At 36.0% G+C, this 72089-nt stretch overlaps 1 pseudogene; it reads left to right on the top strand.

Annotated features, from left to right (window-relative positions):
* Positions 1-42498: 42498 nt before the first annotated feature.
* On the top strand, positions 42499-43294 carry LOC123798588 (CUGBP Elav-like family member 4 pseudogene; annotated as a pseudogene).
* The last annotated feature ends 28795 nt before the right edge of the window (positions 43295-72089 follow it).

The following is a 72089-nucleotide window of genomic DNA, read 5'->3' as shown; positions in this document are numbered from 1 at the left end:
ATGGAACAACTCCTCCTCCTCGTCTCTCTTTTTTTTTTTTTTTTTTTGGATTACACTTATTGGTAACCCAAGAAACAAAACATAATTTTGGGAACCCCTTTTAAGATGAATTTTTAGGACAGTCAAAACACTTGGTAGAACTGGCAGTAGAATATCAAAAATGAGAATGGGAGCAGTTGTATTGTACCTCCATCTAACAATGACTATCAGCATTAGCTGACGGAAAATATTTTAGTCTCTATTTCACTGATGGCTTATTAATGTACAGAGAAACAGATCGACTTATGGTATGCTCATATGAAGTAAGTCAGCAACACTTAGGAATGCAGATCTCTGTGTGGGTGTGCATATGGGCTGTGAGGAGGGAGAAGCAGGGCAGCTGAGAGGAGAAAAGAAGCTTAGTTACATACGTATTTAAAAGTCAAGAGGATGTGATGCTTAATTTTTTTCCTTGTATTCATTACTCTTCTAATCCTTGACTTTGTTACATTCAATTCTGCTGATTAAAAGGTATTATGTGTGTGGGTTAGTCAGTGCTGTGGTGTTACTGAACAACAGGTACGCGGTAACTATAGTTCTTTTATGCAGTAGGACAATTAAAAATGTAACCAGCTTTGAAAACTGGATTGCAAAAAAGAAATACCATGAATAGACATGGATCTAAATAACTGCCTGGCTACCAGACGGTCATTGCACATCTCTAGAATTAGAATAAATTATTTTTAAAAATTGGAGAAGAGTCAGATTAGAAAAGAGATAATTTTTCTGATTGATCATTGCATACAAAAAGGCTTGACTTATGCATTTTGCAACAGAACACAATGTAAAAACTGAAAAATATACCATAAAATACAATGCAAAAATTTCCATATCACAGCTGCCCAGAGTGCATAACAAGGAGAATATTAGTAATGTCCAGATGCACATAAGTCTACAGGGATGCCTCTTGCCAACAGCAAAATGAAAGGAATGACAATGTCAATCACATCCAATAGACTATGTTAATGTTTTTCAAACAGTTCTTTCACGCTCAGAAATAGTGCTCATTAATAATGGATAGTACTGTATGAAGGAAAAGGAATGTTGCCTACAAAACTGATGGAATTCATTGTTCATTGCTCATCTCCTCTCAACAATGAACTGCATTTCTGCAGGATGATTTTTCTTTTGTCTTTAAAACTATGACAAAATGGTTTTAAAACTTTTAAGCTAATTGATCCCTTTCCTTTCCGAACTAACATTTCATATATGGCATTAATGCAGTGCCCATCCTCTCATTTCCCTCTTCATCCCTACCTGTTTCTATTTAAATTTGCCTCCTTTTTAATCATATTTTTTTACTAGTACTGCTGAAATATACAAAAAGTTCTCACACTTTCAAAATTACCTTGAAACCTTGCTGGTAAAATCAAGATTATGGTTTTGGGTGGGTTTTTTGTTGTTGTTTTCGATTCTTTTTTCCTTTCTTCTGCCTGGCTGTTCAAGCAGCTGTCAGTCAGGCCTTTGGGTTTGCTGGTATATTTGGAGGTTTCCAGATTATATAATCAAACATAAGAACTTAAAAATCACTGAAATTCAGAAAGGTTACCAATTCCATGGAGATTAATTTCCTAATATACCACTTTCTTCAGGGAAGCACCTAATTATCTCTCTTTGACTAAGAAGCCATTTGGAGTCAATTTTGTATAATGACCTCCATTTTTAACATTTTTAAGCAAATGCTTTTTTGAAATAGCTTTGAATATTAGACCATTATTCTGTTCACATTAAAAGCTACCTGTTAGCAGTGTATTGGAAAATGCATGTACAGAAATACAGGATACCACTTAGAGCATAGAAAAAAATATATGTATATAAACTCTAATGATAATGCCTTTCATGTAAAAAATGAATGTTAATGAAAATGACAATTTATGTTAAGATATACAGCAATAAAAAGAGAAATTCTGTCTTTGGACGTGGACCAATTGCCAGTAAGTTGACAAATTCAGGTTTTTCCATCTCTGTAATTACAGGAGTGATTTCCTGTCTATTGGGATTCATTTGTCTCAATAAAATGATGTCTTATCAAGGGATGAAAGAAGTGCAGAAATGTTTAGTTTTCCCAGATCCAAATAAGCAAAGAACTCATATATGAGAGACAAAATAATTACCCAACCACTCACCTCTGCCAAAGTTGTTGAAGTCCAAATTCCCACCACCAGTGACTATATTATGTTATAGAACAAAGGTAAATTAAAGTTGTAGATGGAATAATCATTGTTAATCAGCTGCCCTTTATATAAGTAAATTATCCTGGATTATCTGAATGGGTCCAGTGTAATCACAGGATCCTTAAAAGCAGAGGAGGGAGGTAGAAGAGATAGAGCAAAGCTATGTTAGGACTCTGCTCCCCATTGCTGGCTTTGAAGATGAAGAAAAGGGTCCGTGGTGCCAAGAAATGCTGGAGCCTCTAGAAGCTAGAAAAGGCAAGGAAATAGATATTCACCTAGAGCCTCCAGAAAGCAACTGATTTCTGCTGTTACTTTGGTTCTATCCAGTGATAGATGTGTTGTATTTCTACAATCTACAGAACTGTGAAGTAATAAGTTGTGTTGTTTTAAGTCACTAAGTTTGCAGTAATTTTTACCGCAGCCATACAAAACTAATAACATCATATACCCAGATTTCAAGGTATAGTCATATTTGTCTTTGCCCTTTAAAATTAAACAAGTTAAAAACCAGTTAAACAACTTAAAAGAGACTCTTCCAGATTTCCATTCAAAATGTCTGACCTCAGCAATTTAAACTGAGGAAAGGGAGAAGAGGTAAAAAAAAAAAAAAAGGAAAATACTTACTTCACTGGTGATTATGTGACCTGGCCTCAGGATATCTGGATCTGGCAGGTATTTAAAACTGACTCGTGGATATTTCCACGTGTTCTTTGGTGTCTAATATGCTGAGTATTGTGATGGGTACTCCCTGTATCTAAGAGTGGTATTTAAAACTGACTCATGGGTATTTCCATGTGTTCTTTGGTGTCTAACATGCTGAGTATTGTGATGGGTACTCCCTGTATCTAAGAGTTCACCTAGAGAAAAAGACCCAGGAGGAGATACATAGATTATTACAAGAAATTGGCTTATCCAATAGCGGTGGCTTACTAAACAAGTCTGAAGTTCACAGAGCCAGCAATCAAGAAGGAAGGATCACAAGCAGAATGAAACACCATGAACAAGGACCTAAGTATGTTGCTCACTAATTGTTCACTCTTCTTCTGTCTCAGGGAAGGCTTATGTCCTTTTTTCATAGGGCCAATAACTGATTAAGTCAGGTCTACCCAAAATAATCTACTAAATTAAAGTCAGCTGATTAGAAACATTAATTACATTTGCAAAATCACTTCAGAGCAGCACCTAGATTTGAGTTTGATTGAGAAACTGGGAGAAAGTGTGTATGTGTGCATGCACACACACACACCTGCCTGTGCTAGGAAATGACTTGCTGTCCTTCTTCAGACTGTTGCAAGAGAATATATTTTAAGTTATCCTTCCTTACCTATCTGGACACATATCAGAAAAAGAATTTTAGCCTCAGGAAACTGAATCACCACAAAGTCATTACAAACCCTCAATTTGAGACGTGCTCTTCCTTTCTGCCACTTTGTGTCTTCCTTTAGCTTCTGTATTTATGAGAATGCAGCCTCTTACCACCAAGTATATTTTTCATCTTTCAGAGTACCAAAAACATCATGGATATCATGAATCTCAAGGATAACGTGTGGTTGGACATGGTGGGGAATATACTGTACATAGTTCTTAGTAATAAACAAAACAGAAAATGTTTAACATTTCACTTGCAGTGGGAGCCTATATCTTACCTCTCTAAATTTATTCCTTGCTGCTTTCCTTGCTCACTGACCTTGTTAATGCCAAACTGAAAGCACTTGTCTGTTTTCTACCTGGTGGGGAGGACTTTGCCCACTCTAATTGCCAGGCCTAGTATGCTACCTGCAGAGTTTCACAGGACTTTCTCCATTGCTTCAGTTAAATCTGATCTATTACCACATCCATGTTGGTTACTCTTTATGGCTTCACACTACATCATTTTTATTCCTAGAGCTAATTAGTACATTAAATTTCATTATATGTTTGCTTCATTGTTTTTTGCTCTCTCACTTGAATTAGAAACTTCTTGAAAGCAAGAGCTCTCTCTCTTTGGTTCAACCTATGTCTATCAACCAGAATTGTACCTACCACTATCAATGAAATATGATTCATTCTGAGGTTTCACTTGAATGAATGAGTGATTGAAAGTTCTCATACGTTATTAGGAGAAGTGCTAGACATTTAGATACCTTAGTATGAAATAGGTAACTTCAAATTTTTCAGTAAATAATATTCTACTAATGCTTGTAAGATAACAAAAGCCACTTTTTAATATTAAAAAGATAAGATTCATAGTTAAGTATATTTTGATTTTTTTAATTTTTTTTATTTTAATTTTTTTTATTATATTATGTTAGTCATCATACAGTACATCCCTGGTTTCTGATGTAAAGTTCGATGATTCATTAGTTGCGTATAACACCCAGTGCACCATGCAATACGTGTGCCCTCCTTACTACCCATCACCAGTCTATCCCATTCCCCCACCCCCCTCCCCTCTGAAGCCCTCGGTTTGTTTCTCAGAGAACTTTTTGACTATATAGTGATTACTTATTATTGGGAATTTTCAATATGCTAAATGTTGACCAAGAGATGGACAAGTTTATGAGCCCAAGTTGTATTATAGTTCTACCACTTCTCAGGCATGTGACTTTGAACAAAGTAAGCCTCAGATTTTCCATCCTCCTAGTGGAGATAATATTGGACATGTAGATTTTAATGAGGATTGCAGGAACTCTACACATAGTAAATCCTCAATAAATGCTATATACCTATGTGTTTCTTATTAGTTGTAATACACGTTTCACTCTTTTATTATCCCATAAACATTACATATAATATCATTAAGTGATCACTATTTAGCACTGGCTGTTGATAAAATATAAATAGCACTATCCTCTTATTGCATTAATTTTAAAAAATATGTCTAATTTTATTTTTTATTAAAATGTGTTTTGGATGTTATCAGAATCACAGGAATGGCTAAATGAAAAGTTATGTAGAAAGAAAGAAAGAAAGAAAGAAAGAAAGAAAGAAAGAAAGAAAGAAAGAAAGAAAGAGAAGAAAGAAAGAAAGAAAGAAAGGAAGGAAGGAAGGAAGGAAGGAAGGAAGGAAGGAAGGAAGGAAGGAAGGAAGGAAGGAAGGAAGAAACGTTGCTGCCAAATGCTAAGAATATGAAGCTAACTAGATATTCCCCTGGGGTCCATATGTCCCATATCATGATATTCCAAGGTTATACCTATTATTATGGTATAAGTAATAGCATCTCCTTTAATTCTCAAAAGTACCTTGGTTTGGCTAATAAGTTATATCATTTACCTAAATTGAAATAAACAACATGAAGGATGAAAAGAGACTTAACTACAGATGTTTCAGAGATCAAAAAAGTTTAAAAAAAAAGGTATTTCAGCAATTAAACACCAGTGTATTCAAACACTTAGATAAGCTAGATAAACTTATTTAGAAGGAACATATTAAAATTGACAACTATATGTACATAGCATATATGTACACACATATATAAAACTACACATATGTTACCTATAACTATATATACAACTATATATGTATGTATATAACCTAAGAAATCTTAAAATCATCAGAGGAGTTGAATGTGTTAAATACCTTCCCACAAAGAAAACATCTAACTGAGATGATAACATCCAAAGAATAAATAATCCAATTTTAACATAACCCTTGTGGAGAGAGGAAAAAAAAAAGCAAAAAGCTTCTCAATCTTTATGAGGCAAACATAATTTTAATAATAACATTAAATATTGATAATACTAAAGAGAGAGAGAGAAACTAAAAAAATAATCTTAGTCTAGAACATAGGTTTAGACTCCTAAACAAAATATTGGCAAAGAAAATATAAATATTCTCCTTCATATAAATCCATAATGGTGGTCTATTGGACACCTATAACACATAACATCCTCCAAAATAGAAGAAGGCACATTCTGTTCAAGACCAAAGTGTTTATCTCCAGTCTAAGTCTTCCCCTAAAAGTCCACACATTGACCTCTTTACTAGAGAGTTCCGATTAGATAAATCCATTGCCAAACCAAATTCAAAATTTCCAAAACTGCATTTATAGCTATTTAATAAATCTTTCTCACATCCTCCCTCTTTTTTTCCTACTTTAGCCAATTCACTGAGCAAGAACTCTTGGAGTCATCCTAAACTACTTCTGTCCGTTGCCCAGAGGCTTTCACTTGGTTACTGTGTCCTGCCAGTTCTGTCATCACATGACTTTAAGAGCCACCCTCCCTTTTCCATCTGCATTGGTAACACCTTAGTAAGGCCCTGGTTGTTACCATTTAGACTACTATAGCAGCCTTCGATATCATAATTTTCTTACCCATTCTTCCCATTCTTGCAACTTCTGCAGATTGATGTCTTTAATACATGTATCTGATCATCACTCTTCATTTAAAACCCTTTTGTGGTTTTGTATTCCCTTTAGAATAAAATCTAATCTCAACATAACATAGAATAGTTCCTGGCCTCTGCCTTCTTGACATATTGCCATATTTCTCTACACTATGCTCTATGTATACTAAATTACTTGCAGCACCTGAAAACCAATATATTAATTTATGCTTCCTAGCATTTGCAAATGCTCCTTCTTTTGCTCATAGTATTATTTTTTCCCTTGTTAAATGGTTGATTCTTAATTTCTTTAGAGACCAATCACAGGAATCAACTACTCTGGGATACTTTCCAATTAATTATTTCTACTATTCTCAGGACTACCCCTCACCCGCGTTTCTGTTCCTACTGTATTTATCACATTGTAGCTTAGGTTTTTTGTTTGTTTACCTTTTTCCCTATCTAGACTGCAAGCACATTGAAAGAAGGAACCAGTGAAGGAATCAGCACCCAGTGAAGATCTAAATAAGTGCATATGACTATAAAGAAGTAGAATATGAAAGCATATGTATTGGTATCCATATGTACACTTGAATTTTTGAAAGTGATTCTTTCTGTTTTGACTAAATATAAGGGTTTTTTTTTCCTTTTAGTAGCCTTCTTAGTTCATATTTTGAGGAATAATTGTACATATGCAATTTTTAAGGTGGACAAATAATTAATACGGAAATCCACTGTGGAATGAGTTAAAGTATGTTTGGACTTCTTGTGTTCCTTTTGGGGTTACTAAAAAAGCTTTATATTAATTTTGAAAACTTGAAAGAAAAAGACACAGAATAATCAGTAGAATCTACACCACTTTTTGGCATGTGGTATGCATTTGCTGAAGCAGAAGCCTGCCATATGCCATACGTGATATGCCACCCAACTTTGCCATCATGTCAGTGAATGCATTGTATCCTGCAGCCAAGCCACATGGGCATGACATGCCTTCCACTTCAGCATTTCTACGAACATTTTCCCACTTAATTCTGTCACACATGGTATCTATAATCTGTTAGGAGGAGTTCTGCCCATTTTGTCACCTTTAACATCTGAGAGCTCTTATGATGGCGCCAAATTGATTGTTCTTCTGATTTGAATCAGATGTGAATCATTCTGGGTAAAATTTCTAAAGAGGGTTTCCAGTAGTCACTTTTCCATAAAAATTGAAACAAGAATGGGTACTGGCGCATACAAGAAATCACTTGGAGTATAGTTAATTGCATATGCATTTTTTTTTTTACTCACACATTCATTCATTGACCAAATATTTATTGAGCTTTCATGATGTGCCAAGCACTGTGCTATAGGCTGAGGAAGGGGGAAAAAAAAGAGAGAGAGAAAGGATACTAAACCAGGATCTTTCTCTTCCTCCTCAAGAAAGCTGGGGGAAAATGAAAAAAAAAAAGTTTTCATTTCATTTACTTCATTTTATCTTGTTGTTTTAGAATAGTTCTATTTCAAATTTTTATCCACTCACACTTTCTTCTTCCATTTTGAAAAAAAGAAAAAAAATTCAGCCTATGGATAGAGCTATTCTTTTTCAAGGCAGAATGCAATATATAACAATTCAGAAATATAGAGAAGAATCAGAAAAATTCTATGTATAAACAAAGCAAACAAAAACTGTGTACATATTTTTACATGTATATTTTTAGTAAAAATCATTTTGGGGCTTTGGCAGAAAAGATGACATAAACATCTCCTTACAGGTCTTCCATTATTTAATTTGGAAGAAAAGAGAGATTTTTGAAAAAAAAAAACATATATTTTATGTTTTTTAAACATATACGTTTATATGTTTTTTTTCTTAAACATATATTTTAGTAGTCATATTAAGAAAAAGGCCATCCTCAGGGTGCCTGGGTGGCTCAGTCTGTTAAGCATCTGCCTTCAGCTCAGGTCATGATCCCAGGGTCTTGAGATCGAGCCCTGCATTGGGCTCCCTGCTCAGTGGGGAGCCTGTTTCTCCCTCTTCTGCTCCCCTTGCTGTGTGCTCTCTTTCTCTCTCTGCTCTCTCTCTGTCAAATAAATAAAAGCTTAAAGAAAAAAAAGCTTAAAGAAAAAAGGAAAAAGGCTGTCCTCAAAATAAATGTCAAAGTAATAGTTATGACATTTGCCCTTTTGAAATATTACACTTAGTGAAAAGATGAACAGATTGAAATAATGGAATAGATAAATTTCAAAGCTAATTTTTAAATCAAAGATGGGAATGTCTGTGGAATATCAAAACCAGTATTTATGAATGGAAAGGACTAATTTTCATCACAGAGTTTGACATTTGCAGAGCAATCAGAACTGAATTTTTATTTTTCTAAATTTTTAAATTTTTTACTTTTTAATTTTTTTAGAATTTGATATTTTTATTTAAATTCAATTAATTAACATATAGTGTATTATTAGTTTCAGAAGTAGAGTTCAGTGATTCATCAGTCTTATAGAATACCCAGTGTTCATTACATCACATGTCCTCCTTAATGTCCATCACCTATAAATATTGGGGTGCAGGTGCCCCTTTGGATCACTACATTTGTATCTTTGGGGTAAATACCCAGTATTGCAATTGCTGGGTGATAGGGTAGCTCTATTTTAAACTTTCTGAGGAACCTCCATACTGTTTTCCAGAATGGCTGCACCAGCTTGCATTCCTACCAACAGCGTGAGAGGATTCCCCATTCTCTGCATCCTCGCCAACATCTGTTGTTTCCTGATGTGTTAATTTTAGCCATTCTGACCAGTGTGAGGTGGTATTTCATTGTGGTTTTGATATGTATTTCCTAATGCTGAGTGATGTTGAACAGTTTTTCATGTGGCTATTGGCCATTTGGATGTCTTCTTTGGCGAAATGTCTGTTCATGTCTTCTGCCCATTTCTTGATTGGATTATTTGTTCTTTGGGTATTGAGTTTCATAAGTTCTTTAAAGATTTTGGATATGGCCCTTTATCTGATATATCATTTGCAAATATTCTCCCATTCTGTCAGTTGCCTTTTGGTTTTGTTGACAGATTTGGATTTTTAAATATAAGAACTCTGTTTACTGTTCCATATATATTTCTATAAATATTTATTCAGTTTAGACCATGTGGCATTTATTAAATTCTGTTAGCATGTTTCATCATAATTAGAATTGGACTGCATAAAATTGAAGGTAGACTTTTGGTTTGAATGTTTATTTTTCCCATCATAAATATTAATAAGCCTGATTACATAATTTTGTATTTATCTTCCAGAGGTATAATGTACATAAAAATATCTGACAGTCTATAAGGCTCCTGATTTTTAGCTAACATCACATTAAAACCATAGCATAGAGATAAAAAAAAAATTAGAAAAGGATGGACCTTCCTGGATTAATTTTAAAATAAGAAAGCTCTTGAATTCAACAAGAGATAAGAAAATAAATGTTGGGATTTCAAGAACATTGTTAATATTTTATGCAAAAAACAAATTGCCCTAATGCCATTTTGATAAAAACAAAAACAAAATAGTCTCTAGAATCTCAAAATTCTAAAAAAAATGACTGTTTGTATAAATACTTGTATTAAGAGACAACTCTATTACCAAAATGTATACTTTCTACCTGTTCTTAGTGGCCTGGGTCAATTTTATGCATGACACCAGTAGCACAATAATTGAATAAATAATAATATAGGAGCAACAGTAAGATTAAAGTAGCCATAGACACAGGAAATACTTGAATCTAATAAAAAGCATTAGAAGGTGTATCATTGGGTGAAAAAGTAATTTGTAATGGCCTTAGCTGTGGAACTGGCTAAATCAGATCTCTGCCACAGACCTTCATCAGTGGCCACAACTCAATGAGTTTCCATTGCTCTTATAAAGAACAGGATTAACATACATTAACTTATTCTTGTTGATGACTGTCTTCCTTCAGGAATGACATTTGTATTTTATGTATCTCTACAAATATTTTGGCAGTGCCTGAATGAACTGATGTAATGAAGAACATGGGCTTGAGAATTGTGAGACTTGATCCTTGATATTAAATTATCTAGGATCTTGAAAAAATTAGCTTCTCGGAATTTTCTGTTTGGCAACAGGAGGAAACGTAATAGATGACCTCTAAGTTACTTTGTATCTTTAACATTTGTCACTATATCAATGATCAGAAAGTACTTTGTGGTAGTATTATAGTTTTGTTAATATTTATAATAGTATTAGATTCATGCATGTAGACACACTGAAACCTAAGCATTTAGATCCTCATTGTCAATATCCAATGTGCTGATCTTCACGCTTTTTTCCCTTCCTTTTGTCAATATATCTCTCCCCGTCCTTCCTTCCCACCCTCCTTCCTTACTTCTAGTTTCTATAGAGTAGAAGAACATGTACAAATTTTATTTTTTGTTCTTTTGTCTCTCTGTGTGTGTTTATATGTATATGTGAAGGGTCAGTCCCTCCCTAGTGATGATGTTGGAAAATTTCAGCCCCATTTTAAATTCCTTCCATGAGTTTTCTGATTTATGAAAAATTCCTTCTATCCCACATTCTCAATTCTATGAGTTTCTTATTCTCATCCACAGCACACTTAGATACACATGAAATATTTTCTTCTATTATTGCCTTCATTTTAAATCAGATACTTTTGCTGATTGGGTATAAAATACCCCTCACATTATATATGTATATATAAAAAAAAGAAAGAAAACTTTTGGTGATACTAGGGAAATTAACCAGTTGACACTGTAATCATTTTTTTCTACCATACCAGAGGTAAAATCATTGAAGATTTGAAAAGATACCTATTTTTGGACAACTAATCAGTAATACTAGATTTCTGTGTGGGATATGAAAGAAGTGGCATGTGTTAGGCCTTAGCTAAATTGCTGAGGTAAGTATTTACACATCACATGTTTAATATTTTGGTTAATATATTGAATTCCTTTCTTGAACCTGGCGATCTATTTTCTGCAAGTATATTCCAATTTTGAGAACACAAAATAGCAAAGTATTATCCTAATATGTCTTCATATCTGCTTCCTTCCTTTCCCCTCCTGTAAACTCATTCCCATCTTTTTTGATGTAAATATTTAGACAGTATGAAGAATCCTCTTTCTATATGACCACACTTACCTGAAGTCATCATGAAAAGTATCAAGAAGCCAAGAATTTACTATTGAGAGGTATCAGATGGGTTTGAAGTTGGAGAGCAGTAAAAGACACCTAGAAATCTTTTGTTGATTCCATTCATATGGTTCAATTAAGTCATGTAAGGATACACCTATGCTGCCAAGCACCCTATTTACTCTCCATGAATTTCTTTTTCTTTGTATTTTTTTTTTTATGTGAATTTGACCATCAGCCAGGATACTTTCCTACAGGAAACAAATAGTCTGAAATGAGTGCTATCATGGTCTTTATTTTAAATCTTTTGTTAACTGACATCAAACAAACAAATGGGTTAACATTACACATTAACTCCTAAATTTGATCAGTCCTTTAAATTTCTTTAGACTCTAGTGTTTCTCATTGCTTGTTAAGGGATACTAGGTTAGCAGTGGTTTGTTTATTCTTCAAGTGAGGCTGCAAGATAAATATGAAACAGAAACAGACCTAAAAGGACAGGAAAGAAAGTTGTAAAATTTGTCAACTCCCATTCTCAAATTGTCATAGATATTGCCTTGCAGATTTATGTTCTCCACTACCAAAGAATAATATCTGCTTTATCTTTGACAAAAATCCTCATAGATTATTTGTCTTTTCAAAATCATTTGTTAGTGGATCCTGGTTTAGTTCTAAAAAAGAAGATGGAATTTCCACAAGTTTATATATTATATATGCAAAACATATAAATATATATACACATATATAAACATATATGTATATATAAACATACATAAGCATATATGTGTATTTTGTTATATGTAGGCATTGAGAGTTTATTTACTTTCTTGTGATGTAAAATAAACCTGACATATAAATTTAAATATACCCAAAAATCCTTCCTTCAATTTTTTTTAGTTTATTTTTTTTTAGTAATCTCTACACCCAATGTGGGGCTCAAACTCATGACCCCAAGACCAAGAGTCACATGCTCTTCTGATTAAGGCAGCCAGTCACTCCCCCTTTAATGTTATATAAAAAAAAAAATTACAGATTTTAATGTAGTTTACCACATAATGCTGCCAGATTGATCCATGTATGTTATTAACTACTCTAAGATTTCTTTTAATATATTAGATTTAGAATTGCCTTTTTGTTAAGGAATTGGTGTCTACATCTTCAAATATCATAATTAACTTCGTTCAGAAGGAAAAAATAAAATATATGGAAAGACTATTTTATTGGTGTGTAATTAGATTGAATTGTAACTTAAAACTCGTGAGATAAGCATTTTCTGATAGGTTAATAGTTTTTATCCCACACAAGGGAATTGATTAACCAATGATTTTAACCATTGTTAAGTGTTACAGCTGTTACTATAGCCCTTTAATTTATGGTTTAAAAAATCGATTTAAGGGGGGAAGTTAAGATGGCAGAGGAGTAGGGGACCCCTTTTTCAGCCGGTCCCCTGAGTCGAGCTGGATAGGTACCAGACCAGCCTAAACAACCACGGAACCAGCCTGAGACGCAGGAAGATACATCTGGATCTCTACAAATGAACATCTCCAGCGCTGAGTATTGAGGTACGAAGCGGGGAGCCGTGAAACCGCGCACAGATATCGGAAGATAAACGGAAGAGGGAGGGAGCCGCCGCGTTCAGACGCCGGGAAGCGGCAGCCACCTGCACGGGGAAGCAGGCGGACTCACGGACGGCACCCGCGAGAGAGCGGACTGAGACCTGTGAGCCGGGAGCGCGTGCCACCAGGCATCTCGCGGAACTCCGGAAACCCGGTGTGCTCACCGGATCCAGACTGAGACCGGGAGCTCCTGGAGCACACGGGGGCAGCTGGCGGCTGGCGGCTGGCAGCGTTAGAAACACAAAGGACAGAGACGACCTGGCCCTGGAAGTGAGGGCAGGGACGCCGGGTGTGGGGCGCACATCCCCGGACACTGCAGGGTTGAGCAGCACCAACAGTAACGGAGTTAAAGTGGCCAGAACATCAGTGGAGAACGGGCCGCAATCCCTCTGTTCTGTGACAATTCAGCCTCTGCTGTTCTGACTCTCAGAAGAGGCATAACAGACCACCAGGGAAAGCCGCCAGAGAACAAAAGCCTGGAAATACCGGCTCACAGCATGCCCATCCCCATCCCCCCTTGCAGGGGACACGGAGACTCTACCCAAACAGGGTTGCCTGAGTATCGGCGCAGCAGGCCCCTCCCCCAGAACACAGAAGGCAGGCTGAAAAATCAAGAAGCCCACAACCCGGGGCGCTTGGGTGGCGCAGTCATTGAGCGCCTGGCTTTGGCTTAGGGTGTGATCCCGGTGTTCCGAAAAGGAGTCCCTCATCAGGCTCCTCCGCTGGGAGCCTGCTTCTTCCTCTCCCACTCCCCTGCTTGCGTTCCCTCTCTCGCTCGTTGGCTCTCTGCCACATATACATAAATAAAATCTTTAAAGAAGAAGCCCACATCCCCAATATCCCTATAAAACAAGGGGCATGGCCTGGGACCCAGTCAATAATTTGGGCTCTGGACAACCCCGCAACCTTTCCTCATCAGAATGACAAGAAGGAGAAGCCCCCCCCCCCCCGCAAAGAAAAGACAGTGAGTCTGTGGCCTCTGCCACAGAAATAATGGATATCGATGTAACCAAATTATCAGAAATGGAATTCAGAGTAATGATGGTCAAAATGATGAGTAGAATTGAAAAAAGTATTAACGAAAAGGTTACTGAGAATATAGAATCCCTAAGGACAGAAATGAGAGCGAATCTGACAGAAATTAAAAATTCTATGAGCCAAATGCAGGCAAAACAAGAGGCTCTGATGGCCAGGGTCACAGAAGCAGAGGAACGGGTTAGTGAATTGGAGGATGGGTTAATAGAGGAAAAAACGAAGATAGAAGTTGGTCTTAAAAAAATCCACGCCCACAAATGTAGGTTATGGGAGATTACTGACTCAATGAAATGATCCAATGTTAGAATCATCGGCATCCCTGAGGGGGTGGAGAAATACAGAGGTCTAGAAGAGATATTTGAACAAATTGTAGTTGAAAACTTCCCTAATCTAGCGAGGGAAACAAACATTCGTGTCCAAGAGGCAGAGAGGACCCCTCCCAAGCTCAACCATGACAAATCTATGCCACGTCACGTCATAGTGCATTTCGCAAATATTAGATCCAAGGATACAGTATTGAAAGCGGCCAGGGCAAAGAAATTTCTCACGTACCAAGGCAAAGGCATCAGAATTATGTCAGACCTGTCTACACAGACCCGGAATGAGAGAAAGGGTTGGGGGGCCATTTTTAAAGCTCTTTCAGAGAAAAACATGCAGCCAAGGATCCTTTATCCAGGAAGGCTGTCATTCAGAATGGATGGAGAAATAAAGACATTTCAGAATCGCCAGTCATTAACCAATTTCGTAACCACGAAACCAGCCCTACAGGAGATATTAAGGGGGGTTCTATAAAGGTAAAAAGGCCCCAAGAGTGATACACAAAAGAAAGTCACAACCAATACAAACAAAGACTCTACTGGCAACATGGCATCATTAAAATCATATCTCTCAGTTCTTAGCGCTAATGTGAATAGTTTGAATGCTCCCATAATATGCCACAGGGTTGCAGATTGGATAAAAAGACATGACCCATCCATTTGCTGTCTACAAGAGACTCATTTCGAACCCAAAGATGCATTCAGACTGAGAGTAAGGGGATGGAGTACCATCTTTCACGCAAATGGATCTCAAAAGAAAGCTGGGGTAGCAATTCTCATATCAGACAGATTGGATTCTAAACTAGAGACTATAGTTAGAGACGCAGAAGGGCACTATATTATTCTTAAAGGAAGTATTCAACAAGTGGGTATGACAATTATAAATATATATGCCCCCAACAGGGGAGCAACAAGATACACAAGCCAACTCTTAACCAGAATAAAGAGACATATAGATAAAAATACATTAATACTAGGGGACCTCAACACTCCACTATCAGAAATAGACAGAACACCCTGGCAAAAACTAAGCAAAGAATCAAAGGCTTTGAATGCCATACTTGACGAGTTGGACCTCATAGATATATATAGAACACTAGACCCCAGAACCAAAGAATACTCATTCTATTCTAATGCCCATGGAACATTCTCAAGAATAGACCATGTTCTGAGACACAAAACAGGTCTCAACCGATACCAAAAGATTGAAATTATCCCCTGCATATTCTCAGACCACAACGCTCTGAAATTGGAACTCAACCACAAGGAAAAATTTGAAAGAAACTCAAACACTTGGAGACTAAGAACCATCCTGCTCAGGAATGACTCGATAAACCAGGAAATAAAAAATCAAATTAAACAATTTATGGAGACCAATGAGAATGAAAATACAACAGTCCAAAACCTATGGGATACTGCAAAGGCAGTCCTAAGGGGGAAATACATAGCCATCCAAGCCTCACTCAAAAGAATAGAAAAATCTAAAATGCAGTTTTTATATTCTCACCTCAAGAAGCTGGAACAGCAACAGAGGGACAGGCCTAATCCACTCACGAGGAAGCAGTTGACCAAAATTAGAGCAGAAATCAATCAATCAGAAACCAGAAGTACAGTAGAGCAGATCAACAGGACTAGAAGCTGGTTCTTTGAGAGAATCAATAAAATTGACAGACCACTGGCAAGTCTTATCCAAAAGAAAAGAGAAAGGACCCAGATTATTAAAATTATGAATGAAAAAGGAGAGGTCACGACGAACACCATTGAAATTGGAAGGATTATTAGAAATTTTTATCAACAGCTATATGCCAATAAACTAAGCAATCTGGAAGAGATGGAATCCTTCCTGGAAACCTATAAACTACCAAGATTGAAACCAGAAGAAATTGATTTCTTAAACAGGCCAATTAATTATGAAGAAATTGAGTCAGTGATAAACAACCTTCCAAATAACAAAACTCCAGGCCCGGACGGTTTTCCTGGGGAATTCTACCAAACACTCAAAGAAGAAATAATACCTATTCTCCTAAAGCTAATTCAAAAAATAGAAACAGAAGGAAAGCTACCAAACTCATTCTATGAGGCCAATATTACCTTGATCCCCAAACCAGGAAAAGACCCCCTCAAAAAGGAGAATTATAGACCGATTTCCCTAATGAATATGGACATCAAAATCCTCAACAAGATACTTGCTAATAGAATCCAACAGTACATTAAAAGGATTATCCATCATGATCAAGTGGGATTCATACCTGGGATGCAAGTGTGGTTCAATATTCGCAAATCGATCAGCGTGATACATCATATCAACAAGAAAAGACTCAGGAACCATATGATCCTCTCAATTGATGCCGAAAAAGCATTTGACAAAATCCAGCATCCTTTCCTGATTAAAACCCTTCAGAGTGTAGGAATAGAGGGTACATTTCTCAATCTCATACAAGCCATCTATGAAAAGCCTACTGCAAATATTCTCAATGGGGAAAAGCTGGAAGCCTTTCCCTTAAGATCAGGAACTCGACAAGGATGCCCATTCTCGCCACTATTATTCAACATAGTACTAGAAGTCCTTGCAACAGTAATCAGATGACAAAAAGGGATCAAAGGTATTCAAATCGGCAAAGAAGAAGTCAAAATGTCTCTCTTCGCAGATGACATGATACTCTATATGGAAAACCCAAAAGAAGCCACTCCCAAACTATTAGAAGTTATAGAGCAGTTCAGTAATGTGGCGGGATACAAAATCAATGCTCAGAAATCAGTTGCATTTCTGTACACGAATAACGAAACCGAAGAAAGAGAAATTAGGGAATCCATCCCATTTACAATAGCACCAAAAACCATACGTTACCTTGGAATTAACTTAACCAGAGATGTAAAGGACCTATATTCTAGAAACTATAAATCACTCTTGAAAGATATTGAGGAAGACATAAAAAGATGGAAAGATATTCCATGCTCATGGATCGGAAGAATTAACATAGTTAAAATGTCCATGCTACCCAGAGCAATCTACACTTTCAATGCTATCCCGATCAAAATACTGAGGACATTTTTCAAAGAACTGGAACAAATAATCCTTAAATTTGTATGGAAACAGAAAAGGCCCCGAATCTCCAAGGAACTGTTGAAAAGGAAAAACAAAGCTGGGGGCATCACAATGCCGGATTTCGAGCTGTACTACAAAGCTGTGATCACAAAGACAGCATGGTACTGGCACAAAAACAGACACATAGACCAATGGAACAGAATAGAGAGCCCAGAAATGGACCCTTGGCTCTTTGGGCAACTAATATTTGATAAAGCAGGAAAAAAATTCCGGTGGAAAAAAGACAGTCTCTTCAATAAATGGTGCTGGGAAAATTGGACAGCTACATGCAAAAGAATGAAACTTGACCACTCTCACACCATACACAAAAATAAACTCCAAATGGATGAAAGACCTCGATGTGAGACAGGAATCCATCAAAATTCTAGAGGAGAACATAGGCAGCAACCCCTACGACATTGGCCAAAGCAACCTTTTTCATGATACATCCCCAAAGGCAAGAGAAACAAAAGATAAAATGAATTTATGGGACTTCATCAAGATTAAAAGTTTCTGCACAGCCAAGGAAACAGAAAAACTAAGAGGCAGCCCACGGAATGGGAGAATATATTTGCAAATGACACTACAGATAAAGGACTGGTATCCAAGATCTACAAAGAACTTCTCAAACTCAATACACGAGAAACAAATAAATCAAAAAATGGGCAGAAGATATGAACAGACACTTTTCCAATGAAGACATACAAATGGCTAACAGACACATGAAAAAATGTTCAAAATCATTAGCCATCAGGAAAATTCAAATCAAAACCACACTGAGATACCGCCTTACGCCAGTTAGAATGGCAAAAATAGACAAGGCAAGAAACAACAATTGTTGGAGAGGATGTGCAGAAAGGGGATCCCTCCTACATTATTGGTGGGAATGCAAGTTAGTACAGCCGCTCTGGAAAACAGTGTGGAGGTCCCTTAAAAAGTTAAAAATTGAGCTACCCTATGATCCAGCCATCGCACTACTGGGTGTTTACCTCAAAGATACAGACGTAGTAAAGAGAAGGGCCATATGCACCCCAGTGTTCATAGCAGCAATGTCCACAATAGCTAAATCGTGGAAGGAGCCGAGATGCCCTTCAACAGATGACTGGATTAAGAAGTTGTGGTCCATATATACAATGGAATATTACTCAGCTATCAGAAAGAACGAGTTCTCAACATTTGCTGCAACATGGACGGCACTGGAGGAGATAATGCTAAGTGAAATAAGTCAAGCAGAGAAAGACAACTATCATATGATTTCTCTCATCTATGGAACATAAGAACTAGGATGATCAGTAGGGGAAGAAAGGGATAAAGAAAGGGGGGGTAATCAGAAGGGGGAATGAAACATGAGAGACTATGGACTATGAGAAACAAACTGAGGGCCTCAGAGGGGAGGGGGGTGGGGGAATGGGATAGACCGGTGATGGGTAGTAAGGAGGGCACGTATTGCATGGTGCACTGGGTGTTATACGCAAGGCTCGATGATTCATTAGTTGCGTATAACACCATAGTCTCCAATGTTTCATTCCCGGGGATGTGCTGTATGGTGACTAACATAATATAATAAAAAATCATTAAAAAAAATCAATTTAAGATTTCATTTTATATAAACAAAAATATAAATAATTCGGTGGGATCAATCCAATGCATTGTGTTGTTTCTTAAGAAATAACTTTGTCATAATGACATGAGTGAAAAATGGCAGAGTGAGTTCTCTTGGAAATTCTATTATAAAAGCAGCGAGAACACTGGCAAAAAATGGTCAGAATCGATCTTTTAGAACTCTTCAAATTAACCAGAACCAGACTTTCACCAATCAAGGGAGTATTTATTCCAGGGGAAGAAAAAAAAAAAAAAAGCTGAATCTCATTAAGAAAAACAAGCTTTATGGCTTTTTTTATTTTTTAGATTTTATTTATTTATTTATTTTAGAGAGAGAGAGAGAGAGACCGCAAGCAGAGGGAGGGAGAGGGATAAGCAGTCTTCATGCTGAGCACAGAGCCTGACGCGGGGCTCAATCTTAGGACCCTGAGACCCTGAGATCATGGCCTGAGCCGAAATCAAGAGTCCAATACTTAACCAACTGAGCCACCCAGATGCCCCACAAGCTTTATGGCATTTTAACACAATTTAATCCAGTCCGCCTCTTCTCAGCTTTTAGTATCCTTTGAAATCTACAACCACAATTACAGTGAAATCAACAATCTGGAAGAAATGGAAAGAGGCTGCATGGGATTGGAGTACCTTCAAAGCCGCATTCTCAGGGAATTGTGGTTATTTGACTTACCTGTGGTCCTCAGGGAGACCCCATTTAAAAGTCCATATTTATTGGACCTGACTCTAAGCTTGCTCAGTCCAAGCAGTCTTGTATTACATTTGTCAAAAACAATTAGAGGCAATTGTTAAATTTTTGAGCAACTGTTGAATTGCCCAAAGCAGTGGATAGTAGTTGGGCAAAATAATAAGCCAACCAAAAAACTTTAAAAAAAAAGCTGGGAAATGAGATATCCATATGAGGCTTTAAAAGTTCCAACATATTCCAAGGACTCTAGAAGGCCATATACATATTTAGGGTTGTGCACGTGCCAAGAGTGTTATACATGCTCAAGGAAAATATAACAGCCTCTAAAGCCTCAACTCTGGCTAACTTTGAGGCTCTGCCCAAGAAGATGTAAAGGCTAAGGTGTAGTTGTAAACTACCTGGCTGAGTGTTGGAGGCATGATTCAACATACACATGGAGCCTCTTGGTAGAGAGAATAGGAGACTTATTAATTCCAGGCTCTCCAAAGAAATCTCTGTCCAGTCATCAGCTGACTACTTAGTTAATCAAACAGAGACTTCTGTGGCCACGGACACACAAAATATTCATACAGACTCAGTTGAGAATAGTCAATAAATAAGCAAACAACAACAAACCGAGGAGGATGGAGGGAGAACCTGATTGCCAAAGTTGTCATATTGTGTTACTTAAAATATCCTCTTTTTCACCAAAAAAGTATAAATTGCAACAAAAAAAAAGTTTCCTTTACAGAAAAAAAGGTAGTTAATAGATGCTGTTTCTGAGGAAGCCCAGATAAAACTTCAAGTCAGTTATTTTAAATATGTTCAAAGAACCAAAGGAAGACATGAAAGGAAAGTATGAGAATAATGTCTCACTCATCACACAAAGAATATCAATATATATAGAAATTATATATATATATAAAACATCTCTTAATAAGCTTGTCATAAATATTCTATAATATACCCATTCATGATTTAGTACCTCTTTGCTCATTGGTCTTTTTTTTAATTAATGTGAAATTTTTAAAATTACATATACATTCTTTTTTTAAAAAAATTTTATTTGTCAACGAGAGAGAGAGAGAGAGAGAGAGCACACACACAAGCAGGGGGAGCAGGAGGCAGAGGGAGAAGCGGGTTCCTCACTGAGCAAGGAGCCTTATGTGGAATTCAGTCCCAGGACTCTGGGATCATGACCTGAGACGAAGGCAGATGCTTAACTGACTGAGCCACCCAGGTGCCCCAACATATATATTCTTGATACAAGTTCTTTTTTGACTGCGTGACACAAATATCTTTTACAGCATATCTTTCACTTTCTTTAAATGTCTTTTGATGAATTAATTTTAATTTTAATGCTATATTTACTATTATTTTCCTTTATGATTATTTTGTACTTATTAAAATCTCTTATCTTTCCCCAAATCAGAAAGATACACTGTATTTTTTTTCTAAAAGTTTAAAATTTTTCCTTTTCACATTTAAGTTCTTAATCCAGAGTTTATTTTTGTGTATGAGTTAGGGATGTTTTTTCCAACCCCATTTGTTGAATTATTCCTTATTTCTCCAGTGATTTTTTTCATTTCATTTGTATCATTTCTCAAGGTTTTAAGTTAATGTGAATCTAAGCTCTCTTTGAACTCCACAGATCAATTTAGTCATTCTTTCACCAGTACCAAGCCATTTTAATTATAATATTTTACAGCAATGTGTAAGGTACGTACTTTCTTATTCTTTTTTGCTGTTGTTAGTGGATCTTGGCACTCTGTTCCTCCATACAGTTTAGGCTATCCTTTCCTAATTCAAGGAAATTATTATCATTTCTTCAAGTGACTCCTCTCCATTTATTTTTGACAACTTATTTTATCTGAATGTTGTGTTTCTACTTTTATCTGCCATAGCTCTTAAATTTTGCATTTTCTTTTTCTTGTTTACTTTTGAGAGGGTTCCTTAATATGATTGCCTAAAAAACTTGATCCTCAGCTAAATTCTATCTACTATTCCAATTTATCATGTCTTTATTGTATTTTTAATATTAAATTTATTATAAATTTAATTTATATTATTATATCATGCCTCTATTATATTATATTATATTATATTATATTATATTATATTATATTATATTATATTATATTATATTATATATATTGTATATACCGTTATATATATTTATATCAACTGATAGAAATATCACTTGATAATTCCACCTGGCTCTTTTAAGGGTTTCTCATTCTTACTGAATTTGCTAGTATAACTTACTTACTTTTCTTAAATTTTTGGTCTGACTGTTCTAATATTCCTGCTTCTGAGGGTTATAATGCCTAGTCTCTCTTCCTTTGAAGGTAACAGTTTTCTTTAAATATTTGGTTTTCTTTATTGTATGAGTCTTTATTTTCCTGAGTCTATCACCCACTTTACTTTAAAGTATGTATTAAGGGATTGAAGGCTTGCACCTGGTTCAAGTGAGTTCAAGGAGGCTGTGGAGGATGAGCCCTTGGGTAGAGAACTCCAGGTGCCATCAAACCATTGTTAATTCCATGTATTTGCTATAATTTCCACAAGGACACTTTTAGGACTTCATGAAAAGGAGGAGCATTGGGAAAAGGCAATGTTCTTAGAAAAATCATTTAAAAAATCATAGAAAAATTAATCATGTCTCACCTATATCCTTCAGCACCTCATCCCAGGGCTTTTCTGGGGCTTTGGTACCACCCACTGACTTCAGCAGAAAGGAGCACCTGATGACTGTTCCAAGGTGGTGGTGGTGTTGGTAGGGAAGATGGAATATGGGTATGAATAACAAACTCCAACTAATTTTTGTCTTATCCATCTTTCTCTCACCACCATGGCTGGCCTAAGTCTGTCTCAGCTACAACCACCCACCATCCACACAACTTTTTCAAAATCATCTTCTGTCTCACTGGGTCTCCTAACTTTTGATGTCGTTGCTATATTGTGGATGCCACTCTCTCCTCTCTCCTTTCTCCAGGGTAGGTCTTGACAGAAGAGGCTAATTCCCCATCATGTCAGGAATCACAGTTGTTCTTTTTCCTCTTCGCTTAGATGTATATTTGTAAGTTTTCTTTATTTCAGAAAATAATGACATGGACTAGTGTTAAGTATTTTTAAGTACACTTTTTTGGTTTTCTCTTTCTATCTGCATCAGGAAAAAAAAAAAGAAAAACTTCTTTAGAACAGTTTGACTTTCTCATCACAAAAACTGTTTCTTCCCTAAAGAAATGTGACACTCTTTTTTTACTATGACAGTGGCAGGAAAGAAATTGACAGTGTACGCATATGTTTTCTGTGAAATTCCCCTGTATGCTGAAAAACACTTGGATTTTTCAATGGCTTTATTATCTTAATTACAAACCAGAATAATGGCTTTTTTTTTCTCCTGTGGTCCACTAAAGCTAAGTTAACCAATCCATACTTCTACACTTTTCCCTCTGTTCCAGTTATATTACTAATGGAATTGGGGGAAAAAATCCTTTTAATCTGTGATGGCAGGTCAATCCTACTTAGCCTATTCTAGGTTCAGAGAATCTCTTGAACTCCTTTTATCCTTGGTGATTTTTTTACCTAATTATATTTAATAATTGTCCAAGTCATTACTGATTCATTTATTACCCATTTTAAAAAAACAAATATGTTATAGATACCAGGTTTGATACTCCTCTATGACAAAAGTTATCATAATGCTGCCCTTCATCCATTTTTTATACAAAACAATACTATCTTCTCCATTCCTCTCTCCCCCTCCCACTCTTTCTCTCCCTCCTCCCTCTCCCTCTCACACACATATACTACAATCTACAAGTATAAAATGCAGTATTTTTTAAAATTCCAGTATAATCAATATACACTGTTGTATTAGTTTCAAATATACAATATAGTGATTCAACAGTTCTGTACATTACTCAGTTTTCTTCACTATAAGTGTACTTACTCTTAATCCACTTCACCTGCTTTACCCATTTCCCCACCCACCTTAAAATGCAGTTTTATGAGCATAGGGAAAAAAAGAGAGAGGCACACCAAGGAACAGATTCTAAACTATAGAGAACAAACATGGTTACCAGAGGGGAGGTCGGTGTGGGGGATGGATGAAATAGGTGATGGAAATTAAGGAGTCCACTTGTGATGAGCATCGGGTGTTGTATGGAAGTGTTGAATCACTATGGTGTACAACTGAAACTAATATACTCTATGTTAACTAGAACTTAAAAGCTTTTTAAAAAACTAATAGGCAAAAACAAAAAGTTGATAAAGTTATTCAATAAATATATTTTAAAAATGCAGTTTTAATTATTTTCTGAAGGACAGGTGAGATGAATTTGTAGCGATCCTCTGAAATAAGCTCTTCTGATAGTTTTCTGCTGATGGCACATGGGTGAGAGATGGCTGGCTAGCACTTGGCAGGTAGTCTGTTCTCATAACCTAAATAAACTAATAATTCTGGGTAGAAATTGAGTTAGGTTTTATTTATAACAATGTCTACAGAAATGATAGACAACTGATACACAACAGCCTAAATACCATAAGAATGAACATTTTTATCAATGATAAATGATTGCTGTGTGCATGCTATTAATAGAAACAGAAGAAAACACTAAGTGTTTAATTTTTTAATCAATGGTCAAATTTCATGGTCAAATTTATCTATGTATATATAAATATGTATGTACACACATACAATATATATAATATACATGAAAAATTAATCGGCATTTGAAATGGTGATAGTAATAGGATTTATGAGATAGGGTAACGCATACATATCTGAGGAACAACAATCACCGTTCAATTCAACTAAAAATCATAAATGTACTGATGTGCAATTGAAAAATAATAGTTTCAGAACACCTCATATTGACTCAACTAAATGTTAGTTTCATTTAAAATGTCTGCTTAACAAGACACCTAAATAATGCTTTCCTCAAATTTATTGTATGTATATTTCAGTACAAAAATTGTTTTTAGCTCTTAAGGACTTGGGTACAAAAGGAGTCGATTGATAGTTTACAATTTCTGTTTATTAGTTTCTCCTTCCCTTTCTCCCATCCCAGACATCCGAAATCAATGCATTAGTTTAAGTTTATTTTAAAGTGATTTAGCTGCATTTATGAGAAAGTATGCCTATCTTTAAATCCAATTCTCTTCTGAATTGACTTAGTTTCTTTGATATTCCTCATACACAGAGTTCAATTAGTATATCAGAAATTCACAATATACTATCTTAAACTTAATGTTTAGAGATTAAATTTTTAAGGAAATGTTTTAAATCAGTAAAATATTTTTTAATGAAATTTAACACTTAATAGAGCAGCAATTATACTGCAGCTTTCACCTATGTTTGGTAGAAAACTAGTGTTTTTCAACTGCCAATATCCACCTATTGAATGGTTATTGGCATCCACCCCTCCTTCTCACTGTGCCTCTTCTCCCTTGTTCTTTTAGGTGACAGCCATTAGTTTCTGGAAGTACCCATCATCCATCTCTATGCAGTTCAAGTAAGGTTGACCCCATCCACATCTTTGGGTATGGACATAGAGCTCAGCAAATTGAGCACTTTGTTTTCCTGGATATAGTGACTTATTCAGGGATGGACATGTGACACATGCAAGGCCAATAAGGATAGGAAAATGCAGTCTTGAGACTGACGTTTAAACAGCTGATCTAAAAAATATTTAGCCTCTGACGGTGGCAGGCTAGATTACTTTACACCATCCAACCACCCAAAAACAACTAAAATAGCTGGAAGGCTAATATAAAGCATCTATTTAAAAGGATTGGAGCTTTATCAGTGCAGCAAGAAAACTCCAGAAGGTGAGTCTGACATTTGGCATCACTTTCTTCTCAGTTATTTGTCAAGAAGCAGAGAACGGGAATTCTGCTGAGAACCTGAGCTGGAAGAGGTAGTTGAGAGGCTAAAATGTAGAATAAAGTTTTAATTAGTTTCATAAGGTGGGGGGATCAAAGTAGGTCAGGTACTGATAATACCCTGGGCTTTCATTTGGGAAAATAAAGGTCTAAAGCTTAGGAGTAAGGTCTTACCAGAAAAGAATAGTTGTTACAAGGCCTAAACGAAATTTAAATTAACTCAGCTTCTAGTGGGTTAAGGCATCTTAAGCAGGGGTGACACCAGAGTCAGCCCCCAGGGGACATTTGACCATATATGGAAATAGTTTTGATTGTCAGACCTTGGGAAAATGCTACTGGCATCTTTACAAAACAAAGAATTATCCTGTCAAATATACAAATAGTGCTAAGGTTTAGAAGCCCTGGTTGAAGATGATTTCCACTAACTTGACAGGGAAGGAAAATCTGAATGAATATATTACTTATTCTTTAAAATCACCTATCTAATTTTTATACTAAATTTCCCTACTCAGTTAAAAATCCAATCAAAATAATTCATAATAAAAAAATAAGAACTAAAAACCAAGAAAAAAAACAGATAATAAAAACAGATAAAATGGAGATTTAGAAACTGGAGTATTTAGACTCTGATTCTGAAAGAATAGTGAATATTTCAAGAGTTAAAATGACAATAAATGTTGACAAAACCTGGAGGCTATATAAAATAGTCAAATGGATTCTAAAACTACAAATCAAGACTTTTAAACTATGGATTGGCAAACGGAAAAAATATTAGGAAGGATATAAGGCATTTGAACAGCATAATTATCTAACCTTAGAATTTAATTGGCCTTTATATATAGAACACTGCAGAAAACACATTTGTTTCATTCGTTCCTGGTACATTTATAAAAAGTAACCATATGCTGCTCCACAAAGCAATGGTTGAAGTTGTTCAACTTCAACAAACTTTTAGGGATTGATAATATTCATAGTAGGTTCTCTCATCAGAATGGAATTAAGCCAAGATCAATATCAAAAAGATAACTAATAAGTAGTAATATATTTGAAAATTAAGAAATACTCTTATAACAAAGTAGTATTACATAAGAAAATGCTTATTTATTAAATGTTTTAGTAAAGGCTTGGTACGTAATGTTAGACTTTTATATTTGTAGTTACTGTCTTACAGCATACAATTTGTACTTCGTATCTAGAAATAAATAAAGTAATATATTCTGTAGGTCTATATCAATGTTGCCTTTTTTACACTTTTCAACTCTGGTTTCCCTTAATTAGATCCATTCTCAGGAGGTGTCCTACTTTGTGTAACATGATGGTTGCTGTGAAACACACTTTGCATTCTAACCTTAGCAACCCAAGTTGAAACATTTTTGTTACTTAACAATTTAGTCTGTTTTTCAAATGAACTTTTTTTTTTAATGTAAGGGTAACTCAGTACAGAAAAGTATGCAAGCATAAATATACCTCTCTACATATGGATAAATGTATAATGAGTACAGACCATATAACAACTACCCTAGTCAAGAAATAAAACATAGCCAGCATCTAGAAATTCCTTTTTACCCCATTAGGTCAAAGGAGCAATCAAAGTAGAAATTAGAAAACACTGAAAGTACTACAAATGAAAACTTGTAGGATGCAGCTAAGTGACATGATCAGAGAACAAAAAAATTTGGACATACCCTGGACATTCATACAGTGGGGTCTTATCCAAAATTTTGAGAAGGCCGATTGCATGGTATTTTTGGAAGCTTAAATACGCAGTTTTACAGAGTGGCCTGTAGAGTAAAGAAACTGAAATGAATGAATACAAATATGAGATTGTTGAAGCAACTCAAAAGTGAGGCTTTTTTATATAGATAATCATAGAGTTGGAAATGGGGTTGAGGGGAGACAAAAATATAGAGGAATCTTTGATTGTAATGTGTCAATTGCTTAGCTGATGAGAAGGAGAAGGAGGAGCAAAGGGTAGCATTATGATTTGGTTCCTGAATTCCAGTAACATCGAGAGAAATAAGGCAGAAAAATTATTTCAGATAGATGGACATTGATTGCTTTGGTCTCAACTTCTTGGTTATGACATTTATCTTTGCCACGAAAAGTACAAACAAATTTGTGAGCCAAATGTATCTAGTAATAGAATAAAATGTGTTTTTAAAAAGTGATTTGGTCTTTCCATACAAAGAGGAAAATCTGCAGTACATACTGGCTGACCATGTCTAGATCACCTATCCCCAATCCAATAGAATGTAAAATGTACAGTTTACACAAATATCAGAAATGATTAACTAAAATTGGAACTGCTTATGACAACTGATAGAAGTACTTCTTAAATTGGATTCATATTCAAATTGACTACATATATTTCCTTGTGTACTTGTAAAATGGAATGCAAACCTGAGAAAAGGTGAGTGGCAATTTTCAGAGGGACTTTAAAGATATAGGGGCCACAAGAATTGTTCAAGGAGAAGTCTTCTAATTTGATCTCCTTTCAGCTTCTATTTGAGGCGAGTGAGTGATGGTGTCATTTCTCCAGATGTTACTATTCAGAAAACTCTGTTACTGTACTAGAAAAAGCATCTGAAGATGACATGAGTAGACAACTTGGGAAAGGACAGTTTTAGGCCTGTTACATGAATGCTGTTTCTGAGCAGAATCATGGATCAGGTTTTGCCACTTTTGGAAATAAAGGTTAATTGCCCCATTGATTGAATATGGTTTGCTTTCTAAGTGCTTAGGGTCACTTTCTTTTACTACACAGGAGGCTTCTGTTTGGCCTTAACATTGATTTCATTATTTGGATACCACCCCCTCCTTTTTTCTTTAACCAGTTATAACACATTCTAATTCTGTTTTTAAAATCCTGCAATCTCCTCTTTCAGCATCCATAGGTGCACAAAGGTCTCATGTGTGTAAAAAGTGTGCCTTGGGTACATAGGACAGAAGAGTTGGCTGAAGTGTCCAGTCTTTTAACTCTGATACATGTTCCCCAAATTAGGAAAATAAGCTTTATATCAATTAAATTTAGCTAAGCTAACAAAGAATTTAACCATATTAATAACAATGATTTTAATCTGAGTCAATTTATGAAAATGTTTTTATTTCCATGAAATCATATACAACAAATTCAAAAATTCATAATGTTAAGGGTGCTTGGGTGGCTCTGTCGTTAAGCGTCTGCCTTCGGCTCAGAGCGTGATCCCAGAGTCCTGGATTGCGCCCCACATCAGGCTCCTCTGCTATGAGCCTGCTTCTTCCTCTCCCTCCCCCTGCTTGTGTTCCCGCTCTCGCTGGCTCTCTCTCTCTCTCTGTCAAATAAATAAATAAATAAATCTTTTTAAAAATTTATAATGTTAATATAACATATAATTGGTATAAAACATTCTTTAATTAGAGATAAAAGGAAAGAGCATTGTTCTTGGTCTGAGTTATTACAAAGTTCAAATTAGTAAAGTTTTAGTTCATGAGTACTTACTATGTAATTATTTAAAAGCTAAAATTTGAATTTTGAGGAACTTCTCTTTAAACATATACCATAGGATAATTCTAAATACCATGGTTCATTGAGTAATTTAATACATACAGCCATGTTGAAAACACTCAAGATCAGTGAGGTCACCATGTCTAAAGTGTGTTGCTGCTACTGAATCAGTCAGAAGCAAGAACTCCATAAAGCAAGTCACTAGGGGATGTGTCATAGTTTTTCCCAGCTGTAAATTTCTCTGTGCATGTGTTACAGGCATGCCTGACACTAACTATGACTGTTATAGCTTAGCATTCATTTCCCCTGATATACTGACACTGGAGTGAAACATGGTGACCTGGGACAAAGAGATTTGGTGTTCTTACGGTGAATCACCCCACACTGGCTACTGATAAGCACTGCCACAAATCATGGATAGCTGGCAAGGTCCTCTGCCCTAATTTGTTTTTAAAATTTTCATTCAGGCAGTGTAACTTCATTACATCCCTGCAAGCAAGACCCTAGGCATTGTGTGAGGAGGATTTACAGCCAAGTAAGACAGCCATTTCAGACTGCAGAGAAATCCCTTCAGTTGCACAGCGTCTGCACTTTTCCTCAGTTTGGTGAAGATTCCTTATGATATACTTTTTTTTAAGATAGATTTTTTTTTCTTCATAGGACTAGATGAGGGAATTTACTGCTGGATGTAAAGAAACATTCATTATCTCTAGTCACAGTCTCATTGAAAAATCAATGTGTAAAAACTCTCTAATATCCTTTACTGTTGTTCCTTAATCATAGGTTTCCTTTTCCTGTTAAAAGTAAAAAGAATTCAGCTGATTGAGTCCAGGTGAGGATATACATTCTGACATAGGGCTGAAAGCATGATGGAGAAAGAACGTATCATGTCAAACCCCTTCAGCCATACTGTTGACAAACCAAATCTTGTCAAGTACTGGACAGCTTGCTTTCCCACCAAACTGCTTCTCCTGCTTGAGCCGTGCATTAAAACTTGGCAGATCAACTTTTAACACTGACAGAAATGTTGTTGCCTACTTACTATTGCTTGGAGAATAAACAGTCCAACTGAACTATTAAGGAACTTTGACACCCATAAACAATTTATAAAAACTTCAATTTGGCACAATGAAAACAACTCAACTGAAAAGATTTTGAGCAAGACCATATCACAAAGAAAACCTATTTCTTAGAAAAGGATATTTTGCTCAAACAAAGGAGCCATTTAAAATAGCATGTGATTTATTGGCTGGAGGTAATCAAAAAGTCCTACCCTTCCTTTTCTGTTGAATTTGTGTTAACAGTAAAGAATGTCTAAATTCCTTTTTAAAAAAATCATTTTTTCTGCCTTACTGATGTAGTTAATGTCTCTACGCATGGTAGAAATTTTGTAGAATATTGAGTTCTTTGATTTCTAGAATAAAAATGATATTTTGAAACACTAACTAGATTTAATCCAAAGCTGAAAGAGTAGTTTAAGGAGATTAAGCTAAAAACAAATCCTATGTAGTAGTAAAAATGTATATAAAAATAATAGTAAAAAATATATAAAAGTTTCCTAATATTGAAATGTATGTTTGAAATCATTCAGAGTTGAATCTCAGATGATATATGTATTTTATTCTCGTGTGTTTCTCATTTTCTTGAGGACAAGACATTTTCTGCATTGAAACTGGACGTTAGTTTCAGCCTAGAAATGTGAATATAAATATAATGCAAAAGACTGTTTATTATAACTTCAGTGAATGCTTTACCCATATACCTTTCAAAAACGTGTCAGTAATGTGACCAATAAGTATTCAGTTCTCGACTTGCAGCTCAGCAGCTCTGGGTGGCATCAGGAGAAATGCTGATAGCAGATATATGGGCCTCATTTTCCCTTCGGGCCCTCAGCTTATAAAGTACCCAGGAGTGGTGAACTTTGAATGTCTTGGGGTTTTTGTTTTTTGTTTTTTTGTATCAATGTAACAAATCCAAACCATGTCAGTTTGAGATGTTGGCAACATGTTTTTACATTCCCAGGAGTGAGGTGCATTGTGTTTTCTCTCATATACAGAAAACTCAGAAATGTTAAACCAGAAAACAAAATAGAATAGAAATTAATATCTTTAACTCTTTTTGAGCCAAGTCAATTTTTTTTTTTTTTTTTACTTTTAATGAAGCCATTGTTAGTTTTGGGTTATTGCACATATTCATTTCAAAAAGCACGTCTTTGAAGTTTATTCATTAGAACAGTGAATATTATGTTAAATGTATTTAAACTTATTTAATTTGGTTAAAATTAATAAAACTTGTCAATAAGTGATATAAACAAATTTCTAGCAACAGTGGAAAAAAACTTGATCACATGCAGAAAAATGACACAAATTTCTTTATTTCATACTAGAATATGTATATGTTCTCTCTTTTTGCCTTTTTTTTTCTTCAGTGCACCAAAGAGTAGTGCAGTAATCTCAAGTTGTACTGCTCTCCTTTCCCCCCACAAGTAAATCCATTTATTTCTTTATTCAGTAGCATAGACTATAAGCAAATGCTTCAGAGAAAACACAACCCTTTCAATTATCTGAATTTTAACTGGCTTCGGTGTTTAGATTTTCAATTTTCCTTCCTTTTTCCCTGCCAGTTTTGAAGAGAGTGTTCATATGCCTCACAATATGCTGAGCCCAAGATGATCAGCCAAGTCTTGGCTTCTTTGAGAGCTTAAACCCTTTAAACTCAGCGCTCTTTCCAGCTGGCAGGTCAGCAGCACTGAGCAGACACTGCAGGTTTCTGCTTAGTTAAGTTTCCACAAATGCAGCTCTGCTTATTCTTAGCAAGAAAGGGGAAAGATTATCTGCCCTATGAACAATTCTATCCATCTTCCTTTTCTTAGCTCTCTGTGTCTAATCTGTTTGGCATAGCAGGCTTTTTCTTTTTTTTCATTCGTAAATTTTTGATTGACAGATATTATTAAAAATAAACAAACAAACCATAAGATGTTAATGTCTTTCACTCCTGAAAGCATGTATTATTTCTCATGGAACCTGCAAATGTTTCATTCATTCTCCCATTTTATATTAATAGACATGCTGGCAAAATAATACTCCATAGATTTACTCTTCAGATGTTAGTTTTTATATAGAGATTAAGTTTGCAAAAAACAATGTAGACATTCTTTAATCTCATTTCATTCACGTCTAAACTCTATTTCAGACATTTCCTCTCTAACACTTCAACTCTTGTTCAAACACTGACAGCTTTTCTTAGGGTTACAGAGATAAACCAGCTAAATGAAGTTGGAGTGTCTGTTTATTCTGCACATTTTCTTTAGGTCATTATTAAAACCTCAAAATAAAAATAAATGGGACTTAGGGTAGCACTTAAATCACTAATGTAGCTTATGAATGAAAAAAATTCAGTATTGGCACATGTCAACTTAAATAAGAATCAGGAGGCAAACATTACCTTGCTACATGTTCTTGATTTTCATATGCCTCTGCAGATGAAATTACTGGTTTGCATTGGTTTTGGTTTGATTAGTTACTTGACTTTCCTACAGTTGAACTCTGAAAATGGTTGAATTCAAATGCAATAATGTCATTTGTTATTTGATTATTAGACTTAGTTGTGGACAAAATACTAAAAATAATAGCTATTGATTTTGGCCTTGTATAACAAGAAGCCCAAAGCAATATATTTTAAATTGATTATCCTGAATTTTAAATCCCTCCTCAGCTGCCATTTATTTATTTATTTATTTATTTTTGCATTTGTTTTCCCGAACTTTAATAGAAAACCAAATCTTTTCCATCAGTTCTTACTTATATATTTTCTTCATCTGAATTATATAGGTTGACCTAAATTTTTTGTCCTCTTAATTAATTAAGAATTTCTGGCCCAGAGGTTTTTAAATGTCTTTGGACAAGAAAATGATCCATACCTGTGAAATTACTCTATAATTCAAGTTTTATTTAGTGTTATGGCAAAATATTAAGGGGTGGGGGGAGAAATGGGAGATTTTTCACTGGTTGGAAAACTAGGTTCACAAGAATATGTGAGTCACAGTCCTTTAAAAACTTCTGTTTAAAGCCACATTTAGGGGCACCTAGGTGGCTCAGTCGTTAAGCGTCTGCCTTCGGCTCAGGGCATGATCCCAGAGTCCTGGGATCGAGCCCCACATCAGGCTTCTCCACTGGGAGCCTGCCTCTTCCTCTCCCACTCCCCCTGCTTGTGTTCCCTTTCTCACTGGCTGTCTCTCTCTCTGTCAAATAAATAAATAAAATCTTAAAGAAAAAGCCACATTTAATAATGATAAGAATGATAATATTAAATGTTTTTATCTTTTAAATGATGAGGAAAATATCAAAATGTATTTTTTGCTTATTTTTTCAAGCTTAAAATTGTTGCTTCATACCCACTGCTCCTTTTGTTTCTGTAGTAACCTGAAATCATCATGTAGAAAAGACTTCTTTTTTCACATCTCCAATAGGAAGCCCACACCTGAGAATCTGAAAAACAAAACTCAGGTACTATAAAATCCGTCCTCAAGTTTTTGTAAAAAGGTTACTTGGAGCCAGAATTTTGGAGAGAAAAATAATTAACCCAATGTGGTCATCATTTAAGTTCCTAGGAGGAAACACTGCACACTCAAAAGGGGTGATTTAAAAGAAATTGATATTAGATGTTTTGTTTTACAAAGGTGTTGGCAGAGTTAAGAAAACCAACAAGGGATAGTTTTAGCAGAAATCTGTTACCACCTCTGTGGGTGAAGTGACAAGGGGGAAAGTTGATACCCGAACTCTCTAACACCTACACCTATAGGAGAGGGCTGTTGACCCTTTGAGAGGTTTCCACCATGATCAACTTAACAACCAGCCAGTGAAGGATCTGGCTTTATAAATATCTTGTCTTTCTAATCCACCACAAACACACTGCTAGTAGTTGCATCGTCCAAACCAACAGGAAGCCAGAGAGCAAGGGAATTTCTTTGATGCAGTTCATAAAGATTAGCTTTCTGGGGAACAGAGCAAAGTGGAAGAGTGGAAAGCAGATCTGTAGGAGTAAGCAAAGAATATACAGTACAATTAACAAACTAAAATGCACAACGTATTGGAGTGACTGGCTAAATGCATTTCCACCTAAAAGGATAATATACTCAAGAATATAAAATATAAGAAATCATCCATCTCCACTGAGAATGGAAAGTGGCTCATTCCCATTTCACTAAATCATCAGAAACGGTTATTTTTCATTATATAGTAATGACTGGGTTTTATTTTTTTTTAAGATTTTATTTATTTTGACAGAGAGAGAAAGAGAGAGAAAAAGAAAGCACATGTGAGCAGGGGGAGGCAGAAGGAGAGAGAGAATCTCAAGCAGACTCTATGCTGAGCAAGGAGCGTGACTCGGGGCTCAATCTCACCACTGTGAGATCATGACCTGAGCTGAAATCAAGAGTTGGACACTTAACCAACTGAGCCACCCAAGCACCCCAGTAATGACTGCATTTTAAATTAGTTTATAGAAAAGAGGTGGTACCTTTTTTAAATAGAGAACTCTAATAACTAGAAAACAAAAATTGTGTATAGAGGCCAAGTCTTTACCATAATGTAGGAGAATAATATATTTTATTTTGACAGCCTGTTGAAATTATTCAATCAAGTGATAAATGTTTATTAAAGAGTAGCTATCTAGTTTGTGAGTATAGAATCTTTATTGTGTAGATGCAAAAAAAAAAAAAAGAGAATATGGAGTTGATTAAACTTAGAAATAAAGGGAATTAAGAGGGAAAACACTATTTGGTTGCCAATATGCTAGTCAATTCAGCCTCAAAAGCCATAGTATCAAATGCCTCAACTTCATTTAAAAATTAACTTTGCCACTTCTCTATTTCTGTCAGTGATGCAACCATGTTTTAAAGACTTTTACACCATTGATCAATGCATCATCTTTTTCTCCTTCCCTATTTTTTGTCTGGGCCAAATGTATGTGCATTGTTTTCAAGAAATCATGCTTTTAAATAGACATTCCTAAAGTGAACCCACCCACGCACACAAATAGAGCCACACATGGGTATGTATGCACTTGCAAGCACACAGGTGCTTTGAAGAGGAAAATGCATACTATGATGTTCATGAATTTTGAGTTTAATTTCAAATAGAATAAAAGATTCAGAGTGAATATTGCAACAAAATTGTATAGTGATTGAAGCCAATACGACCAAAAATTACAGAGCAGGAAGAAGCAGCACTCTTTAGCATAGATAGGAAATAGAAGTACAGTTAAGGATGAAAATGAATTTTGACTCTACTTGTAAAATCTGGGGAGAATGATAGTTATTACTCAAGGAATAGCTGATGCTGCTTGCTAGTGATTAAAATAAGCTTCCTTGTGTTCTCTCTTTACATAAATTGTTAGTGTCTCTCATATTTACGAGGGATATTCTGATCTAGTACCTAAACCTCTGATGATACATAATAAGCTTTCTCAACAAAAAATAAGGGACCTAGTTATACAACTTCAGATATACTGTTCTTAGGGTTCCGCTCTTAGAAAATTTAATTCAGACAGGAAGTTTGTCCTGGCTTTTCTGGGGTGTGTGTGTGTGTGTGTGTGTGTGTGTGTGTGTGTTAGGGCCAACACATGGTTTTATCAAAAGAAATGTAGTTTAATTTATTGTCTTGTAATGCGATTCTTTAAGTCACTATATACTTGTTTTTTCATATGTTTAGAGAATAAAACAGAAGGCAAGAGATTCACAAGGCCTTTCTGAGTAGCACCCATACTCAAACCTTTTGGTTGCATTTTGTGTTCTCTGCAAAGAGATCACCAGGAAAGGATGATAGTCTCTCACTTAAGAACATTCTGATAGAACCAGCACATTTTGTGCCCAGTGATAACTTAGGAAAATTGTCTAAATAGCATTCTGTTCCACTTTGAAAAGCAGGCAGGTTTTCTTGCAGGAATTTGTATATTAATATAGATTTTCTATAATTTGTTTAGCCTCCTGACCTCATCCAATCCTCTAAACAATCTATAATGGGGACTGAATACATTTTGTTGGATGAAAATATATTGGATCAATTTATTGCATCTTCTTGTATATGTCTTCAAAAGTTTTTCCTGATTGTTTACTTTTTTCATGAGAGGAATTGAACTGCTGTCAGGAATATTTTTAACAGAGCCATCAAAATGGTAGCAATGACAACAATAATACAACAAGCATTTTTAAATGCCTACCAGTTGTCAGACATGGAGCTCTTAAATGGAGTTGTTCATTAATTCTTACAGCATCTTTTTCTGACAAGAATTTGTTGCACTTACATATGAAGAAACTAAAGAAAAGATCAATTAAGTGTACTTTGCTCCCTAGGACAGTAAATGGATGGTCAGATCCCAGTCTTTAAACTCAGCCCTGCTGTGATGCTTCCTTAAACATAACTCTAACAGGGCTTTTTCCTTTCTTTCCTTTTTTTTTTTTTTTTTCTAATAAGATAGATCATCAAAGGACTTTGGAAATTAAAATTCATTAACAATCATAGGACCAAAAAGTATGGAGAAATTATTTTTGTCTCAATCCCATATAACAACAAAAAATCCCTAGACTTTGGACTCAGATACTGTTGGAAGGGAAAACAAAATTGTTCTAAATTTAAAACAAACAAACAAAAAACCTTACTAAATAATCTTGCACAGGAGCCTAGAAAATGAGAGAAAGCCAATTGGCAGGCTCAAATGTTTGCAAAGTCAATTTATCAATAGACATTACAAAGCCCCTATAAGCAAACTCAGAAAAGATATATTAACTTATTCTTCAGTATCAAATAACGCTAAAGAAAATTTATTCCAAAATTTAGAATCTTAGTATTCCCTTCCTGTAAAGCTAAAAGGAAGGACCCTTCTGCATGTCTAGCAACATGTGTTTAATGTTTATTCTCTGTTATAGTGATACTCTTTAAGAAAAGTAAATAATTATATTTTATTCAAACCTAGATAAATACTCTCACATTATTAGCATACCATAAATGATATAAAAACAAAGCCATTTAAATGTATTCATGGAAGAATGATGACCTTTCTTCTGTTTTTTATTAATGTATTTATACTTGTTCTTTATTAGAAAGCATTAAATTTCTATAGTGTTTTATTAAGATAATAAGGAAACATGAATCATTTGATGGATTTATTAAATCATGTACTATTTATGAAAATGAAACCTTTATGTATTAATATTGCAAAAGCAACAAAAAAGTTTTTAGAGATTTCATATAGATATGAAATTTTTTCCCTTAGACTTTTCTAGGGACTTATTGCAATGTCACATATACTGTAAAGGTACACTTTGAAGAGAATTAACATAGGTTTTGCTCTTTGCATGCTATATATAACTATTATCACCAAAGAACAAAACAATTGTGTTTAGAAACTAAAGAAGGAATATCAATACGGAGGATATCAGAACTCTCATCTTATTGGTTGGCAGCCCAATATATAACTGCAAAAACTCTTTTTATTTAGCTATTAACTCTGTGTGATTGCTGTAGGACCCACCTCTCTTTCTAAAACAAGAATTTAGGAACCATCAATAGTTTATACCTCTGATTGATCTTCAAGTAAGTAAAGATATTCCCAAAGAACACCTTAAAAAGAGATTTTGGAAAAATATTGTTTTGTAAGCAGGGTGCATTACTAGTTCAGGCTACTTAACTGTCCTGGAAAAAAATCTATAAATCATAGAAAATAGTCTTTTGATAACAAAGTATATTATTGTGTAAAACACATCTATTCTATATTTATATTATATTTTGAAATATCTGGTTAATTTTGTTGTTGTTGTTGAGGGAGAGAGTGTGTGAGCAGGGGGAGAAGCAGAGAGAGAGAGGGAGAGAGAGAATCTTAAGCAGGCTCCATACCCAGCACAGAACCTGACGTGGGGCTGCATCTCATGGCCCTAAGATCATGACCTGATCCAAAATCATGAGTCAGATGCTCAATCGACTGAGTCACCCAGGCACCCCTAAATTTTTATTTTTTCCCCATCAATAACAAAATTGTTCTCTCTTCTAAATCATAGATGACATGATTGTGGTATAAGATGAGAAAATTGTTCCATATTAGCACATTCCACATTGCTTAATGGAAACATATTATAGCATATGACTGAGGAACATAATTTTTTTAACATTTATTAAACATCTATTCCAGACTTCTTTTGTATGTCCAGCAAATGGCATCTGGTCCTGTTTCTTCAATTAACTTACTGTGTAACCTTGATTTCTGAGTCTGTATCTCATATAAGTGTGATAATTAAATAAGGTGAACTACAAGATATTTCCAAGTGGATATTTTTTTAACTTAGTAGAAGTAGTTTTATATGACAATAATTTCATTTTAAATCTATTAGCATCATCATTGCTTGGACCTAGTCCAGCAACTGAATTTTTGATGTTTCAAAAAAAAAAAATCTTACTATAGGAATGGTTCACCTATAAAATAGCAAGATAATTCTCTGGTGAGGTTCAGAGAAATATAAGGTAATTTTAGGCAATATGCGTTCTGTGTTCTGTTCTTCCCTAAGGAGGACAAGCATAAGAGACCAAATAGATCTACAATGAAATCTGGTTAAATATAAAGGTTTATGTATTTTCAGTGTTTGAAAGGGAAATATCAGTGTCCACATAGAGAACTAAATGAACACTGACCTTAAGACTACGTGTGTGTGTTTGAACTTTTCAAGGATAGAGCCCCTGTATAATTATCTCCTGTATCTTCAGAAAATCTTGTCACAAGTAATGCCTGAACCTGCCAGACACTATCAAACATTTAGTAAACAGACATTCTTATTCCACTCTCTCTTTTTTTTTGGGGGGGGGGCTTTCTTATTGGCCTAATCCTGTAACTACAGATCAGAGGTGCAAAGAATTTTACTAAAATTTTTTTCCTAACTTGTGCCAAATGTCCTAATTAACAATTCCAACAACTTACCTCATGAATAGGGTTAAATAATTTTAGCCATGCTCCCCCACACCGATCATTATGATCTCAGCCAGAATGCACTAGGATATATTTGGTTTTTCAGAAGCATAACACTTTTCTCATGTTTTTGGTTTTTTTTCTATCTCATTTATTAACAGTACTGAATTTTCAATTTTCTTATTTCTGTCACTCACTTTATTTGATCATCCTTCTCTTTCCAAGTGGTGACCACAATGTTTCCTGGTTTGCCAAATAAGGCCTTTATGACATTTTAGTGGATTCTGTCTGTGATTCACAGCTCAAAACTTCTTCAAGACTGAAAGATACAGTTCTTGCTGGTGGAAGTGCTTCCAGCTATTAGCCCTCTTAGAAAACTGTCCTCAGCTGGAGAGAATCATTTCACTCCTGGTCTTGCTCCTTCAATGTGTATCACTGGTGGATACATGATTATATAGGCCCAGCCCTCTCACCATAAAGTAGAATGCTTCTGAGTAGTTCTCCCAGACTCTGTTCCATTTGGGCTCAGCAGATGGTTTTAAGACTATATTGCAGTCCAACTTTTCCCCTTGCTTATTTATTCTTTATTTCCTTCTTCAGGTGCTTATCCTACACATTAGTGAGTCTGCTTCCTAGGGACCCAGCTTGAAAAGGTATCAAAATTATTTAACAACTTTGGACATTTTTTGTTTTTATAGAGTCTTAGTCATCCATATTCCTGTAAACAAGAAAGAGAATGAATTTATTTGTTAGAAATAATTGGATTTGAAATATAGTATATAATAAGTATAGAACAGAAATCAGGCATATATATTTTTTCCAATGAAAACATAGTTAATATTCATTGTTTAGCATTCACTCTTTTATAATTTAGTTGCCTATACTTTTCACTAATTTTAGTTGGACAATAACTCCCTTTGAACAGGAGTACAAATAAGACAGTGGATTAATTATTTACCTAGATTTTTCTATAAGCCATGAAAAAAAGAATTAAGTGAATAAAAACCAGACTCTTGACTAAAGTATTAAAGCATTCATTTAAAATGATTTTTAATGGACTTGATCTCATATTTACAAAGTTGTTTTCCATCTTTCTCTTCTCTGTATCGTACTCAACTGTTCCTGTATCTTCAATTTTTATTGCCAAATTACCCTATTTTTATATCTTGCCACATATGGAAAACAAATATAAAGATATTAGAAAAAAGTAATAAAGTATAACGGTGTTTTAGCAGAATCAGGTATTTAGTTTAAGCTCCCTTCAAGAAAGTTTAATTCATGGAGTAGGGAAAGGATTTAACTAAATTTCGGCATACTATACATGAGATCTATTGAATTCCATAGTAACAGGGAAGACAATCAAAATGGGAACTGAGCTAGAAAATACTAATTGTCTAATTAAATCTGCTTCTGGATTCTGAGTATATGTGCCATTATATCTGTTAGGTCTTGCACATGAAGTCCAAAAATTCCTTGCATGACTGCTAAATTCAAGCTTCCACATTAATCACAAGCTGTGTGTTTATCTTTCATTTGTTTCTCTTAATTTAAAAGAAAAATGGAAATTTAAGTAGTTATCTTCTACAGTGTTGTGGGACAAGGTAGCATGTATATGTGGCCTATTTTATTTAGAGATTGGTAAAGTAAATGTTTCGGTATATTCGTGGCCTTTATGAACTATCCAATAAACAGATGCACACATTCTCAATTGAATGAAGAAGAGTAGACTATAAATCTTTAAATAAGAAATTACTCAGGATAAACCCACATGGATTATGTTAAGAAAACTGTCCCTTAACATTAGTGATTTCATAAGATGAATTCCAACGCAGTATGATTCCCTAAACCCAAACAGCACTGCTTTGCTACAGCATCTGCACTTGTTGCTGGTCTAAGGCAACGAGCGCTGGCTGTACAACTGGATAGGGAGCACAATGCCTCAGGTAGACACTTACCTCAAGAAACAGGCAAGAAACCTCATATCTGATCAGCAACAGCACATCTCTCTCAGCAGTATATTCCAGACCATAATCTGCCATGACCAAAAAAGCAGGTTGGTGAGGAATATAACATAGGGCTGTCAGATTTAACAAATAAAAATTTAGGACATTCAATTCAATTTAAATTTAGGTAGGCAATGGACAATTTCTCACTATAAATATATACTAAATATTGCATCCTGTATTTTATCTGGCAACTCTATATAATAAGCTTCCAAAGACAGATAATAAGAATATATTCAAAGGCCAGGAAAATAGAAACCATTTTATATATTTCAGAGACAATTTAATCAGAAAAATGGTTACATGGGTGTGGGAAGGCCTAAGAGAGCAAAAGGGAAATGGTGAGGTATCTCAGATATTAGTAATTATAGGAAAGAGCTATAATCTGCAGGGTTGGGGGACAAAAGAGAGGGGCTTACTTCCCTGTAGCCCCCAATGAACTGGAGAGATTGCCTGGCTGTACCTAGACCTTGACAAGGGGACCCGCCATTGATACTGCAACAGGGGGAAGAAATACCCAAATCAAAGTATGAACACCAAAAAAAGTGCCAGGTGGGGATAACAAGAGCACCAAGGAAGACAAGGGGCTGATTCTGACTGCTGACTTTGGGAAGAGGCTCTTTTCAGAATAGGTGTCGGCTACTGCTGTATTAGTGCCCATATGAGTCGTCCTCCTCCAACCATTGGTAGAGCCCAGCCAGAAATCAGTTGGCAAGGAACTCTAAGAAATATCATTCCCCACTCATTAAAATACACAGAGAAGCACAGAAAAGTGTAAATAGGGGCAGAAGGCAATTCCTCAAGCAAAGAGCATCTTTTTAAAAATCTGGACAAAAGAATAAGATTCAGGAAAAAAATTGAGAAAAGAACAGTAATTTAAGTTCCAAAAATTAACAAACTAAAGAATTGACAGCTGAAGTGACAGAATTAATAAGAAAGACAAAGACTCTATGTAAGTATAAATAATTTCATCAGAGTGGTTAGGATAATATTTCTCATAAAAAAGAATTAGATTTCCTATAAACTGCAAATAAATTTGGCAAGGTAAGATTAAAATTATTTCAGCTAACAGGCAGAAGAGAAAAAATGACCAATACCAGAGTTCAAATTAATCAAATGGAGGAAGATCCCAGAGAATTTTTCTTAGTGTTATAAACACATTAAAAAAAAAAAAATGGAAAGAGCTAGATTATGCTGGGAGCCTCATCCAGTCTGGTGGTCAAGTTTGCCGACGCTGACAAGGAGTACACAATGCAGCGAATGCAACAGATGGCTGGCCAGATGGGCACGTTCGACCCCATGGCTGCCCCGTTTGGGGCCTAAGGCACCGACACACAGGCACTGACATAGCAGCAAGCGGCACTAATGGCGTCAGTCGAGCAGGATGGCTGTCTGAACCGTATGGCTACCTTCGTTGCTGCCCAGATGCAGCAGATGGCGGCCCTCAACAGGAACGGCCTGGTGGCCTCACCCATAACCCCAACCTCAGGTGGCAGCAACTCTTGGGGCATCACTTCACCAGCTGTGCGTCCCTAGCGTCGCATCCCCTCCTGGGGTGAACAGCTCACCAGCCTACCCCCAACAGACCAGTGGGCAACCTGCAGTGGAAGCTGTGTTTACCAAAGGCATCCACCCCTAGACAGCACAGAGCCCCACCGGCACAGACAGCCTGCAGCAGGCCTACGCTGCAGTCAAAAGTATGCATGTCCAGCCGCCCACTGTGCTGACTATGGTCAGGTAAGACAGGTCTTTCTGTCCTCAGGAAGTTCCAGTGATCTGTCAGCAACAGAGAGAAGGCTCTATGAGCGCCAACAACTCGACCAGTGTGCAGACCATCAGCCAGGCCACGAACAGCTTCCAGATGGGTGCGAAGAGGCTCAAAGTGCAGCCAAAGCAACCCTGAGAGACCCATCACCCATACTTGCGACCCGAGAGTCTCTTTCCTCCGCCTGAGGGAGACCAGGACTCGCATAGGGCAGAATGCTGAACAGGCTACATTAAAAAAAAAAAAAAAAAAAACCCTCTCTCAATATATATTTAAAAATAAGAACCATTGTGACATATCAGCTAATATCAATCAAGCTGAAAACTCCAGACACACTCTGTGAGCTGTAACAACATTTCGTTAAGGAAAGTATAGAATCTGTGGGGTTCAGAGGGCACGTGTTTGCAGGAAAAATATATATGACATAAAGAAGAAGATGAAGAAAAATGAGAAGAAAAAAAGCACAAAAAAGGGGCAACTTTACAACAAAATAATCTGAGACCAGATGTGGATGCTGAAGGGCTGGAAGTGGGAAGAAACGCTGCTCACTGATCCCCAGGGCATTTCTAGCCCATGGGCACTTGAGGCAGGCTGGGGCTGTGTGTCAGCCTGGTTCCCAAGGGGCAGCTGGAAAGATGCCACTGAGCATCTCTATTATTTCTTTAGGTATTTTGGGACCAAAAGATCAAAGTTTTTATTGCAAATGTGTAGCTCCATGTCAAATAGAGGGTGGGTGAAAGAGAATCTCCTTTCTGACTCATCGCTGTTCTTGAAACAGCTTAGAGTAATTCTCTGAAAAATGTAATAAAAAACAAAATTTAAAAACTACAAAAAACAAAAAAAGGAAAAATGCTTCAGTGCTTTTAAAACAGCAAAATAATAGTTCTTTGATACTTTGAGAGGGGCTTTGGTTACCCTCATTCAAGTCTATGACACTTTCCTATGGTTTTCTATATTGTATGTCTGGATGGAGCTGTTAAGATAAACACATGGGTGGATATTTGGAGAAAGCAACAAAAATATTAGAGCTCATTAACCGTGAAGTATGAGAAAACACGGAGGTTAAAAAAGGGACTGACAAAGCAAGATAATTGTTGTGAAAAGTCTGTAAATGCTTCTCTTTCCGCTCTTAAAATCATAATAATTGCACAGAATTTTTAAAAGTTTAAAATACCTATATTATAGAAGAAAAATTAGAGGAAAGCAATTTTTTTTAATTAAAGGGAAAAAGCCCTATAGATGTTAGCATTACTGCTAAAATCCCAGACGTTGTAGGACTGTACGTCTGTAGAGTTTAGACTCAGTGCTCATCCCTTCTCTGCAAGAGTGCTGTCAGAAGCCCTTGACCCCTAAGGCCAGGCCAGACTCATCCAGACTTGCAGGCTCGTGGGTGCCTTCCACTTGTGGAGGCTGCGCCCCAGACAGAAAGGCCCACTGCCAGCCCTTGCCCTTCTTACCCAGGATCTGGGTGCTTGCCCTCTCTCCACAAGCCCTCAACCCCTTCCACTTCACTCATCTTCCTTGCTTGCTCCAGAGACTTTCCAGGAAAGGGAGACCTGGGAACTTTCATCGTGAAACAACTAAACAACTCAAAACATACACCTACACAAACCTTGAAGAAGAGAGAGAAAAATAAACAATCTTTGAGGAATTTCTGAAAACTGTTTGTGAGGAATTTTGAAAAACAGGAATGTTTAAATGAGGCTGGCTCAGTTTTTTGTAAATACATTTGCATATTTTATAGGACTTTTAATTGTAATGATAAAGAAAAAAGACCAGGAAAATGATGTAATGAAAACATAATATTTATTTTTGATAAATGACTTTACAGCAGTTAAAAAAGGCTTCTTAAAAAAAACTCAGAATGAGAAAAAACACTGAGTTATTTAGGAACACATGTATTTTAAGGTATAGCATATTTATTATAATTTATTTGCACATTTGGGAAGACTTGCTTTGGCATTCTGCCTTGATAATCTCATTGATGTCTAGCTCATCTGGAAGCCAGGGCATCTCAGACCTACCATTTTTTTTCTTTTTCTTTTTCTTTTTTCCTTTTTCTTTATTTTCTTTTTTCTTTTTGACTTAGAAGAACAACTGTCTGGTTCCTCTTATGCCTCCTGCTTTAACTTTGTATTCTGTTAGTTAGTTATTATTTTTTAAATTGTCTTTTTCTTTCTCTTGGCTCCTTCTTTTAGGATACCCAGAAGTAAAAAACAAAGGAAAAAAATTTATAGTTCAGTACAGCTACTCTTTTCACACTTAACTCCCTAAAATTCCTTATAATCTTCTATAGCTATTAGGTGGTGCTTTCTCCTGGCTTAGCCAAAAATAAACCACAGAAAGAAAGAAAGAGAGAGAGAGAGAGAGAGAGAGAGAGAGAGAGGAAAGAAAGAAAGAAAGAAAGAAAAAGAAAGAAAGAGAAGAAAAGAAATGGGAAGAATTAAAGAAAGTAATGAAACATGGAGAAGAGATACAGAAATTCCAAAATCAATCAAAGGTAGTTACAAAAGTAAAGAAAACAGGAAAAAGGAGATACACAATAAAAAAAAGTACTTCTTAAAATTGAAGGAGATTTCAGACCTAAAGGGCACACCTAGTTCCAAGAAAGTGAGTATCATAGCCGGGACATCTTGGTGAAGTTTCAGAGTCCCAAGAATAACAAATTAAATTCCTAAAAGATTCCATAGACAAAATTCCAGTTCCTCACAAAAGAACAAATATCAGACATTTCATCAACAACTCTGGCTGCCAGGAAACAATAGAAAAAAATCTTTAAAACATCAGGAACAATTTCCAAATTAATAACTAAATGCCCAACAGAAGTGACATTCAAAATTAAGGAGAAATAAAGCCAAATAAGATTGTGGTTTGTTTCCAAAAAAAAACTTTGAAGGAAATATACAAAGATTACTTTATCAAAATGATAACAGCATAAGGAAAGAAAGAGAAAGATATAATTAAAAACTGGAAAAAAAGGGATAAACCAAGAAACCAGTAAAATATAATAAAAGAAAATTAAGCAGATGCCAGCTAACATTCACAAAAGAAACTTCTCAACTGTTAATTTATTGACCTTTAAGAGAAATTTTAGAAAAAAAGTTTTGATTTGTTGAACAAGCAAATTGGTAGAAAATGTAGGTAATCTAAGGAGGTAGAATTCTGAATGGGACAAAATAATGATGCTTTGTTTGCTTTGTAAACCTGAAGAGGAAAATTGACCAGAGCAGGCCCAAGCCAGGAGGCCCCAGAAGATGGAAAGTTACTAACAATAAGCTAGAGATAACCAGGAGCCCTACTGGGAGCAAGAGATAACAAGCTGTTTCTGCTTCTGTAAACAGGCTTCCCGCCACAGAATCCCTGCACTACTGTTCCCGCCAAAAGGAGCTCCCAGGCCCCCAGTTTAAACCCACCTACCAGCAGTCAGCATAGCCCTTGGGGCCTGACTGCCTGCAGTCCCCTATAAAAGCCCTGTAACCCCGTTGCCCGGGGCCCAGAATTTGGAGCACGAGCTCATCTGGGTCCGCCGGCATATAATAAATACGAGTTCTCCTACCTCTCCGAGTGTCACCTGGTCTCTCGCCAGTCTGATCTTATTTTTCCACAACAAACCCTAACAGAGAAACAGAAATAGTAATTGGAACAGCAAAGAAAGCACACAAGCAGCATAGTTTCAACAAAAGTAAGTAGTTAAGAGTTATCCTCCCAACCCAGTCATGCCCAGAACATGACTGAAACAGCAAATCCCTCATAGGCCCCTCGTGGGTTTAATAGCTGTGCAAAAGTAATTGGGGGGAGAAAAAGGGAGTCGTAGTAGCTTTAAAGTCTCAGAATCCAGGAAATCCCAGCAGATATTCTCCCACATATTGAGAAAATTGAGAGAAACAGGAAAAAGAATCTATAGGCTATAATTTGTGGGTGACAGCTTAAAAATATTCACCAAGTGTTGGGGTTAATGTAGAGCATGAAATCATCCATTAATACCTGGCTTGCTAAAATGTTAACACAGAGGCCACTGGGGGCGAGGGAAGGTTTCAGAGAAGGGTGTGGGCCTTTGGAATGGCAAGGCCTGCGTGACCATGCTGCCATGGGAATGCTGTAGGTAGTTGCCTTCCCAAAACTTGCCTAGCCCAAACAGCGGCCCTGTGATCGAAGGGATGTATGCATTGTCCCTTAGGTTACGTTTAGCAGAACTCCTTGAAAACTCTGATTAGCATTGCATATCTTTCCTGTAAACACATCCTCCTAGTTCCAGTAAGACCCCTTCTCACACATCACATGCTGGAGAAACAATGATAAGGATTTGTAATTATCCTGAAAGACCCGTAAAAGCAGGAGCAAAGAAGAGCAAAGGATCATCCTCTCTGAGTGTTGACCCACTTGCCTTCTCCTCTCTTTCACAGCAAATTTGGAGTAATCTGTTCATCTGTTAGTACAGGGATTGCTGGCCATTCCAACAACCACGCCCACTAAACTGGCAGCATGAATATCAGAGCATCCTGGGGTAGTTTCATCTCTGAAGAGCTCAGGTGTCAAATACGGTGGGTGGGGTGGCTGCTAGCCATATAGGGCTATTGAGCCAGTCTGGATCGAAATTTACTGATAAACAGATACCAAGTTTTGGGAGACTTAGTGTCCCTCCAAAAGAACAAAAAAAGAGCCTAATATATCCCAAGTTTTTATTTTGATTTAAAATTGAGATGTTATTATTTATGATAAATCGATTATGTAAGATGCATTGTTAAAATTAATTTTGCCTGCTTCATTTTATTGTAATGTGGGTGGTAGAAAAGTTACAACATTTGTGAGCTTATATGACTCATACTGTCCTATCAGATGGTGCTGTTTTAGAGGTTCAGAAATATCTCAGAATATTCCTAAGAAACTGATAGAGACTTCCATTAGAAAAATACTGGGAGTAGAATTACAGTTCAGTAAAAAAGAAACACTAGAATAAATGAAAAAAATATCAGATATTGTAGTGAGAGGGTTCTTCAAATCCAAATTGTGGGGCTTTTATAGGAAAAATGGTTGTTTCTCTGACAAATCCATGGTAAGAAAAAGGGAGAGGGAATTTAAAAGACTAAAACAGACTTGAGAAATATGACCAAATTTCTTCATATTGTATTATCATATCTGTAGTAAAGCCCAGCTCTTAAATTTTTCATTTCAGATATTAAGTTCTAGAATTTCTATTTGATTATTTGGTTTTGCAGTTTTAACTTCTCTGCCTCAAGTTCCCATTCATTAACCTGTGGTATTGATATTTTCTTTCTTTATACCCTTGAATGTATCTGTAGTGGGTGTTTTAAGCTCTTGGTCTGCTAATAACAAGATTTTTGTTATCTCTAAAGCTGTTGCTATTGACCTTTTTTTTTCCTGATTTATGAGCCACATTTTCATTCTTCCCAAATGTCTGATATTATTATTATTACTTAATGTATATTGTGTTACTATGCCGTGAATATTCTGATTATGTTGTTTTCCTTTATTTTTATATTTTTTGAAGATTTTTTTATTTATTTGAGAGACAGAGAGAGCATGAGCCGGGTGGAGGGACAGAGGCGGAGGAAGAAGCAGACTCCCCACTGAGCAGGGAGGCCTACACAGGGCTCCATCACAGGACCCCAAGACCATGAACTGAGCCAAAGGCAGATACTTAACTGACTGAGCCACCAAGGTACCCCTGTTGTCTTCCTTTAAAGAGTGTTGATTTTTATTTGGAAGAAATATCGTCACTATCATTTAGCCAGTCCTCATTCAGCTTTGGTTTATGTTTAAGATAGATCTACCATAATCCTTAGTGTAAGACTAGATTAGCCCTTGCCTCAGTATGTGGCTTTTCTTTTTTTCTCAGTTGAAATCCTGTTGTGTTCAACAAGGTATCTCCACTCTGGCTACTGGAAGCTTTAGTATGTCTTAGCACCATGGGACTTACGAAATCTCCATCCAGTTTTTAGTCTCCTAGTGGCTGTTCTCTTTCAAGCCTTGCATAACCTGAATATATGTTTAGTATTTGGCCAGAACTCAGGAGGAAACCTATGCAGATTTCTGAGACTCCCCTCTATATAGTTTCCTCATCTCCAGTTCCCTGACCCACAAATATCAACTTCCTCATGTTGTTTGGGATCTGATTACTGTCATTTCCACCTTGCTGACCCAATGATCTTTATTTATATTCCATTTCCCAGTACCATAGTTTGCAGAATGCACCAGAAGAGAGGGTGAACATGGAACTCAAATCAAGTTTTTTTCTTTCTTTAGGACCATAGCCATTCACTGTCTGCTTTCCAATGCCTCAAAAAAAAGTTGTTTTGTACTGTCTATTAAGTTTTATAATCGTTCATGGTTGGGAAGAGGCAGGTCATCTATACATTGTTCTATCATGGCAGAGACAGATATGTAAGTTTCACAAATTTGGCCATTCATTATTTTACAAAGGAAAACTCAAATCTCCCAAAATAAAAACTTATGGACACTCACACTGTGGTGAGTTTGTAATTAAATAAGAATGGTGTAACATTATTTGGGTCATAAGAGAATTCACAATAATTTAAAAGAATTTTGTCATACAAAGTATGTTCTTTAACCATAGTAAAATAAAATTAGAAATCAGTAATGGAAAGGTATCCAGAAAATCTGCAGAAGTTTAGAAATTAAAGAACATATTTGCATAACATATGGGTCAGTAAGATCAAAATGCAACTTAGGAAGCATTCTGAATAGCATGAAAATGAAAATACAGCATATTAGAATTTGTCAGATGAAGCTAAAATAGCACAAAGGAAAATTTATAGCATTGAACAGTTTTATTAATTTATTTTGTTTACCTTAATAAATAAGAACAAAAAGAGCAAATTCTACCCAAAATAAATAGTAAAAAGAAAATAATAAAGACCAGAGCAGAAACTGATAAGATGAAAAACAGAAAAATAATAGAGAAAATTAATGAAACCAACTATTGTTTTTTTGTAAACATCAAACAGATTGAATAAAATTCTGACAAAACTTGTCAACATAAAAAAAAAAATCAGCCTCAAGAGAAATGATACCATTACAGCTTCTTGAGGAATTAAAATAATAAATTAATATTATAATATATATGCCAATAAATTTGACAACTGAGATAAAATGAAAAATTCCTTAGAAAAAACACTAACTATGGAGCACCTGGGTGGCTCAGTCACTTAAACATCTGCCTTTGGGTCACATCATGTTCCCAGGGTCCTGGGATTGAGCCCCTCATTAGGGAGCCTGCTTCTCCCTCTCCCATTCCCCCTGCTTGTGTTTTCTCTCTCTCTCTCTCTCAAATAAATAAATAAAATTTTAAAAAGAAAAAGAAAAAACATGAACTATCAAAGTTCACTCAAAAGAAAGAGATAACCAGACTTCTGGGAAAGATGGCAGAGTAGGAGGATCCTAAGCTCACCTCATCCCATGGATACAACTAGATAACATACACATCAGTGTAAATAACCCAGAAAATGACCCAAAGGCTGGCAGAACAAACTCTTCACAACTAAATGTAGAAAAGAGGGCACATAGAAGAGGGTAGGAAAGGCTGAAATGTAGTGGGAGCAAAAGGGACCCAAGGGACTGTCTTCAGGAAGAAGAGAAACTGGGGGCATTGAGAGGGGAGAAGACCAGATCCCATACCAGGCATCCCAGACATGGGAGACCCACACAGAGAAGACAAATCTCCATAAAATTTGACTTTGAAAACACAAGGGGCCTAACAATAAGTAGGACTTACTACCAGGAACTTTAAAAATCAGCAGACTGGGCTCTGAGAGAGCCAGCAGGGCTGAGTCCCAACCCTTAAACAGACAGAACAATAAATAGCCCTGCTGAAATATAGCATAGAAGCAGCAGTTTGATAAATGCCTGGGGTATACGGAAAGAAGATATATTTACTAATCTCAGAGCATGTGCTGGAGGGGAAGGGATCTTTGAAGGACTTTTCTAAGCCCCAAAGAACTGGTGGGCACTATTTCCTCCCCTGGCCCTCCAACCTACATGCATGAGCACCTGAGGAAACCAGCACAGAATAAACACTGTCCATTTATCTTGCTAACAATGCCCACAGCCCCATGTTCTCCTGTGGAAACACCCCCTGCAGCCTGACCTGGGCAGGAGTTTTCTTGAGTGGCTGCAGTTTCACTCCTGCAGCAGAGCAGCATGGAAATTCCTGACAGCACATGTCCTGCCCCTGAGTTCTCCTGGCCTCCCCCTCCAATAATTCCTTGGTTGGAGCCCAGTGAAAAGTGGTGCCACAAGGCTAAGTGTGCACGCAGCCTCGATAGGGGCCATCAGTCTAAAGTGATTCCTGCCCTAGGGAGAATGAAACATAACTACACACCAGTCTGACTGTGGCCCCCATAGCAATAGCAGGGGCAGACATATGGTCTAACTGCAGGCCCCACCCACCAATGAAAGCTTCTCAGGGGATAACACAGGGGAAATGCCCTGCAGTTCAGTGCTATTGCATCTCTGGCAAATGCCTGATCTGACTCAACTCAAGCCCAAGGAGGCCCCAGACTGGCCCACTAACAACACAGAGACCAAGCCCTGCCAAAAACAGGCAAAGAGGGCTATTGCAAACAACTGGACTGAAGGAAAATGCAGCTCAGCCACAACAGCAGGGTGCATGCAACACGCATAGGAGACACGCCTAAAGCACCAGGTTCTGGAGGACAGAGGACACTGCACTGTAGGGCACTACAGACTTCTTCAAAGGGGCACTATTTCCAAAAGCAAGAGATGTAGATGAGTTTCCTAACACATAGAAACAGACACAGGGACTTAGACAAAATGAGGAGACAGAGGAATATGCCCCAAATGAAAGAACAGGACAAAAATCACAGCAAATGAGCTAAATGAAACAGAGATAAGTAATATGCCTGATAGAAAATATACAGGCATAGTCATAAAGATACTGGACTTGAGAAAAGAGTGGAGGATCTCAGTGAGATCTTCAGCAAACAGGTAGAATACATGAAAAAGAACCAATCAGAGATGAAGAACTCAATGAATGACATTAAAAATACACTAGAGGGAATAAATAGTAGACTAGAGGAACCAGAAGAGTGGATCAGTGACCTGGAAGACAGAGTAATGGAAATCAATCAAGCTGAACAGGACAGAGAAGAAAGACTAATAAAGAATGAAAATAGATTAAGGGAACTCACAATGTCGAAGAGAGAATTTTAAAAGCAACAAAAGAAAAGAAAACAGTTACGAACAAGGGTAATCCCATAAGGCTATAAGTGGATTTTTCAGCAGAAACTGTACAGGCCAGAAGAAAGTGGAATGATATATTCAAAGAAAAAAAAATGAAAACAAAGAATACTCTGTCCAAGAAGACTATCATTCAGAGTAGAAAGAAAGATAAAGAGTTTTCCAGACAAACAAAAGTTAAAGGAATTTATCACCACTAAACCAGACCTACAAGAAATGTTAAAGGGGACTCTTTGAATGGAAAGGAAATACCATATTTAGGAGTAAGAAAAGTAGTACACACAAAAACAGTAAAATTAAGTATATCTATAAAAATCAGTTAATGATTCACAAAATAAAAGGATATAAAATATGATACCATATACCTAAAACGTGTGAAGGAAAGGAGTGAAGAATGGGTGTAAACTTAAGTGACAATCAACTTAATGTAGACTACTACATGCATAATATGTTATATATAAACCTAATGGTAATGACAAATCAAAAACCAGTAATAGGTAAGCAAAAACAAATAATGAAGAAGGAATCCAAGTATATCACTAAAGAAAGCCAGCAAACCATGAAAGAAGAGAGCAGGAGAAGAAAGGAGCAGAGGAGAGCTACAAAAACAACCATAATACAAGCAACAAAATGGAAATAAGTACATACTTAGCAATAATTACTTTAAATGCAAATGGACTAAATGTCCCAATCAAAAAACATAAGGTGATGGAGTGGATAAAAAGCAAGACCCACCTATATGCTGTCGATAAGAGACTCATTTCATATCTAAAGACACTTGCAGATTGAGACTGAAGGGATGGAAAATAATTTATCATGCAAATGGAAGTGAAAAGAAAGGTAGCAATACTTATACAGGACAAAATAGACTTTACAACAAAGACTGTAGCAAGAGACGAAGAAGGACACTATATAATCATAAAGAGAATAATCCAGCAAGAAGATATAACAATTGTAAATATTTATGCACCTCCATGGGAGCAGCCAAATATATAAAGCACTAAACGACAAACATAAAGGAAGTAATTGAAAATAATATAATAATAGTAAGGCGCTTCAACACTCCACTTGCATCAATGGATAAATAATCCAAACAGAAAATCAACAAGGAAAGAGTGGCTTTGAATCATACATTGGACCAAGTGGATCTAACAGATATATTCAGAACATTCCATCCTAAAACAGCAGAATACATCTTTTCAAGTGCACATGGAACATTTTCCAAAATAGATCACAAAACAAGTTTCAACAAATTCAGAAAGACTGAAGTCAAACCATGCATCTTTTCCAACAAAATGCTATGAAACTAGAAATCAACCACAACAAGAAAAAATCTGTAAACACAAATATATAGAGGTTAAATAACATGGTACTAAATGAATGGGTCAACCAAGAAGTATAAGAGGAAATCAGAAATACATGGAGACAAATGAAAATGAAATCACAATTGTCCAAAATCTTTGGGATGTAGCAAAACTGTTCTAAGAGGGAAGTGTAAAGCAATACAGGCCAACCGGAAGAAGCAAGAAAAATATCAAATTATCTAACCTTACACCTAAAGGAGCTAGAAAAAGAAGTACAAACAAAACCAAAGACTAGTTGAAGGAAGGAAATAATAAAGATAAGAGCAGAAATAAACAAAATAGAAACTTAAAAAAACCGGGGCGCCTGGGTGGCACAGCGGTTAAGCGCCGGCCTTCGGCTCAGGGCGTGATCCCGGCATTGTGGGATCGAGCCCCACGTCAGGCTCCTCTGCTGTGAGCCTGCTTCTCCCTCTCTCCCACTCCCCCTGCTTGTGTTCCCTCTCTCGCTGGCTGTCTCTATCTCTGTCAAATAAATAAATAAAATCTTAAAAAAAAAAAAAAAAACCCACAAAAACTAGAAGGGATCAACAAAACCAGGAGCTAGTTCTCTGAAAAGATCAACAAAATTGATAAATCTTTACCCAGACTCAAAAGAGGGGGTGGGGGTGGGGTAAGAGGACATAAATAAACAAAATCAGAAATGAAAGAGGAGAAATAAAAACTGACTCCATAGAAATACAAAGGATTATAAGAAAATATTATGGAAAATTATATGCTAACAAATTGGACAACCTAGAAGAAATGGATAAATTCCTAGAAACATATAACCTACCAAAATGGAAGCAGGAAGAAATAGAAAATTTGAACAGACCAATTACCAGCAATGAAATTGAATCAGTAATCAAAACTCCTAATGAAAAAATGTCAAAGACCAGATGGCTTCACAGGTGAATTCTGCCAAACATTTAAAGAAGAGTTAATAGCTATACTTCTCAACTATTCAAAAAAAAAAAAAAAAAAAGTAGAAGAGGAAGGGAAGTTTCCAAATTCATTCTATGAGGCCAGCATTACCCTGATTCCAAAACCAGACAAAGAGACTAAAAGATATATAGAGAGAAAACTACAAGCCAATATTTCTGATGAACATAGATGCAAAAATCCTCAACAAATATTAGCAAACTGAATCCAACAATACATTAAATAAATCATTCACTATGATCAAGTGGGATTTATTCCTGCAATGGAAGGGTGGTTCAAAATTTGCAAATCAACATGATACATCACATCAGCAAGAGAAAGGATATAAATCATATGATCATTTGAATAGATGCGAAGAAAGCATTTGACGAAGTACGACATCCATTCATAATAAAACCCCCCAACAAAGTAGGTTTAGAGGGAACATACCTCTTCATAATGAAGGCTATATACAAAAAACCCATAGTTAACATCATATCAATGGTGAAAAACAGAGCTTTCCCCCCAAGATCAGGAACAGGAAAAGGATGTCCACCATCACCACTTTTAAACATAGTACTGAAAGTTCTAGCCACAGCAATCAGACAAGACAAAGAAATAAAGGGCATCCAAATTGATAAGGAAGAAATAAAACTTTCTTATTTACACATGACATGATACTATATATAGAAAACCCTAAAGATTCCACCTAAAATTACTAGAACTGATAAATTAATTCAGTAAGGTCACAGGATACAAAATCAATGATCAGAAATCTGTTGCATTTCTATATACTAAAAATGAAGTAGCAGAAAGAGAAATTAAAAAAACTATCCCATTTACAATTGCACCAAAAATAGTAAAATACCAAGGTATAAACTTAACCAAGGAGGTGAAATTCTTGAACTCTGAAAACTATAAAATATTGATGAAAGAATTGGAAGATGACACAAATAAATGGAAATATATCCCATGCTAATGAATTGGAAAAACAAATATTGTTAAAATGTCCGTACTACTCAAAGCAATCCATAGATTTAATGCAATCCCTGTCAAAATAACAACAGTATGGGGTGCCTGGGTGGCTCAGTCATTAAGCGTCTGCCTTCGGCTCAGGGCGTGATCCCAGAGTCCTGGGATCAGGCCCCACATCGGGCTCCTCCACTGGGATCCTGCTTCTTCCTCTCCCACTCCCTCTGCCTGTGTTCCCTCTCTCACTGGCTGTCTCTCTGTTAAATAAATAAAATCTTAAAAAAAAAAAAAAAAACAGCATTTTTCACAGAACTAGAACAAATAATTCTAAAATTTGTATGCAACTGCAAAAGACCCCAAAAAGCCAAAGCAATCTTGAAAAAGAACAGAACTGTTGGTATCACAATCCCAGATTTCAAGATATACTACAAAGCTGTAGTAATGAAAACAGTATTGTACTGGCAAAAAAAAAAAAAAAAAAAAAAAAAAAAAAAGACATACAGATCAATAGAATAGAATAGACAGCCTAGAAATAAAATCACACTTATATGGTCAATTAATCTTTGATACAGGATGCAAGAACATGCAATGGGAAGAAGTCTGTTCACTAAATGGTGTTGGGATAACTGGACAGCTACATGCAAAAGAATGAAACTGGACCACTTTCTCATACCATACACAAAAATAAACTCAAAGTGGATTAAAGACCTAAATGTGAGACCAGAAACCATAAAAATCCTAGAAGAGAGCACAGGCAGTAATTTCTCTGGCATTGGCCTTAGAAACATTTTTCTATATATGTCTTCTGAGGCAAAGGAAACAAAAGCAAAATTAAACTATTGCAACTACATCAAAATAAAAAGTTTCTGCACAGCTAAGGAAACAGTCAACAAAACTAAAAGACAACCTACTGAATGAGAGCAGGTATTTGCAAATGACATGTCCAATAAAGGTTTAGCACCAAAAATATATAAAGAACTTAGAATTCAACACTAAAAATAAAAATAACCTAATTAAAAATGGACAGAAGATATGAGCAGACATTTCTCCAAAGAAGACATACAGATGGCCACAGACACATGAAAAGTTGCTCAACATCACTCATAATTAGGGAAATACAAATCAAAACTACAATGAGGTATCACTTCACACCTGTCAAAATGACTAACATAAAAAAACACAAGAAACAGCAAGTTTTGGCAAGGATGTGGAGAAAAAGGAACCCTCTTGCACTGTTGGCAGGAATGCAAACTGGTGCAGCCACTGTGGAAAATAGTATGGAAGTCCCTCAAAAAATTAAAAATAGAATTACCGTATGATGTAGTATTCCACTACTGGATATTTACCCGAAGAATACAAAAACACTAATTCAAAAAGATATATGTAGCCCTATGTTTATTACAGCATTATTTGCAATAGCCAAATTATGGAAACAGCCCAAGTGACTGTCTATAGATGAATAGATAAAGAAATTGTGAGATATATATACACACACACACACACACACAAAATGGAATATTACTCAGCCATAAAAAGAATGAAATCTTGCCATTTGCAACAACATGGATAGACCTAGAGCGTAATAATGCTAAGTGAAGTCAGTCAGTCAAAGACATATACCATATGATCTCACTTACAGGTGGAGTTTAAAAAACAAAACAAACAAAGAAAAAAGAGACAAACCAAAAGGCAAACTCATAGAGAACAAACTGATGGTTATCAGAGAGTTAGGTGGGGGATGGGTGAAAGAGGTGAAGGGGATTAAGAGTACACTTGACATCATTAACACTGAGTAATGTGTAGAATTGTTGAATCAGTATACTATACACCTGAAACTAATATAACATTGTTTATACTGGCCTTAAATGGAGAAAATATATAGATAACTAATTTTAAAAATTAAACTTATAAATTATAAAAAAATACACTCTCCCACAAAGAAAAATTCAGGCACAAATTACTTCCACATGAATTCTGCAATTCTTCCAAACATTTAAGAGGAAAAAAATATCCATTCTACACAAAGTCTTACAGGAAGAAAATCAAAGAAGTGGGAAAACTTTCAACTCAATTTATGAGATGATCTTCAATCTGAAACCAAAATCAAAGAAATTACAGAAAAATAAAAACTATAGGTCAATATCACGCATGAGCCTAAGATGCAAAATTCTAGACAAAATTTAGCAAATGTAATACAACCATATATAAAAAGACTCTAAATAATGATCCAGTGGGGTTTATTCCAAGACTGAAAGTTTAATATTTGAAAAGCAATCAAAGTAATTCATCATAACAGAAAATTATGAAGGAAAAAATGTGATGATTTCATGCAGAAAAACATTTGAAAAATCTAGCATCCATTTTGAAATAAAATTCTCAGGAAGCTAGGAACATAACGATGTCCTCCACATGGCAAGGGACACCTATGAAAACCAACAGCTGGGGCGCCTGGATGGCTCAGTCAATTAAGTGTCTGACTCTTGATTTCTGCTCAGGTCATGATCTCAGGGTTGTGAGATCAAGCCCTGCAGTGTTGGGCTCCATGCTGTGTGTGGAGCCTGCTTAGGATTATCTCTCTCTCTCCCTCTCCCTCTCTCTCTCTCTATTAAGAAAAAAAAAAAGACCAAAGCAAACAAACAAAAAAACTCCAACAGCTAACATTATATTTAATGGTGAAGGACAAAGTGCTATCACCTTTAATATCAGAACACAAGGATTTCTGCTTTCATCATCTCTTCCCAGCATTGTGTTAAATTTCTAACCAGTACAATAAAGCAAAAATAAGATATGAAACACATACAGATTGGAAAGCAAAATTAAAATATTTATTTAGAGATAATAAGATCATCTATGTAGAACATTCTGTCAAATCTAAAAAGGCTCTTAAAGCTAATTAATAATATAACTTAATGATAAGAACAAAACCCAATTTTTAAAAAATGTGCAAAATATTCAAAGATATGTTGCCATAGGAGACTTAGGGATGGCAAATAAGTACATGAAAAAATGCAACACCATTTGTCATTTGGGAAATGTTAATTAAAAGCACAACAATATGCCACTACATCCTTACTAGAATGGCTAAATTTACAAAGACTGTCATACCAATTGTTGGTAAGTATGTGCAGGTACTGGAACTCTCATACAATGTTAGTGGGGATGTGAAGTGGTATAATCACTTTCAAAAACATTTTATCATTTTCTTAAGAATTTGAATGTACAAATACTATGTGAACCAATTATTTCATTCTTTAATATTTGCCTGAGAGATGAAAGCATATGTCTACAAAGACCTGTACATGAATGTTTATAGCAGCTTAAGTTGTAACAGACAAAAAAGCAAATCAAAACCCAAACCTAAATGTCCACACTTAAAATGGAATGCTATTATATAAAATACAACACAAGCCACATCACAGTTAAACCCCAAAATAATTATGATAAATGAAAGAAGTAACACAAAAATGAGTACTTTATATGATTCCAGTTGTATAAAACTCTAGAAAATGCAAACTAATCTATACTGACAAAAAGCCTATCAGCAGTTGCCTGGGAATGGGTTGGGGCAATGAGGAAGAGCATGTGGGAAGGACTGTAAATAAGCCAAGTGACTATTTTAGGGTAATGGGTATGTTCATTATCTTCATTTTAGTCATAGTTTTATAAGTGTTCATATAAGTCAAAATTTGTCAAATTGTACACTTTTGATTTACAGAGTACATTTTAGTTGTTAAAACAAAAAAGAAGTACTGAAAATATGTAACTAAGAGTAAAATTCAGAAAAAACAGTAAGAGCAACAAATAAACAGAAAGTAAAGTTTGCAAACTGAAGGAGTTAATAAAGATTGAGGTAGGAACTAATGTTCATCAAAATCATTCTTTATTCCTATTCCTTGTTGTTCTCAGAACCTGGTCATGGCGTTCATTCATTAAAGATATTGGCATATAATTTTCTCCACCATGAATCCTGCCACCCTGGATGTCTTGAAAACAATTGATAAGCAATTTTTTCTCAATTATATAGAATATTTGGACAAAATAAATATACATATTTATACAATTTATATATTTTGTGTATAAAATTTCACTTAATATTTTGTATATTTAATAATATGTATTTAATAGTAAAATATTACACTATATATTTTACTCTGATTTGTATAAAGCAAAAACATTAGGCAAAGTATATGCCTTACTTAGGGTGAAGCATATGGGAATTAAGTCACCGACATTTTAGGTGTAATCTCCTTCTTATCTAATTCAAAGTATGGTCAGTAAGTACTTACTGCTTCTTGAATAAATGTGAGAACCCAATGCTATAGCACTGGGAAAGAATTGGGAGATAGAATCCTATACAGAATTCTGTATCTTGAGGGTGGGATCTTAAGTGTCACAAAACTTCACTTTGGTACAGAAGTTTGATTGTTTAGAAAAATATTTTCAAGTGTCAGTGATGAATTCCTAAGATATTGTGATAAAATGTAAAATATGGCTAAGCTGTTTTGTCCAAGAATTTAGTGGTATTATATTGGTAAAGAGAATGGTACAACATAATAGAGTGGTCCTTCCACATGATAGGTATATGAAAACTAAGAAGAAAATGTCTAGTTGCCTACCCTTCAATTTTAAGGTCCTTGTGGGTTATATAACCAATTGCATTTATATAACATAGCATGCACAGATGATTCAGAAAACAGACCTATTAGGTATAAACCAGAACATGAATCCATATATGGCTAGGAGAAATATACAGCATTGTTAATCAACACTTGCTTCCTTCTGTGAACCCCAAGAATCTAGAGGGATTGGGTATGTTAATATGGTCCCTACAGTATGAGATGCATATTTAAAACTATTGCATTTAAATCTCAAAGAAGAAGATGGCACCATTTAACATTTAAGTAATACAGGTATACAGCAGAGACAGGTGTAAAATGCTATTAAAGAAATACAAGGGGGAGCCTGGGTGGCACAGCGGTTAAGCGTCTGCCTTCGGCTCAGGGCGTGATCCCAGCGTTGTGGGATCGAGCCCCACATCAGGCTCCTCTGCTATGAGCCTGCTTCTTCCTCTCCCACTCCCCCTGCTTGTGTTCCCTCTCTCACTGGCTGTCTCTATCTCTGTCGAATAAATAAATAAAATCTTAAAAAAAAAAAAATACAAGACAATAGCAAATTATGGAAAGAGTCCAAATGTCCATCGACAGATGAATGGATAAAGAAGACATGGTATGTATATACAATGGAATGTTACTCAGCCATCAAAGAGAATGAAATCTTGCCATTTGCAATAACGTGGATGGAGCTAGAGAGTATTATGCTAAGCGAAGTAAGTCAGTCAAAGACAAATACCATATGACTTCACTCATATATGGAATCTAAGAAACAAAGCAAATGAACAAAGGGAGAAAAAAAGAGAGGCAAACCAAGAAAGAGACTCTTAACTATAGAGAACAAACTGATGGTTACTGGAAGAGAGGTGGGCAGGGGTATGAGTTAAATAGATGTTGGGTTAAGGAGGACGCCTGTGTCAAGCACCAGGTGTTATATGTAAGTAACGAATCACCAAATTCTACACTTGAAACTAATATTACACTGTATGTTAACTAACTAGAATTTAAATAAAAACTTGGAAAAAATAAAATAAAGTGAATAATAAAATAAAATAAATTTAAAAAAACGAATGGATAATGTTCTAGAGTCCGTTCTGAAAGATTAGAGCCCAGAGGCATACAAACAGGATTCCAGCTGTGGAGCATTTTCAATGCGAAGTTGCCTCTCAGCTACTATAGGCCTGGCAGAGATGTAACCAGAGCTCCGTCTGGCTCACAGCAGCAGCGTTGCCATTCCCCAGTCCAGCAGTCTAGGTACCTGTGACTCATACATAAGTCATAGATGGTCTTTAGATCACAGTTATAGAGTCTGTACATGGATGTGTGTACACACATGCTTACACACACATATACAGTCTCTCCTTCAGCCAAAAAGACTGCAAGTTGAAAATTTATTCTTTTATATATGTAAAAATTACATGAAAATGTATTTTTGTTTTTTTTATTCCCCTCTCCTCAGTCGAAAATATATTAAATAGTAGAAAAAACATATACACACACACACACACACACACATATATATGTGTATATATGTGTATGTATGTATGTATGTATGTAAAGAAATACATTGCATTATTTTGCATTATTATTCCCATAAGGAAGTATTTGCCGTATGACAAGGAGTATTCTGGGAAACACAGATATAAAAATGACAAAAACAGGGCCCTTTATCTCAAACAGTTCACACTCCAGTGGGAAAAATGAGAAAGAATAATTTTAATGTGGAAAACCTGAATGTTGGTTGGTAACAATGGTTGTGGGCTAATCAGGAAGAATTTTAAAGGAGGATAGAAGGGAATTACAACAGGCCCTGAGTTAGAAATCCTGGCTTTGTCATGGAAAAGTAAGTTACAGTATTAACACTACTGAAAAACAATGTTGTTTTGTTTTTGTTATTTTCTTTCTTGTAGCTCTGTATACTTTCTGGGTTTTTCATTATTTAATTCCGAACATGATGTATTTTATAATTCATTTAATTTTATTTTAAAAATAAGTTATCTTGGGAGCAGGGTGACTAACTTCCTTATTAAGGTCCTGTAGCAACTCTGCCATGGAATCTAGCCAATCCATATGTCCTTAGACATATACTTTTCTCTCCTAGGGTGGGCTTTATTTTTAGAAACACAGAAATAAACTATATTACAAGGCATCAACTTTCCTAAAGTGCATTTTCTTTATTTATAACTGAAAAATGTATACTCCTGTGTTTTAGGAAAATATTTTCCAACAACAATGTAAGTGTGAAATTTACACATAAAAATGTGTGTGTACAGGCACTCACACACTTATACACATATAAGCTTACACTTTGCACAGATGTTACTACAGAAGTGTAGCCAAAGAATAGATAGTAAATTTTACAGGATTGCCATTCATTTCCAAGGTCTTATTTACAATAGGATATCCATTTTGCTTACTCTTTGCAGACAGTTTGGCTTCCTTTATTATCCAAGAGTTTTATGAAAAGACATACACCATTGCTCTTCATTACATTGCAACATGTATAGTCAATGGTTCAGAACAATGGAATCGCAAATAAAATATGACATAGCATTTCCTTTCAAGATGAATAAGCAATATAGCAGAGATAATTTAAGAAAGTGGAGTAAAACATTATAATTTATAAATATCTATTCAGTGTTGACAGCTACTGTAATTTCTCAAAGTATGTGAATGAGTATATATGTATATATATACATATATATTGTCTGTGTTTATGTGTGTATATATTTGCACATATACACATGTATATATGTGTATATATTATATATACATGTGTATGTGTGTGTGTATATATATATATATATAATAGAAAGAGACAAGTCTGTATTCTGATTGCACATAGTTTAACAGGCAGAGACATATATTTGTGATACACATACACATGATTTAAGAGGTAGAAACATACAGTTGTATGTTAAACATGTGATCAGAACAGGAATTTGCCTTCCTTCCTTGATAAGTTCCTGATGTTTCACTCCACACAAGTTGTTAAAATACACAGGGTACCAATAATGATATTTTATTGCTTCTTTTCATTTTTTTAAAAAAGTCTCTCCATCATTAAAATTTCTTTTTCCTTTCTTAAGTTTCCAAATCAAATAGAAAATATAACTCTACTGGATTCTACCAGCCATCATGCTGTCCTTCCAATTTCTTTTTATTTTCAATAAATATACTGTATATGTTGAAAAATCATGTATATTAGAAAACACATGCTTAAAATTTTATTTTCTCTGTAGTTGCATTTTCTTTCCCAGTAGCCTCATTTACAAAAGGAATAGCAGGCTCATTCCAGAGAACTGAAACCTTCTGATGGTTACTTTTGGCCTGAGGGTCTCATGGCAGCCTTGCCAAACTTTCCTTAGACTGCATAAATGCACAGTGGTCTAGAATGTTTCCACATAGCCTTCTTTCTGTCTTTCTTCACTCAAAATAAAATATGATGTATATAAAATATACATAATACAAATGCTATGTATAGATACTACTTGTTATGGTATTGCTTGTGTGTATGTGTGTGCATACACATATTGTCACAGAAAATGGGCAGTGTGTTGGAGGTTTGGTTCATAGGCTAGGGCATGGATAATTACTGGGGGAGAAAATGGGTCCTCAATATCAAAGATTGGGAGGAAAATATCCTGGTACAGAGAAGTGTTTTTTTGTAATAGGTGTGGTGATACAGGAATTTGAAAAATATGAAGAGAATTATGCTTACAACAGAGTTGGGTAGTTACTGTTGTTATACTGATATCCTGCAGAAGGATGCCTAGAGACTAGGGGATAATGACATGCAGTTAGAGGCTAAGTGTGAGAGCCAGAGGGCTCTGTCATAGTTTATAAAGTGGCCTTTATCTTATGAAGTATATTGCTGAGGTCCTAGCTGCTAGAGTCACAAAATTTCAGAGGCATATGAATGCTCATCCAATTCCAAGTTACTTGAAGTCAGGTCCTGTTGGGGAAAACCTGGAATCATGAAACATGGGACTGGTAATATATAAAAGGATATCCCTGAAGATGTTGAGTTTTCAACTTGCCCCAGACTTTCTAAACTCCTGCAAGGAACTACCTTCTATAATAATAGCTCTTACTTTTACATTTTTTACTTTTCCTTTGGTAGAAGAAGTTGCAGAAACCACTCCCACACAAGGCAACAGATCCCCCTCTCAGGAGCTTCCCTTCCTTGACTCTCCTGGCTGCCAGGCTAAAAACTAAGGTAAAATTCCAGCATAATCCTTCTGGGAACTTGCTTGTCTGGTAGAGGAAAGAGACCATACTTCTAAATAATTGCAAGAACTTGTTGGCTGCTAGCATGGGCGAGGGTAGTATTCATGGATTTGATTTTATTGATGCTAGATCAAGTGAGCCATAGATTTTATTTCATGAGATGTTTATATTGCAAGTGTCCATCTTTTCAGCAATACAATAAGGCATTATTTCTTAAGATGACCAAGTAGCCACTTTTTGGCAAGTTGTCTATATTGATTCCCTTTTATCCTAGAAATTCCATACATTTGTTCTGACAGGATGAGAAACCTATTCTAGGTATGAATTTTCTTTTCCTGCCTGCAAATCCTTGACCAGCACTGATATCTTGGGGCTTACAGAATGCCTGGTCCTCAGGGATGGACAGGGGACGCACTTTATGGTGAAGGAGGTGTAAGAGTGGGCTCATGACATGGAATTGGTTATTGTATCACATACCACACCATGTTCCTAGAACACGAGAATGAACTTCTAAAGGTGAAGCTGAGGGACGCCTAGGTGGCGCAGTCGTTAAGCGTCTGCCTTTGGCTCAGGGCATGATCCCAGCGTTCTGGGATCGAGTCCCACATCGGGATCCTCCTCTGGGAGCTTGCTTCTTCCTCTCCCACTCCCCCTGCTTGTGTTCCCTCTCTTGTTGGCTCTCTCTCTGTCAAATAAATAAGTAAAATATTTAAAAAAAATAAAATAAAAAAATAAAAGTGAAGCTGAAACTATAATATCTGAAAAGATGGGGTACCATCCTTCAGGACACAGTGTATTTATTAGATCAGAGAATCCTTTTGTGCTGCATTTCCGGTAAGAGAGATACACGATCCCAGGAACTAAAAGATGGAAGCGAAGTGCTTCTTTTATGATTACTCCCAATGACCCACGTGGGAATTTTGTGCCTTCTGTCCGTCAGCTTTGGGCTCTGTTGAGTGAGCTCTGTGGAGTGTTGTATACCCAACACATGAGCTAACCAGGGGACACAGCAAGGGTCCCACTGAACTACAAGTTTGGCATCCTTGTGCCCAGTGACAGACAACCAAGATCAACATCACCCTCCTGGCAGAAGAAATTAACTCTGAACCGCATAAGGTTTTTTGTCTGGGTTTTTTGTTTTTTGTTTTCTGGGTTTGTTGTTGTTGTTTTGTTGTTGTTGTTGTTGTTTAGAGATGTTTTATACAAAGACAACAAGGGAAAATACATGTTAAACACAGAGGATTTACTTGGGCACCTCCTGGTATTCCTTTGCCCCATTATACCTGGGAATTGGCCTGGGCAGGACTGAGAAGAGTACAATTACCAAGGACAGGAACACCTTGGTAATGAAGGTTATCACCTGGTAAATAACCAGAACTTACTCAGGTGATCGCTAAGGATGAGGAGAATTTAGCATGGAGATAGTGGAGAAGAACATGAGTACCAGTTACAAGCCAGAAATCAACTGCAGAAATGAGAGCTGTAGTTTATCACAATAAGCTTCCTTTCAGGACAAAGGGCACAAGAGAACCATGAAGAGGGGCGCCTGGGTGGCACAGCGGTTAAGCGTCTGCCTTCAGCTCAGGGCATGATCCCGGCGATCTGGGATCGAGCCCCACATCAGGCTCTTCTGCTGTGAGCCTGCTTCTTCCTCTCCCACTCCCCCTGCTTGTGTTCCCTCTCTCGCTGGCTGTCTCTATCTCTGTCGAATAAATAAATAAAATCTTTAAAAAAAAAAAAAAAAAGAGAACCATGAAGGAGCTGATCCCTGAATCTCTGTGGAGAAACAGACCTCTAGCAAAGCTTCTGAACTTGGAATCCATTGCTACATTTGCAGCAAAGCCGTGTTTCCCATGGTTTGTTAAAAGCCAATGTCTGAGCACAGCAAGATATTAATATTAAGATAGACACAATCCTTGGATGGCTGAGTCTATCTTGCATTCTCTTTGAGAGCCTAACCAAATCTTCTTTAGAATGCATGGCAGTCTAGGACATTTCTACCAACCATCCTTCCCACTCTCCTTCTCTTGGATCAGACTTACATTGTCTGACAGCTCTCCCAGCCTTCCATGGATCCATCCCCATTTCTCTCACAAGTAATTGCTTAATATAGTCCTTGCACATTGAATTCCTTCTTAGTGTTTGCTTCTTGGAGGAACCAGATTAACACAAATCACAAATTATAACTCCAAACGTGGCTTTGGTCTCTTCATAAGATCAGTTCTATCTGATACCATAATTACTTTTTTCCAATGTTATTAGCCTATCAAAGTAAATACTTTCAGACTTTATATTAGAGTGATAAATTTTTAATTGAGACTACTGAAATCCAGAAAGTTTAAGTGATTTGACTGAAACCACACAGTTAAGAATTTACTCATCATCTGAATCCTATTGATTTTCTACTAATTGCTTCAAATCTATAAAACTTATTTTTTGCATACATTTGTCACTCTTTATCAAGCACCATCAGGAAGTGGGGACAAAGAAAATCAGTTTATCAAGCACTAATAGAAAATGGGACATTTCTCATAAACATTTTCCCTTTTCAGTTCTATGACTCCTTTAATAATCCTTATTTTCCAGCATTTTGTGTCTGCCAACCCACAAGGAATATCTCAATGATATTAGAGTTGTAAGTCTATGGGTCCATACTTAAGACACAAAGTTGCTCCACAACTGAAATCTTGAACAGTCTTGCAGCCCCTGACCTGGGCTAAGATACGAACATTGATGATACCATGTTGTCTTAGAACTCTGAGCAGTTGAGTGTGGCATTTCTTTGCCTCCCAACTTCAGAAGCAGAGAAAAATAAAAGAAAAGTCAGAGCCATAGGAAAGTGGATATGTGTTCCATTTTGGGAGAGTCTTGATTATGCCTATTGCTCTGATCTAATTTTTAAGAGCACCAATTTCACTCTCAGAAATGACTTAGTTTTGAAGATGAAGTACATGATCACCAAAATATTAGAGTACTGTAATTTGTATACTAATGTCTCAGTCATATTGCTGCTAAAAATAATACTCCATCTGAAACTGCCTATCCGAAGCAAAGGCCTCTGCTTAGGAAAAGGAAAGAAATGTACCATGTGCAAAGATGGCCTTTCTTTGGACCAGGTTCAGCATCTGATACACAGGTAGATCATAGAGACCTGTAAGTGATCCTAAAAAAGAGCTCTACCCACTAGGCATTTAACCAATAAACTAAGCCAATCAATCTGGACAAGAAATTATGAAGGAAATTGGTGAGAAGAGAACAGATGGAAGAAAACAGGATATAAAGATATCTTACAGGATTTGAGATAAGAGCATATAGAGGTGTCTCGGATTCCAAATGACTCTTTTTCCAATCTATGTGAATCCTTACAGTAAAATGTCCCATTTCTTAATAATGTCTGAGTGAGTTTGCAGATGCTGAACCCAAGTTCTTACCAGCACAGTAAACCACAATTAGATTTCCTTCCTTTTACATCCTCATCTTTCCACTGTCCTTAAACATCTCATACCACCCCCGCCCCACCCCCCTGCCTTAGGTGATTTATTTTCCAGAACACTTCTCACTTTTAATGCAAATGAACCCTTCTATGTGTCCAAGAGGGCACCTCTACCTCTAAGTCTAGACCACCGCTATATTTAGCACAAAGGATTATGTTGCTCATATCTGATTTCACTATGTGAATTTTTAGGCAATTTTGTTCTCTACACTACACCCTGAGTTCTTAAATATGCAGACTACACATTTCCCCCATGTCCAACAAAGAAAAATAAACAATAAGAAACTATAATTGAAAAATTCTCCACCTGTTCAGAAATGGGAAGAACTATATCGGCAAACAACATAGCATTTTGTAGAATCAAGACTTGATTTTGACTTTTAACTGTCCCACTTGCCATTCTGCTTGACCTTTAGAAGTTTAAATCATTCTTTGCCTGTTATTCGCTATCTGTCCAATGGTCATTACAACAGTATCTGCCTCCCTGGAATATTTGTGAAAATTAAATGTGATTGCATATAATGCATTGGCATAAAAATGTGCAATATTCTTTTCCTTTCTGCAAAATGAGGACAACATTGCAGCCTAAGACTCCGTTATTTTGTATTACAATACTTAAGGAATATCTTTTAAGCTTTTTCAGCAAGAAACTTAATATTTTTTTCTTGAGATCAGTCCATACTACATTCTGTGCTTACCTGAATCCTTAAACATAGGCTACAGACCATGATTTAACCTATTTTTGGTGGCTTATTTACCAATACAAGTAGTTATTGTTACTAGTTTGAATTCAGTGATGACTAAATGCTTGGCTTTCAGCTTTGTCAGCAGGAGGTAAGAGTCTCTTTAAAGGCTGCCAAAGAGACACTCTGACTATCACACTTTGTTTTAAATTAATGATTGATTTCCCTGAGCCTGTCATTTTCCCTCTTTAAGCATTAACGATGTTTAGCAGCAGTCACCAAAATCCCTACTGCTTATAATTACTATTTCTTCTCTATTTCTAAAAGGCCAGAGACATTGCACAAGCAAGTACATCCTGTATGTACTGTATACCTGTATCCCATCTTTTTTCACCACAGGTTAAAATCTTAGCAGTTGCACTTCTAAGGTCTATCAATACTCCACTGACCACCAGTGATGATGTTTCATTGCTCTAGCATCCCATCCTTTGTGCCTGCTTCCTGGAATCACTCCTGGTAGCAAAATTTTTTAATTAGACTTTCTAGAAGCAGGGCCTGAGACAGGAATTTGGGCATACCTGATGCATTGAAGAGCATACTGCATAAAACCTATAAGGGAGTGGGGAAAGTAGGATAGAGAAAGGGGACGAACTGGGCAAGGATGAGACCTCAATTGTCTACTCTTGGCCTAATCTATGGGGCAAGTAGAAATCTCTGTGAGCACAAATCTGTACCAGAGTCGTATCTCCTGAAGATAAGTGATCAGCCTTCCATAGTCATGGATCTGTCATTGCTTATTGGATGCTACAAGGACAAGGGTAAGGGTATGGAGTGGTCAACCTCCTGCATAAGGGGGTGCTGTCAGCAGAGAGGTATTATCTAGAGAACAAGGGCTGTTGTGGGAATGTATGCACAGGCCACAGAAAGGGAATCTGAGTGGGGCACAAACAGTGTCTACTACAGGTAGATCATTCCGTGCCCACAATTTACACATGGGAAACCTCAGAGGTAGGCAATGGAAAGCTTCAGTAACCTGCTCCAAGCCTCACATCTTGAAATGCAGAATTTGATGCCCGGCTTCTCTCACCAGAATGCATGTTCTTAACCAACCTGGCATATCCCCTCACACAGGAAGACAAAGAGGTTTACATGGATTGAGGAGAAAAAGAACGAGTAGAAAAGATGGGGAACAATCCAGAGTAACAGTATGACTAGACTTTATTCTAAAAAGATAAATGTAGATGAGAGAAATCAAGGAAGTATAGATACAGAATCATGCTTAAAATAATTTTATTTCAATCCTCTTTAGGTTATATCTCAAGAAAAGTAATAATACCAAAACATGTTGGAAAAGGAAAAATAACCTAAAGAAAAACTGATGAAAGAAAGAAGATACTAAAAAGAAGAGGCATTTGAAATAAACCTGCAGGAAAATATATCTTCATTCCAACTATGGAAAAAAAAATGTCTATCATATACACATTTTTAAAAGAGACTAAATGTAGGTATTTTAAAAGAAGGAGAGACAGGAGCATGGGCCTACCAATAGAGCATGAGAATTATATAATTTCTGGTTCACTGCATCAGTAGAAATGGCATAAAGTCTTTTACTTCTTTTGGGAGCTATTTTTTAAATTAATACAGGACATTATAATATGCTTATGCTTATTTAGTGCCTAAATGGTACCTAAATAGTTATTTAAAACTCACTTTGCATCTGCATTTTCTTTCTGAAAGAAAAAGTATGAAAAAAATATTTAATATTATTAATTTCCAAGTATGGATACTTAAAAAAAAGTTTGAAGACATTGCCTTTAGTCCCCCTATACTTGGTCATCCTACTTTTTTTATAATCCCTTAGCATTCTTAATCAGACCTTCAGAAGCTTAAATTATTATTGAGCAATTTATTTAGGATTATGGCTTAATTCATGATTCTAAAATGAACATACTATCAACTTTTGGGAGTAAAATCACAAGAAACAGCATAATCGTCTAGACCAAATAGGGCTTGAGCAATTTAAAATACTCAGGATTTGAAGGAATTAATAGATAAGAGAATAGATTCATTATGTGGTCAAGAGGTCATTTCATAAAAATATTTTAAATTAAAAAAATTAAAAACCTTTTCATTTTAAGACTGAGGATAAAATGAATTGGCAAGAATTAAAGAAAATGTTGAGAAAGACTGTAAATTATGCACCTGATTGAAGGGCTAATTAAAATTATCTTGAAGGCACTGAAAGTTTTTATCTTTGAATTTTTTTGTCTGTGGATGAAATATTCTTTTATTGTTTTCCAAGGAAAAATGCATAAAAAACCTAAATACTCTCTCTCCGAGGAATTTCAAATAAAATGTGGTATAAAATACAGTTTTATGCCCCATGCATGTCCTTATACTATCACTCAACAGTCCATCTAGCCCAAAGTTTTGTGAGTGTTGAAGTCCAAAGGCTTATGGCAACACCATTCTAAGAATTTCCTTGGGTCTACTGGAGCCATCTTATGCAAAAATGCTCTAGGAGCACCGTAATGACTTAAGGTAACAAGTTTTATTCATTTGCCTCAATTTAGGATTCATTGACACTGCAGATTTCCCTAGAGGATTAGATTGTGGCTAGACTTGAGCTGAATTCATATCTTTGCCAACATGCTCTCCCTCACTTCTCTGCAGTTTTCACTTCAAAACACTCCCTCAATAAAGCACCTGCATAAGAATCCCGACATCAGTCTATCTTGTGATTATCAATCTGTGTTCCAATGATTCTCAAAGTTTAATTGCTATCAGAGTCACCAGGAGGGTTTGTGAAAACACAGATTGCTGATGCTGTAGGTCTGTAGTGGAGTCTAAGATTCTGCATTTCTAACAGTTCCCAGGTGCTGCTGCTACTCTGTGGATGCTATGTTGACAGTCATTATTCTATAATAGTCAGCCTAAAACAATGAGGACACATTTATAAATCATGTGCTACTGCCTTTGATTCCTTGCTGAAAACAATTATAATTTATTAATATAATTTAACATTTTAATGTATAAAAGAATATTATAAAAGTTAGGAATAAAAAATGTGAGCTAAATTCATAAAATAATTTTATTCAATAAATAATGAATGAGCATATATTTTGTGTTTTAGGCAGTTGCACCCCATTAGTACAAAAAATATGGGAAAAAAACACTCCCACCCAAGAGGGCTTCTGGGGAAGCAGCATCATATGAAAGCCAGCTTTCAACCAGAAGAAAAAGACACAGAGATTGAGGATGGAGGGGATTTGTTGATTATTGATCATGAGATCTAGATGGTAAAGTGACAAGGTTTCAGAAGATTGGAAAGCATGAGAGAGGGTAAAATGAGGGTAAAATGCAGAACTTTATAAGGATTAAGGTCCAAAGTATAAGAGTTGACTTGGGCTTCTGTTGGTGACTGACATGAGTAGGTCAAAGTCCTTGATTGAGATTCATGCTACATGGCCTCAGTGTAAGGGGTAGAGGAGACTGAAGAAGAGGAAGAAAATAAACGGGGCACTTGCAGGA

The sequence above is a fragment of the Ursus americanus genome, chromosome 11 (assembly GCF_024610735.1).
Source record: "Ursus americanus isolate L20-20 chromosome 11, mUrsAme1.1.p, whole genome shotgun sequence".
Taxonomy (NCBI): Eukaryota; Metazoa; Chordata; class Mammalia; order Carnivora; family Ursidae; genus Ursus; species Ursus americanus.
This window is presented reverse-complemented; position numbering and strand designations above follow the sequence as displayed.